Below are 72,089 nucleotides of genomic sequence, written 5' to 3' on the forward strand. Positions count from 1 at the left end.
GAACAGGCGCTGAGCCTCCATTACGGCGGCAGAGAGCGTGCGCTTATTTCGAGCGTGGGGGCGCGTTTGCCGCCATGTTAGATTGTGCCTCTCCGTAGGTGTCCAGAGCACGCCTGAACTATTTAAAACACTGAATAACTGATTCAAACTGCGCTTGTTGGAGAACCATTCCCGATATTGGTCTGTCCCAGATCCTGACTCACTGCGTGATAAACTCGCCCAGAAACTCGTGGCACTAACAGGCAGGAAGGACCTTTTACCAACGCTGTTTAAAGGCATCCTGCAGAACTTACTGGTTAGTTGCTGGTTTGTTAACTTCTGGCTGTTTTATGTCCTGTTAACTGACTCCAGAACGTTAAGTTTGCTGAGAAGAGGGTTTGACTCGTGTTATGTTGTTTTTGGTTGCGTTATAAACAGTTTGGTGCTTAGTGATGGGGGGTCTGGTGAGGCTGCATTCAGGGCTGGAGGAGGTGAATGAGCAGCAAGGAGGACACCAGGGAGTAGGAGCGGCTGGGTCAAGAGGGAGGAGGAGGAGGGCACTGCGCAGGAAGCCGTGCCCACAGCGGGTATTCAGGGAGAACTTCTCCGACCTCAACTTCACTGAGGAGCAAAGTCTGAGGCTCCTTCACTTCACCGAGCACTGTCACCTGCTGCAGCCTGAACTCGGGCCTCCAACCAGGACATATGGACAACACGGCCTGTGGTTGTCAAGGTCACCGCGGCCCTGAGCCTTCTTGTCACGGGCTCCTCTCAGGCTGCAGCAGGTGACGTCAGCGAAATCTCCCAGATCGCTGTCCAGCAGCGTATCGGGGAGGTGACTGAGACCTCCCTACACCGGGGGAACACTGACATCTCCTTCCCCAAGGACAGAGAGGAGCAGGACGAGAGATGACTAGGCCTCACCCACATGGCAGGCTTCCCCAGGGGGCAGGGTGCCATAGACTGCACCCACATTGTCCTGCGTGCTCCCCATCACCAGCCTGACACCTTTATCAATCGATAGGGATTCCACTCCCTCAACTTACAACTGGTTTGTGACCACAGGCAGGTGTGTGCCCGCTGTCCGGCAGCAGTCATGCCTTTTTCAATCCTGCGCCAGTCCTCTGTGCCAATATTATTCCAACCAGACCGGCAGATCACAGTCTGGCTATTGGGTGACAAGAGCCATCCCCTCCAGACATGGCTCGTGACTCCAGTCGGGAACCGGGGAACAGCAGCAGAGCTGTTCTACAACCAGAGCCAACAATCGGTGAGCTCAAGCAACACTTCCGCTGCCTGGTCCGTTCTGGGGGGGACCTCTGCGTACAGTCCAGAGTGGGTATCCAGATTTCTGGTGGTCAGCCTCAAGTTCCATCACTTTGCCATTGTGAGGGACCAGCCCTCATCAGCTCCTGCAGCTCTGCCCGAGAATAGAGTGCAGGGGTGAGGTGACGCCTGGAAGCCCCTGTCAAAAGAGACCCCCAAAGCCAAGGTGGCAGCTGTCTGAGCTTCCACGGCAGGTGTGGGCGATGTCAGGAGGGGATCCGGGGTGGTGGGCACACTCTGGTGCTGACGGAGCTGACCACTCACTCCATGTTGGACAGAATGGTCTCCATTCTCTGCGCAAAGCCTGGTCACAAGTTGGAGCTGGACTCCTCGCTACTCTGAGCCATCGTGCACAAGCTCACTGGCAGGCTGCCCAGTGCACCCAGCATTTCCCAGTCTGTGACTAAGGACCTTCTTCAGTAGCCTGGGCTCTCAGTCCTCTGCGGCAGAGCTAGTATGGGGTACACCCTCCAGCAAGCCGGCACCTGTGACATCCCTCCCCAGACTGTACAGACCCCTTTCCAAACTGTACAAACCCCTCCCCAAACTGTACAGACCCTCCTCAGACTGTGCAGACCCCTCCCCAGACTGTGCAGACCCCTCCCCAGACTGTATAGACCATCCCCAGACTGTGTAGACCCCTCCCCAGACTGTACAGACACCTCCCCAAACTGTACAGACCCCTCTCCAAACCATACAGACCTCTCCCCAGACTGTACAGACCCCTCTCCAGACTGTGCAGACCCCTCCCCAGACTGTACAGACCCCTCTCCAGACTGTGCAGACCCCTCTCCAGACTGTGCAGACCCCTCCCCAGACTGTGCAGACCCCTCCCCAGTTTGTACAGACCCCCCCCACCCAAGACTGTACCGACCCCTCCCCAGACTCTACAGCCCCCTCCCCATCATACTTCACTGAAACGAGTGTGTGTTGCTCACCACATGCTGCCCTGTCACCTGCTCCTCCCAGGGCTGATGGCAGACACCTGTTCAGGGGGCTCCTACCCCAGCAACACACAGAATCAGGGAAATCACACAGCACAGAAGGAGGCCATTCTGCCCATCGTGCGTGTACCGGCTCTTTGAAAGTCTCACTCCCGCTCTTTCCCCATAGCCCTGCAAATTTTTCCCCTTCAAGGATTTATCCAATTCCCTTTTGAAAGTTATTATTGAATCAGCTTCCACTGCCCTTTCAGGCAGCGCATTCCAGATCAGAACAACTCACTGCGTAAAAAAAATTCTCCTCATCTCCGCTCTCCGGTTCTTTTGCTGATTACCAATTACAAACTGATTCAGGGGGTGTAGCACAGAGTGCTGGCACCAGCAGGTTTCAGCTCCACCGTTTAAAGCTGATCTTCAGCTGAGAGTCAGAAATTCCACCTCCTCCCACCTCAAACCCACTGGAATTGCTCCATCTCTTTTGTTGTATTTTCCCCTTTGAAGTTTCTGCTGCTTTTAAGGCCCCTGAATCCAGGGCCTCCTCCCCCCCTCCGCCCCTCCCTCCTCCCCCTTCCGCCCCTCCCTCCTCCCCCCCTCCGCCCCTCCCTCCTCCCCCCCTCCGCCCCTCCCTCCTCCCCCCCTCCGCCCCTCCCTCCTCCCTCTGCCCCTCCCTCCCCTCTCGCTCTCTCTCCCTCCCTCCCTCCCTCCTCCTGGGGTGCTGAGGTCACGGCCCCCATGGAGTTCTGTCCTCTGAAGACCCTCCCCATGGATCCCTTGCTCCATATGATGGGCTGACTCACTGCACTAACCAACACCCCCCCACTCTGGGTGAGCCGTTTCTGCAGCTGTCAAGGGATCTTGTAGCTGTTGCCCTGGACGGTCTGTGCAGGAGTCATGTCGCAGATGGGGAGAGGATGGGGAGAGGGGCAAAGCACTGAGCAGAGGCTCCGTCACTGAGTGTAAAAAAACTGACAGCAGGAACTGAAGCAGCAAGAAACAGTTTTTATTCAGAAAGTCAAAGATAACATTTCTTGACCCCGGCCTAGAGGCAGCCCAGGGGGAAATCTGTCCTGATCTGCACCCAGTGCGAGTACAGGAAATCTGTGTGCAGACCCTTTGGACATTCCCTCGCTTGTCGTTTGCATCGTGGTGACCTCTTCAGGCCGAGGCAGGGGTAGGAGGGAGGAGGTAGACCAGGGGAACAGGATCAGCACATCATCGGTGTTGCAGCCGTTTCTCAAGAGCTATTTTGGTGCCGCACAGAACCACATCCGTCAAAGAGTGTGTCACGGCTCAGAGCACAGTCACCAGCAATCCGTGGGCTCAGAATAAAGACCCAGCATCACCGAGTGTTTGTAACCCAAATCCTGCTCCCCCCAAATCCTGCTCCCCCCAAATCCTGCTCCCCCCAAATCCTGCTCCCCCCATATCCCGCTCCCCCCATATCCCGCTCCCCCCAAATCCTGCTCCCCCCAAATCCTGCTCCCCCAAATCCTGCTCCCCCCAAATCCTGCTCCCCCAAGCAGGGCCCCTCTCTCCTGTTACTGACTCGCAGCCCAGGACTCCAGATCATTCTCCACCACCCTGTCGTAGCCGTGCCGATCGATACACTCTCCGGTGGTCTCCAGGACGGTCCGCAGCCGGCGGTCCAGTGCCGTGAGGTGGGGCTCAGTCAGGATCGGGGAGAGTCGGTCACTCAGCAATGACTCACGCATGACATCGCTCAGTTTGTAGCTGTCCGTCGCCAGAAGCTGCAAGCGGAGAAAAGTCCTCCTCCGTATCCTGTCCGCAATCAGCAAACAAACATCAAATAGCAACGGGAAAACCACCAGACATATTCCATCTACAATCTCTGCTTTAGCCTTGGGCAGACTGCCCAGCCTGTGACTCCCAGACTGTGGGGGGGGGCGGACAGTGACTGAGGGGGTCACGGGGCAGTGTCTTTGGAGGTCACGGAGCAGTGACCGCGGGGGTCACTGGGCATTAAAAAAAAAATTCGTTCATGGGATGTGGGCATCGCTGGCAAGGCCGGCATTTATTGCCCATCCCTAATTAACCTTGAGAAGGTGATGGTGAGCCACCTTCTTGAACCGCTGCAGTCCATGTGACTGCGGGGGTCGCAGGGCAGCGACTGCAGGGGCGACAGACAGTGTCACTCCTTTAAATGGCCCATCCCATTCAGTAAGAAGGAAACAGTGAAATAAGAATGAAAGTGGTGGAAGAGGCTGCAGGAGGAAGTTTTTTAATCTGGGTGCTGACTGTGGAAGGAGAGCATGGATGGGCCGAAGGGCCTTTCTCACAGGAGTGTCTGATGCTGGAACCATAGAGCGCAGAGTGACAGCACGGGTTCATTCTCAGCCAGACTCGTGTATCTGACCGTGTTACACGGATCCTTCCACTATCAGCTGGACCTCTCTCTCTGGGATGTTCACTTGCCCAGAACTGATGCAGTTCAGTAGAGAAGAAGCAATGAAGCAATGGGTTGTGTTGGAGTGGGAGTTACCTGCAGCATTGCTGGAGAGGGACCAGGATGGAGAGCTCGTCATGTGAGTGTTTCCCAAACCTTGAAAACAAAGGCAGTAATCAGTCGGGTCACTTGTTTCCACAGGCTCGTGTTTCCTGACACAGAAAACACCTTTAACTGTCACCCTCCACATTGGACACACAAACTACTGACATTCAATCCACCAATTCCCATTTAAATGGCTACTTGTGGGAGTCTTCAAAGTGCTGCTGGGAGTGAAGGAGGAACAGGAACCCTGTCCCTTTATTACTGAGTCCTGTCCCTTTATGACTGAGTCCTGTCCCTTGTATTACTGAGACTGGCCTTTTATTATAAGTCCCATCCTTTTATTACTGAGTCCTGTCTCTTTATTACTGAGTCCTGCACTTTTATGACTGAGCCCTGTCCTTTATTATTGAGTACCGTCCTTTCATTGCTGAGTCCCGTGTTTTATTACTGAGTGCTGTCCTTTATTACTGAGTCTTCCCCTTTTATTAGAGTTCTAGCCTTTTATTACCGAGTCCTGTCCTTTATTACTGAGCCGGAACCTTTATTACTGAGTACTGTCCATTTATTACTGACTCCTGTCATTTCATTACTCAGAGAACCCATCCTTTTATTACTCAGTCCCTCCCTTTTTATTACTGTCATATCCCAATATTACTGAGTCCTGCCCTTTTATTACTGAGTCACGTCCTTTTTTTTTTACTGAGTCCTGGCCCTTTAATATTGAGTACTGTCTCTTTATTACTGAGTTCTTCTCTTTTATGACTGAGCTCTGTCCTTTATTACTGAGTCCTGTCCTTTCGTTGCTAAATCCTGTCCTTTATTACTGAGCACTATGCGTTATTACAGAGTCCTGTCCCATTATTACTGAGTCCTGTCCTTTTATTACTAAGTCCTGATGTTTCATTACTCAGAGAACCTACCCTTTTATTACTTAGCCCTCTCCATTTATTACTGAGTCCTGTCCTTTTATTAATGAGTCCTGTCCTTTTATTACTGTGTCCCACCCATTTATTACTGAGTCCCATTCTTTTATTACTGAGTCCTGCTCTTTAATTTATGAGTCTCATCCATTTATTACTGAGTCCCACTGCTTTATTAAAGAGTCCTGTCCTTTTAATAGTGAGTCCTGTTCCTTTATTACTGAGTCCTATCCTTTTATTACTGAGTCCCAGCCTTGTATTACTCAGTTGTATCCCTTTATTACTGAGCCCTGAGCTTTATTACTGAGTCCTGTCCCATTATTACTGAGTCCTGCCCATTTATGACTGAGTCCTGTCATACGAACATACATACGAACATACGAATTAAGAGCAGGAGTGGGCCATTCGGCCCCTCAAGCCTGCTCTGCCATTTGATAAGATCATGGCTGATCTGATTGTGACCTCAACCCTACTTTCCCGTCTACCTACTATAACCTTTGACTCCCTTGTTAATCAGTAATCTATCTAACTCAGCCTTAAAAATATTCAGTGACCCTGCCTCCACCGCTCTCTGGGGAAGGGAGTTCCACAGACTCACGACCCTCAGAGAAAAAAATTCTACTCATCTCCGTCTTAAATGGGAGACCCCTTATTTTTAAACTGTGGCCCCTAGTTCTAGTCTCTCCCGCAAGGGGAAACATCCTCTCAGCATCTACCCCTTCGAGTCCCCTCAGGATCTTATATGTTTCAATAAGATCACCTCTCATTCTTCTAAACTCCAGTGTATACAGGCCCAACTTGTCCAACCTTTCCTCGTAAGATAACCCCCTCGTCCCAGGGATCAGTCGAGTGAACCTTCTCTGAACCGCCTCCAAAGCAATTATGTCCTTTCTTAAATAAGGAGATCAAAACTGCACACAGTATTCCAGATGTGGTCTCACCAATGCCCTGTACAACTGTAGCAAAACATCTCTACTTTTATATTCCATTCCCCTTGTAATAAATGACAACATTCCACTTGCTGTACCTGCATACTAACTTTTTGTGATTCATGTACTAGGACACCCAGATCCCTCTGTACCTCAGAGTTCTGCAATCTCTCTCCATTTAAATAATATACTGCTTTTCAATTCCTCCTGCCAAAGTGGACAAGTTCACATTTTCCCACATTATACTCCATCTGCCAAATTTTTGCCCACTCACTGAACCTATCTATATCCCTTTGCAGGCTCCTTGGGGCTGATTTTCGGATGGCGGAGTGGGTGCATTGGGGCTCCTAAAATCGTAGAAATCTGGAGCGGGTTCGGAGCCCGGCTCCAACCCGCTGACTTCCGGGTTCCCCAGTGATGCGTCCAGGTGCGTGTGCGCCTCCCGAATGTGGGACTCCCACCGGCAATTAAAGCCGGCGGGATGATGATTTACATTGTTTGAGAGATAGTTGAGATACTTGAGGGACCTCATTGAATAGACATTTTGGCAGGGGTGTGACTTTGAAGGATCCTCAGCGTGTTTCCCGTGCTGTGGGAAACACTCCCTGTTGGAGCAGACGTGTTTCAGCCAGCAGCCAGTGGGAGATGCAAAGGATTATTTGACAGGTGGGGGGAAAACCTCATTTATTGCAGCAGGGCACTCTGTCACTTCAGACAAAGATTTGGCAGCAAGACATTTGTGTTTTCACTCAAAATTGTTACTTTCCACTCTAAACTCTGCTGTGCAAACACACTTACCTACTTTGCGGACCCCCTCAAACTCAGACCGTCAGGATGGGGGGCACCATGGCTGCATTCATCACTTCATCCGAGGATGAACAACATCACCAGCCTCGCCAGGCACACCGTCCACCTCCGCCACGTGGAGCTCCACAACACAGTGCTGCACCACAGGTACCTGCACAACAGCAGGGAGGGCAACAACAGAGAGAGCGGTGTCGCAGGAGGCACTACCCTCACCACAGGGTCTACAGACTGAGGCTCAGCTTCCTGGACCTCTCTGAGGAGCAGTGCATACGGAGGCTCAGAGTCAGTCGCCGGATATCACAGACATCTGCAGCCTCCTTCATGCCAAGCTGCTCCCAGCTGGACTGAGCAGCATCTCCTTACCTGTTGCTGTCAAAGTCACCACTGCCCTCAACTTCTTCGCCTCCGGGTCATTCCAAGGTGCTACCTGGGACATCACCGGGGTCTCTCAGTCGTCTGTACACAAGTGCATAAGGCAGGTCACCAACAGCTTGTTTCGCAGGGCCTCGCATTACGTCAACTTCCCCATGGGTGACCTCAGCCAGACGGAGAGGGCAGTGGGATTCCACGCTGTGTCTGGCTTCCCATGGGTGCAGGGTGTAATCGATTGCACCCATATAGCAATACGAGCACCTCCACACGAGGCAGGACTGTTCATCAACAGGAAGGGCTATCACTCCATCAACACTCAGCTCATCTGTGATCACCGCAGGAGATTCCTTCACGTGTGCGCCAGATACCCTGGCAGCTGCCGCGATTCCTTCATCCTCCATCCTCCAGGAGTCCAACATCCCGCCTCTCTTCCACGCACCGAACACCTGCAAGGGCTGACTCCTCGGGGACAAGGAATAGCCCCTGCACTCATGGCTCATGATATCTCTGAGGAACCCCATCACTGAGCAACAGCATCGATATAACGACAGCCACATCGCTACCAGGTCTACAATTGAGCAGGCTATAGGGCTGCTCAAGATGCGCTTCAGGTGCCTTGATCGTTCTGGGGGAGAGCTTCAATACGCACCAGACAGAGTGGGACGCATTATAGTCGTGTGTTGTGCCCTGCACAACATGGCACAACAGAGAGGAGTGCCGCTGGAGGAGGCCCCACCCACATCTGCCACCCACATTGAGGAGGAGGAGGAGGAGGATGAGGAGGAGGCAAAGGAGGAGGAGGAGAAACCCATGGGCAGAACAGCGGCTCACCTGGCTGCTCGTCAGGCCAGGGAGTCACTGATATGTGAACGGTTCTCCTAACATCAGACAGTGTGAAGAGTCCAGTCCTCACCACCTGGATAGAGGAGCGGCCACACCAGCCCCCTCCCACCCCGCACAAAACAGTCCTGCAACTACACATACACTCACTGTAGAGTGACCCAATGGGTGGCATCAAGTGTGGGCATTCGTGGTGAACCTCATGAAAGGGCCTTATTACACAAGCCAGTCAAGAATGGCCAAGACGTGGCAGTAATGGTGACAATAATAATATTTAATGTGCTTTTAACAAAAAGCAAATATAAATAAAAAACATGACAGTCCGTCAAACACCCTTGTGCATCCTCTTCGTGCTCACAAAACCTTCGCCTTTCTCTTCCGACTACTCCCACGTGGTGCTTCCCCTGTGGCTGCAGCAAAGGTAGTGGCAGGTTGCTCTTGTTCATTCCCTGACCGTTTAGATGCTTTGGGTCGACGTCCTCTAGGTTTCGGTGCCTGTGAGGGCCCTTCCACAGACTGCTCCACCTGCACCTGTGCAGGGGCAGACTCGCCCACCTGGAGAGGAGGCAGCATTGAGGGTACTGGTTAAGAGGCGGGCAACGGGTGAGACGTGGGAGCACTCTGAGTGACGTCCCCACTTCCATGTCCCCTTTCGCCATCATCCCTCTCCTGGGCCAGGCCCATATCACTCCTACCACCCTGCTGGACAACAGTTTGGAGGACATGTGTGAAGCCTTGTAAGGCCAGTGCTAGTGTATCTGCCTGCCTGTTAAAGGCGGCAGAAAGTTGTTCACCCTGAGTCTGAAGGGCCATTGTCAGGGCCTGAATGGACTCATTTGTGAGCTTGAAGCTCGATGGAGGCTAGCCTCCCCTCCATCGCAGACATTCCCACACTTACCCACGACACTATCTCAGAGATGCCCTCACGTCCCTGTGACAGTATCTCAGAGATGCCCTCCCTTACCTGTGTCACCATTCCACTTTTGCAGGAGTTGGACTTCTCCATCCTCTGAGCGATTGCGGAGAGTGTGCGTGGCACCTGTTCCAGCACCTCGCAAAGGTGCTGCTGCCCCTCCATCATTCTCCTTTTAAAGGATGGCCCCCAGGGTTCAGCATCTGTGTCCAGCTGAGCAGAGCCTGGAAAAGACGCGGACTCTCCACAGCTGCCCCTGCCACCAGTGCTTGTGTGTGGTAACCCACCATGTGCGACCCCAACTAACTGAGGACCCACCAAGGAGTGAGTATCTGCACTGGTGGATGGCTCGCTCAGATGTGACGGTGCCCCCTCAGAAGCTGGCAGGTCCTCTGAGGAATCGCCCTCCGCCGTCACTGCGGTTGCTGAAGGCCCTGTAAGAGAACAGAAGACAATATTAAGCATGATGACAGATGTTGAGGTGCTGAAGATGGCAAGGCATGTTAATACATTAATTGATATTGTGTGTGCTAAATGTTAAACTTCTGTCACCAGACGTTTGTCGGGTACCAGTCTCGGCATCCCCGACAGACAGGCACTCGAGGGTTCGGCTCAGCTCCAGCGCCTCCTGCTCCGCGTCTGTGGGGACGACGATTTGTTGCGGCCCCCCTCCAGCCCTCACCCTCTCCCGTACATTCTGGGCTCTCTTCTCCTATAAGGGGAGAAAGTACAGACACGTGAGTGAGTGATGGTGACCTGGCCAATCACTGAATGCATTGGTCTGGGTGTGGCTGACCGTGAAAGAGATGCATCAGAGGGTGAGTATGAGACGGAGCCATGACATTGGATGAGGATTGGGTTGAGTGGTAGTGGTGGGCTGAGTAATGGGGAGGTGAGGAAATGCTGAGGAAGTGCAGGTAAGTTGAGGATGAGGTTTGAGTGGGTGTGAGGAGTGATGTGAGAGTAGTGTTGACAGTGTAGAATGAGTTGTGGGGGTGGGGGCGGTGATGTGGGAGACGGAGTGTAGGAGAATGAGTAAGTGTACACACTTTGACTGACCTCGTCAGGTCATTGAAGCGCTTCCTGCACTGGACCCAGGTGCGGGATGTGTTGCTGCTGCTGGTGACCTCTTCTGCCACCTTGAGCCAGGCTTTCTTGGTGGCAGAGGCAGGCCACTTCCTCCCGTCCGCTGGGTAAAAGATATCCCTCCTCCTCCTCACCCCATCCAGTAGGACCTGGAGTGAGGCATCACTGAATCTTGGAGCAGCCTTTCCCCTGTGCTGCTCCATTGTGGTGTGTGGGTGTTTGCTCCAGGAGCAGCCATTGGAGGACTGCCCCTTTAAATAGAGCTCCTCCGGCTGACAGCCTGTGATGCGGGTGTGCAGTCCGCCCGCTGCGCAGCTTTCAGACGGCAAACCCGGAAGCCACGGTAAGTGGCTCCAATTTACTTGTGATCGCGTGGGGAACGGACGGATTTTACTGGGCAGGTTACCCACCCCCCCGACGCCCCCCTGCTGCCATCCCACCTCCCCGCTAATATCGGGGCCCTTATGTCCTCTTCATAACTTACTTTCCTACCTACCTTTGTGTCATCAGCAAATTTAGGAACCAGACATTCGGTCCCTTCATCCAAGACATTGATATAGATTGTAAATAGTTGAGGCCCAGGCACTGATCCCTGTGGCACTCCACTTGTTACATCTTGCCAACCTGAAAATGACCCATTTATGCCTACTCTCTGTTTCCTGCCAGCTAACCAATCCTTTATCCATGCTAATATGTTACCCCCTACACCATGAGCTCTCATTTTGTGTAGTAGTCTTTGATGTGGCATCTTGTCAAATGCCTTCTGGAAATCCCAGTACATCACAGCCACAGGATCCCCTTTATCCAAATTGCTTGTTACTTCCTCAAAGAACTGTAATAAATTAGTCAAACACGATTTCCCTTTCACAAAGCTGTGTTGACTCTGCCTGATTGCATTGTGATTTTCTAAGTGACCTGATATAACCTCCTTAATAATAGATTCTAGCGTTTTCCCTATGACAGATGTTAAGCTAACTGGCCTGTAGTTTCCTGCTTTCTGTCTCCCTCCTTTCTTGAATAGAGGAATTACATTCGCTATTTTCCAATCTGATGGGACCCTTCCAGAATCTAGGGAATTTTGGAAAATTAATACCAGTGCATCTACGATCTCTGCAGCCACTTCTTTTAAGACCCGAGGATGAAGTCCATCAGGACCTGGGGACTTATCAGCTTTTAGTTCTAATATTTTTTTTCAGAACCCTTTCCCTGGTGATTGTAAATGTTTTAAGTTCCTCCCTCCCTTTCACCTCTTGATTCACAATTATTTCTGGCATGTTATTTGTATCCTCTACAGTGAAAACGGACGCAAAATATCTGTTCAGTTCATCCACCATTTCCTTGTTCTCCATTATTAATTCCCCAGACTCACCCTCTAGAGGACCAACACTCACTTTACTTACTCTTTTCCTTTTTAAATACCTGTAGAAACTCTTACTATCTGTTTTTATATTTCTGGCTAGCTTTCTCTCGTACTCTAATTTCTCCCTCCTTATTTTTCTTTTAGTCATTCTTTGCTGATTTTTATATTCTGTCTAATCTTCTGACCTGCCACTAATCTTCCCGGAATTGTATGCTTTTTCTTTCAATTTGATACTATCTTTAACTTCCTTCCTTAGTTAGCCACGGATGTTACGTCCTTCCCCTAGAGTCTTTCTTTCTCACTGCGATGTATCTTTGCTGAGTGTTATGAAATATCTCATTAAATATCTGCCACTGTATCTCTACTGACATATCCCTTAACCTAATTTCCCAGTTCACTTTAGCCAGCTCTGTCTTCATAATTGCCCTTATGCCCTCATAATTGCCCTTATTAAAGTTTAAAACACTAGTCTTAGACTTACTCTTCTCTCCCTCAAACTGAATGCGAAATTCAATCATATTGTGATCACTGCTACCTAAAGGCTCCTTTACAATGAGGCCATTAATTAACCCTGTCTCATTACACATTACCAGATCTAGAACAGCCTGCTCTCTGGTTGGCTCTAGATCGTGCTGCTCTAAGAAACTGTCCCGAAAGCACTCTGTGAACTCATCTTCCAGGCTACCTTTGCCAATCAGATTCTTCCAATCTATATGTAGATTAAAATCACCCATGATTATCGCTGATCCTTTCTCACAAACCCTCATTATTTCTTCCTGTATACCCTGTCCTACAGTGTGGTTACTGTTAGGGGGCCTATAAACTACTCCCACAAGTGACTTCTTGCCTTTACTATTTCTTATCTCTACCCAAACTGATTCTATATCTTGGTCTTTAGAACTAAGGTCATTTCTCTCTATTATACTCATGTCATCCTTAATTAACAGAGCTACCCCTCCACCTTTTCCCAGCTTCCTGTCCTTCCAAAATGTCAAGTACCCTTGAATATTCAGGTTCCAGCCTTTGTCATCTTGCAGTCATGTCTCTGTAATGGCGATCAGATCGTACATATTTATTTCTATTTGAGGTATCAATTCATCCATTTTGTTACGAATGCTACACGCATTCAGATACAAAGGGCGCTAAATTGGGCCGTGCTGCGCCCGTTGTTTCGGCGCTACACGGCCTCTCCGACATCCAAGATGGCGTATTGGATGCGCACTCATGTTTCCTGCGTGACGTGCGCCAGACGCCATCTTGGTATAAGAGTTAGTGCAGCCGCAGATAAGAAATGCTGGAATTATATAAAATAGGGAGAAAATGCCTTCAATCAGTGTGAAACGCTGATTTAAAGTGATAGACACCATTTTGGGACTTAACGCTCAACTCAACGCACAGTCTTAACCCCGACCATCTGAACATGTCTTAGAGTGCCTGGAGGACCCCCCACCAGCGCTATTTAAAGGGACCATGCAGGATTTACAGGTTAGTGGCTGGATTATTGCCTCTGACTGCCGAGACATTTGTAACCGTTTTTGGAGGTCTCCGAGACTTCAATACTAGGACACGGGGACATAGCCTAACATTTAGAGCCAGGACGTGCAGGAGTGAAATTAGGAAATGCTTCTACACGCAAAGGATGGGAGACATTTGGAACGCTCTTCCGCAGACGGCAGTTGATGTCAGCTCACTTGTGAATGTTAAATCTGAGATTGATAGATTTCTGTGAACCAAGGGTATTAAGGGATATGGGGCTAAGGCGGGTATATGGAATTCGGTCACAGGTCCACCATGATCTCACTGAATGGCGGAACAGGCTCGAGGGGCTAAATGCCACGGCCATTTGCTGCCTCTTGATATGCGCCACCTTCTCCTCCAAGAAAGCGGGACATGTGGCTGGGTGATGTGCCTGTCATGGTTGAATAGCTGCTAGTGTGTGTGTGGCCTGTGAGTTGTGGATGGGTGGCTTGAAACAGTGGTAATGTGTAAGGGTGGGAGGAAGCGTCTGATGGGAAGAGTTGAGTACTGATGGAAAGAGTTTGTTGGTATGTGGGTGATGGGGGGGTGTAGTGTGTGGAGCAGTTGGTGGGAGACCCACTTGACAGTTGACCTCACTCACCTTGACCACTCGTGTCAAAGCATTGAACTTCTTCCTGCACTGCATCCATGTTCATGATGCTGTGCGCCTGGAATTGACTTCGTCCCCCGCTGCCTCCCACTGTCTTTTGAGTATATGTCTGGAGGGCCTCTTGCCCCCACACCCCCACTGCGGATATAGAATGTCCCTCCTTCTGTCCACCTCTTGCACCCAAGGTCTCTAGCCCATCAGCAGAGAACCTTGGTGCACGCACTCTCGCAGGCCTGGTACCAACTCAGATCGGCACATTGGTGAGGTCTGGCGAGCAGATTGGAGGATGTGGGATTTAGTAATGCGCAACCTTTATTCAATGTTTTAACATAACTCATCAGTGTGTAAACATAGGGATGGGATCTGCATCTGTGTTTTACGTGTGCGATATCTGATTTCTGTTCAGACTCCATGCAGACAGCAGACTCTGTTATTTTCAGCAAATAACAGGTACCAGCTACCTTTAAGAGATTTCTAAGAAACATCCTCCCTTTAAGAGATGGTGCTCCCTCTGGTGGTGGAAAGTGTGAATTGCATTGATTCCATGTGCGATGCCCGGAGAGGAACACTGATTGCAGGTAAGTGCTCCCATGGGACCAAACTTGCGTCTTGCCTGCCCAGGGTCTGTCGGGCGCGGGGTGCTACCATCGCCCAGAACAGACCCTTACCCAATTTTCCCCCCAAAGTCTTTAGTGCTGTGTCTTTTTACTATATTTGCAACCTCTAGCCTTATCTGCTGGTGCACTCTCAAGTTTGCTCTGTCCCTTCCTGCCACTCTCTGATTATCATTTCCCTTATTGCTACCTTGCTCTCTTGTCTTTTCTTCTTCCTTTGATTTATCACATCTTCCCTTACTTGATCCCTCATCCCCATTATTTAGTTTAAAGTTCTCTCTACCGCCCCAGTTATACGATTCGCCAGAACACTGGCCCCAGCACGGTTCAGGTGAAGCCCGTCCCAACGGAACAGCTCCCTCTTTCCCCAGTACTGGTGCCAGTGTCCCATGAATCAAAACCCGTTTTTCCCACACCAATCATTGAGCCACGAATTTAACTCTCTAATCTTATTTTGCCAATTTGCTCGTGGCTCAGGTAATAATCCAGAGAACCTTTGAGGTTCTGCTTTTTAATTTAGCCCCTAGCTGCTCATACTCCCTAAGCAGAACCTCTTCCCTGGTCCTGTCCTGTCCTTTATTATTGAGTCCCATCCTTTTATTACTGAGGCTTTTCCCTTTTATTACCGAGTCCTGTGTTTTATTACTGAGTCGCATCCTTTTTTTTTACTGAGTCCGGTCCCTTTATTACTGAGTTCTGCCTTTTTATGACTGAGCACTGTCCTTTATTACTGATTCCTGTCCTTTATTACTGAGCCCTGCCAAATTATTAGTGAGTCCTGTCCATTTATTACTGAGTCCTGTCCATTTATTACTGAGTCCTGTCCATTTATTACTGAGTCCTGTCCATTTATTACTGAGTCCTGTCCATTTATTACTGAGTCCTGTCCATTTATTACTGAGTCTCAACCCCTTAGTACTGAGTCCTGTCCCTTTTATTACTGAGTCCTGTCCCTTTTATTACTGAGTCCCACCCCTTTATTACTGAGTCCTGATAACTTATCACTGAGACCTTTTATTACTCAGAGAACCTATCATTTTATTACACAGTCCCTCCCTTTTATTACTTAGCCCTGTCTTTTTATTACTGATCCCTGTCCTTTATTACTGAGTTCCTTAACTTTAATATTGAGCCCTGTCCCGTTATTACACAGTCCTGCCCTTTTATGACTGAGCCCCGACCTTCATTACTGTGTCTACTATAACTATTCCTGAGATTATGACAGTCCTGTCGTTTCATTATTCAGAGTCCATATTCTTTTATTGCTAATTCCTGTCCTTTTATTACTGAGTCCTGCCCTTATATTACTGAGTCCCATCCTTTTATTACTGAGTCCTGCCCAATTATTAATGAGTCCTGTCATTTCATTATTCAGAGAATCTATCCTTTTATTACTCCATCCCTCTCTTTTATTACTTAACCCTGTCCTTTTATTACTGAGTACTGTCCCTTTATTACTGAGACCCGTCCTTTTATTACTGACTCACATAATTTTATTACTGACTCCTGGCCTTTTATTGCCGAGCCTGGTTGATTTATTACCGAGTCCTGTCATTTCATTACACACAGAACCCATTCCTTTATTACTCAGTCCCTCCCATTTATTACTTAGCCCTGTCCTTTTATTATTGTGTCCTGTACTTTTATTACTGAGCCCTGTCCTTTAGTACTGAGCCCTGTCCTTTTATTACTGTAGTCCAGTCCTTTATTACTGAGCCCTGTCCATTTATCACTGAGTCCTGTCCTTTCATTACTCAGAGAACCTATTCTTTTATTACTCAGTACCTCCCTTGTATTACTTAGCCCTGTCCTTTTACTACTGAGTCCTGTCCTTTATTACTGAACCCGGTGTTTCATTCCTGAGTCCCTTAATTTTAATATTGAGCCCTGTCCCGTTATTACACAGCCCTACCCTTTTATGACTGAGCCCTGACCTTCATTACTGTGTCTCCTATTGCTATTCCTGAGATTATGACAGTCCTGTCGTTTCATTATTCAGAGTCCATATTCTTTTATTGCTAATTCCTGTCCTTTAATTGCTAATTCCTGCCCTTTTATTACTGAGTCCTGTACCTTTATTACTGAGTCCTGTACCTTTATTACTGAGTCCTGTACCTTTATTACTGAGTCCTGTCCTTTCATTACTCAGAGAACCTATCCTTTTATTACTCAGTCCCTCCCATTTATTACTTAGCCTTGTCCTTTTATGACTGAGCCCTGACCTTTACTACTGTGTCTACTACTACTATTCCTGAGATTACGACAGTCCTGTCATTTCATTATTCAGAGTCTGTATTTTTTATTACTGATTCCTGTTCTTTTATTACTGAGCCCCGTCTTTTATTAGTGAGTCCTGTCCTTTTATTACTGTGTCGCGTCCTTTTATTACTTAGTCCTGTCCTTTTATTACTTAGTCCTGTCCTTTTATTACTGAGTCCCACCCATTTATGACTGAGTCCCACCCATTTATTACCAAGTTATTACTTGATTAGGGAGAAGCGTTCTGGATTAGGGAGAACATCACGGCAGTAGTGAGAGGGGATATATCCGAGGGTTCGCCCACTGAGTCTATATGGGTAGAACTGAAAAATAAGAAGGGAGAGATCACTTTGATAGGATTGTACTACAGACCCCCAAATAGTCAACGGGAAATTGAGGAGCAAATATGTAAGGAGATTACAGACAGCTGCAAGAAAAATAGGGTGGTAATAGTAGGGGACTTTAACTTTCCCAACATTGACTGGGACAGCCATAGCATTAGGGGCTTGGATGGAGAGAAATTTGTTGAGTGTATTCAGGAGGAATTTCACATTCAGTATGTGGATGGCCCGACTAGAGAGGGGGGCAAAACTTGACCTCCTCTTGGGAAACAAGGAAGGGCAGGTGACATAAGTGTTAGTGAGGGATCACTTTGGGACCAGTGATCATAATTCCATTAGTTTTAAGATAGCTATGGAGAATGATAGGTCTGGCCCAAAAGTTAAAATTCTAAATTGGGGAAAGGCCAATTTTGATGGTATTAGACAGGAACTTTCAGAAGTTGATTGGGAGAGTCTGTTGGCAGGCAAAGGGACGTCTGGTAAGTGGGAGGCCTTCAAAAGTGTGTTAACCAGGGTTCAGGGTAAGCACATTCCTTATAAAGTGAAGGGCAAGGCTGGTAGAAGTAGGGAACCTTGGATGACTCGGGAGATTGAGGCACTAGTCAGAAAGAAGAAGGAGGCATGTGACATGCATAGGCAGCTGGGATCAAATGTATCCCTTGAAGAGTATAGTGATTGCCGGAGTAGAGTTAAGAGAGAAATCAGGAGGGCAAAAAGGGGACATGAGATTGCTTTGGCAGATAAGGCAAAGGTGAATCCAAAGAGCTTCTACAAATACATAAAGGGCAAAAGAGTAACTAGGGAGAGAGTAAGGCCTCTTAAGGATCAACAAGGTCATCTACGTGCGGAACCACAAGAGATGGGTGAGATCCTAAATGAATATTTCGCATCGGTATTTACGGTTGAGAAAGGCATGGATGTTAGGGAACTTGGGGGAAATAAATAGTGATGTCTTGAGGAGTGTACATATTACAGAGAGGGAGGTGCTGGAAGTCTTAACGCGCATCAAGGTAGATAAATCTCCAGGACCTGATGAAATGTATCCCAGGATGTTATGGGAGGTTAGGGAGGAAATTGCGGGTCCCCTAGCAGAGATATTTGAATCATCGACAGCTACAGGTGAGGTGCCTGAAGATTGGAGGGTAGCAAATGTTGTGCCTTTGTTTAAGAAGGGCGGCAGGGAAAAGTCTGGGAACTACAGACCGGTGAGCCTGACATCTGTAGTGGGTAAGTTGTTAGAGGGTATTCTGAGAGACAGGATCTACAGGCATTTGGAGAGGCAGGGACTGATTAGGAACAGTCAGCATGGTTTTGTGAGAGGAAAATCATGTCTCACAAATTTGATTGAGTTTTTTGAAGGGGTAACCAAGAAGATAGATGAGGGCTGTGCAGTAGACGTGGTCTACATGGACTTTAGCAAAGCCTTTGACAAGGTACCGCATGGTAGGTTGTTACATAAGGTTAGATCACACGGGATCCAAGGTGAGGTAGCCAATTGGATACAAAATTGGATTGACGGCAGAAGACAGAGGGTTGTTTTTCAAACTGGAGGCCTGTGACCAGCGGTGTGCCTCAGGGATCGGTGCTGGGTCCGCTGTTATTTGTTATTTATAGTAATGATTTGGATGAGAATTTAGGAGGCATGGTTAGTAAGTTTGCAGATGACACCAAGATTGGTGGCATTGTGGACAGTGAAGAAGGTTATCTAGGATTGCAACGGGATCTTGATAAATTGGGCCAGTGGGCCGATGAATGGCAGATGGAGTTTAATTTAGATAAATGTGAGGTGATGCATTTTGGTAGATCGAATCGGGCCAGGACCTACTCCGTTAATGGTAGGGCGTTGGGGAGAGTTATAGAACAAAGAGATCTAGGAGTACAGGTTCATAGCTCCTTGAAAGTGGAGTCACAGGTGGATAGGGTGGTGAAGAAGGCATTCGGCATGCTTGGTTTCATTGGTCAGAACATTGAATACAGGAGTTGGGATGTCTTGTTGAAGTTGTACAAGACATTAGTTAGGCCACACTTGGAATACTGTGTACAGTTCTGGTCACCCTATTATAGAAAGGATATTATTAAACTAGAAAGAGTGCAGAAAAGATTTACTAGGATACTTGATGATTTGACTTATAGGGAGAGGTTGGATCGACTGAGACTTTTTTCCCTGGAGAGTAGGAGGTTTAGGGGTGATCTTATAGAAGTCTATAAAATAATGAGGAGCATAGATAAGGTGGATAGTCAAAATCTTTTCCCAAAGGTAGGGGAGTCTATAATGAGGGGACATAGATTTAAGGTGAGAGGGGAGAGATACAAAAGCGTCCAGAGGGGCAATTTTTTCACTCAAAGGGTGGTGAGTGTCTGGAACGAGCTGCCAGAGGCAGTAGTAGAGACGGGTACAATTTTGTCTTTTAAAAAGTATTTGGACAGTTACATGGGTGAGATGGGTATAGAGGGATATGGGCCAAATGCAGGCAACTGGGACTAGCTTAGTGGTATAAACTGGGCGACATGGACATGTTGGGCCGAAGGGCCTGTTTCCATGTTGTAAACTTCTATGATTCTATAAGTCCTGTCACTTTATTACTGAAACCCGCCCTTTAAATATTGAGTCCTTTTATTACCAAGTCCCTATTACTGAGTCATGTCCTTTGTTACTGATTCCAGTCCTTTATTACGGAGTTCTATCCATTTATTACTGAGTCCCATTGTTTCATCATTCAGAGACCCTATCCTTTTATTACTGATTCCCGTCCTCGTATTACTGAGCCCTGTCCTTTATTACTGAGTCCTGCCCTTTAATTACTGAGTCCTGTCCATTCATTACTGAGTCCTGTCCATTCATTACTCAGAGGCCCAATCCTTTTATTAGTCAGCCATATCCTTTTATTACCAAGTCCCGTCCTTTTATTACTGAGCAATGTCCTTTATTACTGAGCCCTGTGTTTTATTACTGAGTCCCGTGCATTTATTACTGACTCCAGTTCTTTTATTATTGAGTCCTACCCTTTTAGTACTGCGTCCCGACCTTTTCATACTGCGTCCTGTCCCTTTATTACTGAGTCCCCTCCTTTTATTACTGAGCCCTGTCCTTTAGTGCTGAGCGCTGTGTTTTATTACTGAGTCCTGTCTTTTTGATACTTAGTCCCATCCTTATATTTCTGAGTCCCGTCCTTTTGTTACTGAGCCCTGTCATTTTATTACTGAGTTCTATCCTTTTATTACTGAGTCCCATCCTTTTGTTACTGAACCTTGTTCTTCATTACTGAGTGCTGTCATTTTATTACTGAGTCCTGTCTTTTTATTACTGAGCTGTGTATTTTATTACTGAGCACAGCCCTTTTATTACCCAAACCCTTTTCTTTTATTACTGAGACCTGTCCCTTTATTACTAAGCACAGCCCTTTTATTGCCCAAACCCTTTTCTTTTATTACTGAGACCTAACCCTTCATTACTGAATCCCGTCCTTTTATTACTATGTCCCATCCTTTTGTTACTGAGCCCTGTAGTTTATCACTGAGCCCCGTCATTTTATTACTGAGCCCTGTCCATTTATTACTGAATTCCGACCTTTTATTACCCACGCCCTGTCCTTTTATTACTGAGTCCCGTCCTTTTATTACTGAGCTGTCTTTTATTACCCACACCCTGACCTTTTATTACTGATATCTGGCCTTTTATTACTACGTGGTACTGAGTCTCAGTGACGGTCACAGTGGGACTGACTGACCCAAACAATCGCTGGTGTTTGCCCACTCAGAGTCTCTCACCCTCGGCCATTGTCCAAGTGGAGGAGGAAGCTATCATTCGCAAAGTCCTGGAACGTTTCATAGTGATGTCGGTCCATATTCCCTGCAGAATGAACAGAAGGACCAGGAGGCTGGTTAGTCCTGACTGGGACCCGAGAGCCATAAAGAAAGATAGGCTGGTCGGCACTCTGAGAATTACTGTCACAGAGCAACCTCCGGGCCCTTCCGCGCCCGGCCCTTCCGTGCCCAATGTGGGTTTATGTTATTCTGTGCAATAATCCAGGACAAACAGAGTGAGAGAGACACAGACTGGGGCAGGAGAGACAGAACGGGCAAACTGACAGAGAGACAGGCACACACACAGGCAAACAGGCAGAGAGAGACAGGCACACACAGGCAAACAGAGAGAGAGAGAGAGAGAGAGATAGGCAGACTGTCACCTGGCTCCTTCCAATGATCTTCTACTAAGCTCCAAGGTACATTAACGTCAGTCTCACTGCCAGTGTTTAACTCCGACACTGGGAGCTGCAGTCTGCTACAGGCAGGACTGCAGATATTTCTGCATTTATACAATGGCTCTCTGATTTATTTCATTCATTCTCAGGATGTGGGCATAGCTGAAAAGGCTGGCATTTATTGCCCATCCCCGAGTTGCCTCGAGAAGGTGAGCCGCCTTCTTGAACCGCTGCAGTCCGTGTGGTGAAGGTTCTCCCACAGTACTGTTAAGTCGGGAGTTCCAGGATTTTGACCCAGCGACGATGAAGGAACGGCAATATATTTCCAAGTCGGGATGGTGTGTGACTTGGAGGGGAACGTGCAGGTGGTGTTGTTCCCATGTGCCTGCTACCCTTGTCTTTCTAGGTGGTAGAGGTCGCGGGTTTGGGAGGAGCTGTTGAAGAAGCCTTGGCGAGTTGCTACAATGCATCTCTCAGGTTTCCTTGCCCATGTTTGATCTGAAACCACGAGACTTCACGGGGTCCGGAGTTAATATTGAGGACTCCCAAGACCATTCCCTCCTGACTGTGTCCCACTGTGTCCCCACCTCTGGTGGGACAGGACATACCCAGGAATGGTGACGGAGGAGTCTGGGATGTTAGCCGATGGACAGGCTGTTGCTTGACTAGTCTATGGGACAGTTCTCCCAACTTTGGCCCCAGTCCCCAGATATTAGTGAGGAGGACTTTGCAGGGTGATCTGGGCCGGGTCTGCCTTCACCGTGTCCGAATCCGTGGCCTAGATCGCAGCCAAATGGTCCATCTGGTTTTATTATTGTTATTCTTTTTTGAAGCAGTTTGATATAACTGAGTGTCTTGCTAGTTCATTTAAGAGGACAGTTCAAAGGTGTGTGAGGTATTGGAGTCACATATAGGCCAGAGTGGGTAAGGATGGCAGGTTCACTTCTTTACAGGACATTAGCAAGGTTTCGGGGGTCTCAGATTGCCGGGCACAACCAGACCCAATGTCTGGTGTCAGGCTGGCGCTGCTCCTGGGTGTAAATGACAGCAGAAAACTTTGGGCAATGCGGTGACATCACAACGGACATGGATTGCGGGTCATTGTATAAACTCTGTCGCACAGAACCTGCCCACCCCGACGCCCGCACCTACACACAGACAAAGACCCACACACAGACAAAGACTCACACACAGACAAAGACCCACACACAGAAAACCACACAGAGACACAGACACCCATACAGACACAGAAGCCCATATAGTCACACACGCAGATACTCACAGTTACAGACATCCACACAAAGACACTCACACACACATAGAAACATAGAAAATAGGAACAGGTGTTGGCCATTCGGCCCTTCGAGCATGCTCCGCCATTCAATATGATCATGGCTGATCCGCTATCTCAATACCATATTCCTGCTCTCTCCCCATACCCCTTGATGCCTTTTGTGTCTAGAAATCTATCTAGCTCCATCTTAAATATATTCAATGACTTGGCCTCCACAGCCTTCTGTGGTAGAGAATTCCACAGGTTCACCACCCTCTGAGTGAAGAAATTTCACCTCATCTCAGTCCTAAATGTCCTACCCTGTATCCTGAGACTGTGACCCCTCGTTCTGGACCCCCCAGCCAGGGGAAACATCCTCCCTGTATCCAGTCTGTCTAGCCCTGTCAGAATTTTATATGTTTCAATGAGATCCCCTCTCATTCTTCTAAACTCGAGTGAATACAGACCGAGTCGACCCAATCTCTCCTCATAAGACAGTCCTGCCATCCCAGGAATCAGTCTGGTGAACCTTCGCTGCACTCCCTCTATGGCAAGTATATCCTTTCTTAGGTAAGGAGACCAAAACACCAGGTGTAGTCTCACCAAGGCCCTGTATTACTGCAGTAAGACATCCTTGCTCCTGTACTCAAATCTTCTTGCAATGAAGGCCAACATACCATTTGCCTTCCTGACTGCTTGCTGCACCTGCATGTTTGCTTTCAGTGACTGGTGTACAAGGACACCCAGGTCCCTTTGTACATCAACATTTCCCAATCTATCACCATTTAAATAATACTCTGCCTTTCTGTTTTTCCTTCCGAAGTGGATAACTCCACATTTATCCACGTTATACTGCATCTGCCATGTATTTGCCCACTCACTCAACTTGTCTAAATCGCCTTGAAGCCTCTTTGCGTCCTCCTCACAACTCACAATCCCACCTCGTTTTGTGTCATCAGCAAACTTGGAAATATTACATTTGGTTCCCTCATCCAAATCATTGATATATATTGTGAATAGCTGGAGCCCAAGCACTGATCCCTGTGGTACCCCACTAGTCTCCGCCTGCAACCCTGAAAAAGACCCATTTATTCCTACTCTCTGTTTCCTGTCTGTTAACCAATTTTCAATCCATGCCAGTATATTAACACCAATCCCATGTGCTTTAATTTTGTACACTAACCTTTTATGTGGGACTTTATCAAAGGCCTTCTGAAAATCCAAATAAACCACATCCACTGGTTCTCCCTTATCTATTCTACCAGTTACATCCTCAAAAAACTCCAGGTTTGTCAAACATGATTTCCTTTTCATGTTGACTTTGTTTAATCCCATTGATATTTTCTAAATGTCCTGTTATCACATCCTTTATAATAGACTCTAGCATTTTCCCTACTACTGATGTTAGGCTAACTGGTCTGTAGTTTCTGATTTCTCTCTCCCTCCTTTTTTAAATAGTGAGGTTACATTTGCCACCCTCCAATCTGCAGGAACTGTTCCATAATCTATAGAATTTTGGAAAATGACAACTAATGCCACTATTTCCATGGCTGCCTCTTTTAGTACCCTGGGAAGCAGATTATCAGGCCCTGGGGATTTATCGGCTTTCAGTCCCATTAATTTCTCCAGCACTATTTTTTTTACTGATACTAATTTCCTTTAATTCCTCCTTCTCACTATTCCCATGGTTCCCTAGCATTTCTGGGAAGTTATGTGTCCTCTTCCGTGAAGACAGAACCAAAGTATTTGTTTAATTGCTCTGCCATTTCCTTGTTCCCCATTATAAATTCTCCCGTTTCTGACTGTAAGGGACCTACACACCCACACAGACACAGACACCCACACACATACCCATACATGCACGCAGACACCCACACAAAAACACAGATGCCCATACAGACATAGACATCCACACACAAAGACACAGATACCCACACTCACCGACACTGACACACTCACCGACACTGACACACACACACACACACACACGTGCTCTCACCCATCAGAAAGTCCAGAATTGTCATGTCCATAACATCGAGTAGCCGGGTTCCACTGTCGTACGGTGGAGTTTTTTTAATCTGATCACAGAAACTGGGGTCCATCTCCCACCTGCAATATAAAAAGGGAGAGCTGAAGAGAGGGAGAGATTGGAAGGGAGGGAGAGAGAGCGAGAGAGTGAGGAAGCACGGCGGGGTGTCCCTGGTTTGGGGTACGGTGTGATGTCCACTTATGGGGTACGGTGTGATGTCCACTTTTGGGGAATTCCTGATTTGGGGTACAGTTGTGTGTACCAGTTTGGGTATAGGGATCAGTTCCATTTTTGCGGCACAGTTGGGGCGGCCCTGTTTCGGGGCACAGCGGGGCGACCCTGTTTCGGGGCACTGGCGGGGCGGCCCTGTTTCGGGGCACTGGCGGGGCGGCCCTGTTTCGGGGCATTGGCGGGGCGGCCCTGTTTCGGGGCATTGGCGGGGCGGCCCTGTTTCGGGGCATTGGCGGGGCGGCCCTGTTTCGGGGCACTGGCGGGGCGGCCCTGTTTCGGGGCACTGGCGGGGCGGCCCTGTTTCGGGGCACTGGCGGGGCGGCCCTGTTTCGGGGCACTGGCGGGGCGGCCCTGTTTCGGGGCATTGGCGGGGCGGCCCTGTTTTGGGGCACAGCGGGGCGGCCCTGTTTTGGGGTACAGCGGGGTGGCCCTGTTTTGGGGCACAGCGGGGCGGCCCTGTTTTGGGGCACAGCGGGGCGGCCCTGTTTTGGGGCACAGCGGGGCGGCCCTGTTTTGGGGTACTCCGCGGTGTCCCTGTTTTGGGGCACAGCGGGGTGGCCCTGTTTTGGGGCACAGCGGGGTGGCCCTGTTTTGGGGCACAGCGGGGCGGCCCTGTTTTGGGGTACTCCGCGGTGTCCCTGTTTTGGGGCACAGCGGGGCGTCCTTGTTTTGGGGTACTCTGGAGTATACTCACTTGGCTTTCTTTCTCTTGTGGTATGCCCGCCGCCAGGGGTTCCTCCAGGACAGCCGTTTGGCCAGTTTAACATCGGGGAGAAACAGTGCCAGGGAGCCCTCCATCAGGTGTGGCTTTCCACACAGAGCGTGCTCTATGTCGCAGTAATAGGTGCAGTCGCCATAGAAACAAACATTGTTCGCTGAGAGACAAAAACAAGAGTCATCGGGCACGATTTTAATAAGGTGGCGGGATGGCAGTGAGGGGGGGGGGGTCAATGGGTGCGCGGCAAACGTGAATAATAAAATCTTATCGCTCCCCACACAATCGCGACTTAATTGGTGGCCATTAATCTTGTTTCCGGGTTTGCCGTCCGAAAGCTGCGCAATGGGTGGACTGCGCGCTCGCCTGACAGGCTGTAAGCTGCAGTGTCTAGATTTAATGGGCCGTTGCTCCAATGGATTTTGCTGGAGCAAGGAGCAAGATGTCACAATAGAGCAGCACAGGGGCAAGGCTGCTCCAAGATTCAGCAATGCCTCACTTGAGGTGCTGCTGGGCGGGGTGAGGATTTTTAAAATTTTTTTTATCCGTTCACGGGATGTGGGCATCGCTGGCAAGGCCGGCATTTATTGCCCATCCCTAATTGCCCTCGAGATGTGGAGGGAACTATTTTACCCGGCCAACAGGAGGAAGTGTCCTGCCTCTGCCATCAAGGAGGCCTGGCTATAGATGGCAAAGGAGGTCACCTTGGGAGCAACATATCCCACACTTGGGTCCAGTGCAGGAAGCGTTTCAGCAAGAGTGACTACACTTACTGATTCTCCTACATTCCGTGGTGCATTCCCCACCCAACTCATTCTGCACTGCCGAGACTACTCCATCACATCACTCCTCACACCCACTTAAGGCTCATCCTCAACTTACCTGCACTTCCTCACCTCTCCATTAGTCACCCCACCACTACCACTCACCCCAATCCTGATCCAATGAGATGTCTCTGTCTGATACTCACTGTCTGATGCACCTCCTTCACGGTCAGCCTCACCCAAACCAATGCATTCATCGACTGACCACTTCACCCTCACTCCCTCACACATCTGTACTTTCTCCCCTTCTCGGAGAAGAGAGTGCAAAATGCATGCGAGAGGGCGAGGACTGGAGGGGGGGCCACAACAAATAGTGGCCCGTACAGAGGCGGAGGAGGAGGCCCTGGAGATCACCGGCACCCTCGAATGCCTGTCCGTCGGGGACCCCATAAACGTCTGGTGACCCAACTTTAACATTCATCACACACAACATGAATTGATGTTTTCAATGATTGGCACGTTGAACACCTCAGTATGCTCATCGCAACATGGCACACCTGTGATGATGCTTAATATTGCCTTCTGTTCTCTTACAGGCCCTTTAACAACTGCAGTAACGGGAGTGGGCAATTCCTCAGAGGAGTTCCCGGCCTCTGAGGGCGCAATGTTACATCTTAGTGAGCCATCCATCAGCTCAGATACTCACACCTCGGTTAGTTGGGTTGGCACCTGGTGAGTCACCACACACAAGTGAGCACGAGCTGACACTGGTGGCAGGGGCAGCTGTGGAAAGCCCGTGTCGGTGGCCGCACTCCTCTCCAGGCTCTGCTCAACTGGACGCAGATGCTGAACCGCGGGGGCCAGCCTTTAAAAGGAGAACGATCGAGGGGCAGCAGCACGTTTGCGAGGTACTGGAACAGGTACCATGCACACTCTCCACAACAGCGCAGAGGATGGAGGAGTCCAACTCCTGCATTAGTGAAATGGTGGCACAGGTATGTGAGGGAATCTCTGAGATAGTGTCACAGAGACGTGAGGAACTGTCTGAGATAGTGTCGCAGGTAATTGCTGAAATGTCTGAGATAGTGTCGCAGGCAAGTGCTGAAATATCTGAGATAGTCTGCAGGTAAGTGCGGGAATGTCTGAGATAGTGTTGCACGTAACTGCTGAAATGTCTGAGATAGTGTCTCAGGTAAGTGCGGGAATGTCTGCGACGGAGAGAAGGCTAGCCTCCATTGAGCTTCAAGCACGGTTCACAAATGAGTCCATTCAGACCCTGACAATGACCGTTTGGACTCAGGGTGAACAACATTCTGCCGCCTTAAACAGGCAGACAGAAACTTTACAACTGGGCTTCCAAGGCATCATACACGTCCTCCAAACTGTTCTCCAGGACGGTGGTAGGAGTGATGTGGGCCTGGCCCAGGGGAGGGATGATAGCGAAAGGGGACGTGGAAGTGGGGACACCATTCAACTCACCCATTGCCCCCCTCTCAACCAGTACCCGCAATGCTGCCTCCTCTCCTGGTGGCCGAGTCTGTCCCTGCACAGGTGCAGGTGGAGCAGTCTTTGGAAGGGCCCTCACGGGCTCCAAAACCCAGACAACATCTAAGCAGTCCGGCCATGGACATGAGCAACCTGCCACTGCCTCTGCTGCAGCCACAGGGGATGCACCACACAGAAGCAGTAGGAAGAGAAAGGCTAAGGATTTGTGATCATGAAGGGGATGCACAAGGATTTCTGACAGACTGTCATGTTTTTCATTTATATTTGTTTTTTGTTAAAGTCACATTAAATGTTATCATTCTCACCGCTACTGCCACGTCTTGCCAATTCTTAACTGGCTTTTGTGATAACGCCCTTTCGTGTGCTTCATCATGAACGGCGACACTTGATGCCACCCAGTGGGTCACTTTATAGTGGGTGTATGTGTAGTTGCAGGACTGTTTTGTGCACGGAGGGGGTGCAGGGGCGGGGGGTGGAGTGAGCCAGTGTTGGCGCTGCTCTTTCCAGGTAGTGTGAGGACTGGACTATTCTCACTTTGTGATCTTACGAGAACCGTTCACATATGAGTGACTCCCTGGTCTCACGAACAGCCAGGTGAGCTGCTGCTCTGCCCATGGGTTCATCCTCCTCCTCCTCCTCCTCCTGCTGCTGCTCCTCAATGTTCATTGCAGATGTGGATGCTGGATGAGGGGATGGGACCTCACCAACCGGTAACCCTCTCTGTTGCGCCATGTTGTGCGGGACACAACACACTACTATAATGCGACCCACTCTCGCTGGTGCGTATTGAAGCGTTCCCCAGAACGATCGAGGCACCAAAATCGCATCTTGAGGCAGTCCTATTGCATGTTCAATTACAGACCTGGTGGTGATGTGGCTGTCGGTGTATTGACGCTGTTGCTCGGTGATGGGGTTCCTCAAGAGGTGTCATTAGTCACGTGTGCAGGGGGTATCCCTTGTCCCCGAGGAGCCAGCCCTTAAGGCTGTTCGGTGCGTGGAAGAGGTCTGGGATGTTGGATTCCCTCAGAATGAACGAATCGTGGCAGCTGCCAGGGAATCTGGCACACAAATGAAGAAATCTTTTGCAGTGATCACAAATGAGCTGAGCGTTGATGGAGTGATAACGTTTTCTGTTGATGAACAGTCCTGGCTTGTGTGGAGGTGCTCGGATTGCTATATGCATGTGAACGATTGCACCCTGCACATGTGGGAAGCCAGCCAGAGTGAAATCCCACTGCCCTCTCCATCTGGCTGAGGTCGTCCATGGGGAAGCTGACGCATTACGAGGCCCTGCGAAACAAGCCGACGGTGACCTGCCTTATGCACTTGTGTGCAGACCACCAGCGATGTCACTGGTGGCACCCTGGAATGATCCGGAGGCGAAGAAGTTGACGGCAGTGGTGACTTTAACATCAAAGGCTAATGAGATGCCGCCAGGCCCAGCCGGGAGCAGTTCGGCATGAAGGAGGCTGCAGATGTCTGCAACCACCTGGCGACTCACTCTCAGCCTCCGTATGCACTGCTCCTCAGAGAGGTCCAGGAAGCTGAGCCTCAGTCTGTAGACCCTCCGGCGAGGGTAGTGCCTCCTGTGACATCGGTTCCTCTGTTGCTTCCCTCCGTGCTCTTGTGCAGGTGCCTGTGGCGCAGCACGGTGTTGTGGAACTACAAGTGGCGGAAGTGCACACCGTGCCTGGTGAGGCTGGTGATGTTCCTCGTCCTTCGATGTACTGGTGAATGAAACCATCACACCCCCCCATCCTGATGGTGTCAGCTTGAGGGAGTCCGAAAATTTGGTAAATATATGTAAACAGAACAATTCTGAGTGGAAACCAAGAATTTTCGGTCTAAACCCAAAGATCTCCCAGCCAAAAGTTTGTCTGAGAGAACTGAGTGCCCTGCTCAATAACTCACCTTTTATCCCCATCTGTCAAAAAGGGATTTAAATGTCCAAATGGCTGCCAGCTGAAACCCGACAACTTCCCAATGCCGTGTTTCACAAAGCATGGGAAACATGTTGAAGAAGTGCCTTCATTCTAAATTACATTTATTTGTTTTTTTAACAACTTTAGGTGAATTGCTGATTTAAATATCGTCCCACTGGCTTTAATTGCCGGCGGGACTTCCAGATTCGGGAACGGCGCGCGCACCCAGATGGTTCTGGGTTGTGCGTGTTCTTCGGCGTCTTGGAGCCGGGATTTCTGTCTGCTCCTCGAGAAGCTGATTTTCTTTGCTCGCCCCCGTCCCCAACGCACCCGGATTTTTGTTTTAAAATTGAGCCCATTGTCTCCACGTCTCCTCTGACCCACTGCCCAGGCCCCCTCTCACCCACTGCCCAGGCCCCAGCACCCCTCTCACCCGCTGCCCAGGCCCCAGGCCCCCTCTCACCCGCTGCCCAGGCCCCAGCACCCCTCTCACCCACTGCCCAGGCCCCCTCTCACCCACTGCCCAGGCCCCCTCTCACCCACTGCCCAGGCCTCAGCACCCCTCTCACCCACTGCCCAGGCCCCAGCACCCCTCTCACCCACTGCCCAGGCCCCAGCACCCCTCTCACCCACTGCCCAGGCCCCCTCTCACCCACTGCCCAGGCCCCCTCTCACCCACTGCCCAGGCCTCAGCACCCCTCTCACCCACTGCCCAGGCCCCAGCACCCCTCTCACCCACTGCCCAGGCCTCAGCACCCCTCACCCCCACTGCCCAGGCCCCAGCACCCCTCTCACCCACTGCCCAGGCCCCAGCACCCCTCTCACCCGCTGCCCAGGCCTCAGCACCCCTCACCCCCACTGCCCAGGCCCCAGCACCCCTCTCACCTGCCGCCCAGGCCTCAGTTCCCCCGGTTACCTGGTGAGTTGAAGAATGTGTGCTTGAGGTGCTCATCGGTCGTCAGCTCTTGAATCTCCTTCACCACGTTGATTTGACGACCGGAGACCGGGGGAATCCGCCGGAAATCTAAAATTCTTCAAAACACAACACATTGGGGATAAACCTGCCCAAACGCCCTGCCCACTCCATGCAGCCTGGCACCTCCCCACGGCCCAAAACCCCTGCCCGATGCCTGGCTCCACACCCACTCTGCTAAGCCCCATCACCACTCGCATCAGCCTGGCTTCTTCCACAGCCTCTGCCCCTCTGCTCAGCACCAACCTATATGTCCCTCTGCCGCACCCTAAGTGCCCCTCTGCCCCACACCCCTCCTGCGGTGATGAGACGCCGATCTCCTGAGCTACTCTCAGGTTTTTTTCCAGTGAGGTTAAAAATTCATAGGAACAGAGAAAGCCCATTAAACCGAACTGATCTTAACCCCACCTCCGCTCCTTCTCAATATATCCCTCAACCCCACTTCCCCACCATATCCCTCAACCCAATAACCCCACCATGTCCCTCAACCCCTTCTCTCTCCATAAGAACATCTAATTGTTTCTTAAACCCATTGGGCTGTTTACCTCCACGACCTTCCCTAGTAACTTGTTCCACAACTCGATTACCCTTTGGGGGAGAAAGTTCTCCCTGACTTCCCTTCTCACTCCTAACTTCCATATTTTTAACTGGTGGCCCCACAGGGAACAATTTGCCCTGTTTCAGGACTGTTTTCTCAGCCAATATGTTGCTACTCCAACAAGGAAGGGAGCACGACTTGACCTGGTTCTGGGTAATGAAACGGAACAAGTAAGTGACCTAAAATTAGGGGATCATTTGTGAAACAGTGACTACAGTATAATTAGGGGCAGAGTAAGAACAGAAAAGGAAAAAGGGGCAAGGGCAAGGGAAAAAACAAATTATAGTAAGATAATTTAGGGGCCCTATCCGGATTAAATGGAAGGGAAAAAATTGACAAATAGAATCAGAGGCCTCGATAGCAATGGAAAGGTAGGAAGGGGCGGGGGAGTCCGGGAGTGGGTCGATCATAATGGCAGGACTTCATTTAAGAAAAAATCTGCAGGCTCCCGTCAGATTGACTGCCTGGTTAGTGGGCGGGAGTGGGAATTTAGTGGCTGGAGGTCACAGCTGGGGACCCATGGGAGCATTCCTCAGCAGTGAGTGGAAGGAGGGCTGTGCAGGAGATTGTGGATCGGGGGTTCCAGTGAGATCAGAGGGGGGTGGAGGGGGAGGCCCAGGAGGCAAGTGGAATTTTTTCATTTTAACCCCTCCCACGCACCATTCCCGCTGGGCTCGGGGGGGGGGGGAGGGGCCATAGAAATGTTTACATGGGAGATGGATATGTACAAATTGAGCACATCCCGGTGAGAGAGAAAGGGAGTGTATCGAAGGCTGGAGTTTAGGGATAAATCGGGGATTATTTGAAACTTAAAAAAAAAAGTAGCATTTAGTGTTTACAGTAAATAAAACTGAAAGCCTGAAATTTATAGAGAATGTAGGAAAGCTGGAAAAAGGAGATTCAAAAGTCTAAGACGGAGTATGACAGAAAATTAGCAAAATACACAAAGGGCAATAGAATGGTTTTCTATAAGCGCGTTAGTAGTAATAGGATAATCAAGATAGAGATAGGGCTGCTGTGAGATGAAGGGGACATGCTTCTATCGGAGAGTGAGGCAATAGCTGAGATACTAAATAGGTTCAGTGCCTTGTTTTCACAGAGGAGATGGAAAAGATTGTAGAAACACCAGTTAGGCATAGGATAGTTAGTGGAGGTTTTTATTCCAAACTTATGGTAGATAAATAACTGAAACCTAATGGTTTATATCCAAGAATCTTTAGAGAAGAAAGGATAAGGGCTCTGATTATAATTAAAACAAAGATGTGCTGGAGGCGAGATCCACCATGGCAAATTTGGTTAAAGAAACAATTACAGCTGTGAGGAGGGATGATATGTTAGAAGGATCAACAAATGAGGCCATATGGGTTGAGCTAAGGAGCAAATAAGAGGCAGTCACATGACTGGGAGTGAACTATAGACCCCCAAACAGTAAGAGGGAGATAGAGGAGCAAATGTGTCGGCAAATTTCTGAGAAGTGCAAAAACAGTAGGGCAGTAATAGTCGGGGATTTCAACTACCCGAATATTAACTGGGATACAATCAGTGTAAAAGATATAGAGGGAGCAGAATTCTTAAATTGCATTCAGGAGAAATTTTTTAGCCAGTACATAGTAAGCCTAACAAGAGAACGGGCAGTTCTGGATTTAGTTTTAGGAAATGAGGCTGGGCTGGTGGAAGGAGTATCAGTGGGAGAGCATTTTCGTGGTAGTGATCATAATTCAGTTAGTTTTAGCATAGTTATGGAAAAGGATAAAGATAGAACAGGAGTTAAAGTTTTCAATTAGGGAAAGGCCAATTTTACTAAGCCAAGAAGTGATTTAGCAAAAGTGGACTGGAAACAGCTACTCGAAGGTAAATCAGTGTGAGAGCAGTGGGAGGCATTCAAGGGAAAGATTCATGGGATTCAGAGTAAACATGTTCCCACAAAAAAAAAGGGTGGGACTGCCAAATCTAGAGCCCCCTGGATGACAAGGAGCATACAGGGTAAGATAAGGCAAAAAAGGAGAGCTCAATACTGCAGAAAGCCTAGAGGAGTATAGAAAGTGCAGGGGTGAAATTAAAAAGGAAATTAGGAAGCAAAGAGAGGGCATGAAAAAATATTGGCAAGTAAAATTAAGGAAAACCCAAAAATGTTATATAAATACATTAAAATCAAGAAGATAACGAAGGAAAGAGTAGGGCCTATTAGAGACCAAAAAGGTAAACTATGTGTGGAGGTGGAAGATGTGGGTATGGTTCTTAATGAATACTTTGCGTCTGTCTTCACAAATGAGGCTGACAATGCAGAGATTGTAGTTAAGGAGGAGGAGTGTGAAATATTGGATGGGATAAACACAGTGAGAGAGGAAGTATTAAAGGGTTTAGCATCTTTAGCATCGGAGCGGAGCTACAGGCGGGAGCGGACCTGGGAGAGAGCGTGGGACTCGGAGACTACTAAAGGCCCAGGCTCGAGGGCCTACCCACACTCGGAGCAGAGCTACAGGCGGGAGCGGACCTGGGAGAGAGCGCGGGACTCGGAGACTACTAAAGGCCCAGGCTCGAGGGCCTACCCACACTCGGAGCAGAGCTACAGGCGGGAGCGGATCGAGGAGAGAGCGCGGGACTCGAAGACTACTAAAGGCCCAGGCTCGAGGGCCTACCCGCACTCGGAGCGGAGCTACAGGCGGGAGCGGACCTAGGAGAGAGCGCGGGACTCGGAGACTACTAAAGGCCCAGGCTCAAGGGCCTACCCGCACTCGGAGCGGAGCTACAGGCGGGAGCGGACCTAGGAGAGAGCGCGGGACTCGGAGACTACTAAAGGCCCAGGCTCAAGGGCCTACCCGCAGAGAGGCAATCGGTGAAAAAAACAAGGATTGACGTCACAGGACAGCGGGTAGGTGATTGGCGAGTCGATAAAGGGAGCAGCGGAGGCCTGAGGTGAGTAATTAAACTCACCTACGTGAGTCTTTTTCCCCAGCGGGGAAGGAGCTTCGCGGCTTTTTCAAAGGCAGGGGGCGGGGCCAATTCATTGGTATATAGGTGGAGCGGTTGCTAATCCCGAGACACTACACTAGTAGTGACTCCCACCCTCCCACCTCCTCTAACCTTTTGGGGGGTAGAGGGAATTGAAAGGGTAGGTTCGTTTTTATATTTTGTTTTCAGCGACTTAACTCCTGGACCTAAGATAAATAAGAAGCAAAAAGTAATCCAAAGTGGGACGTCACCAAGGAAGAGGTAAGTGATTGGTTGGTGAGTATTTTCCTGCTGAATTTGTCTAAGGTTAGAGTTTGTGGATTCTCGGGTCTCTGTTGTGTAGTGGGGGACTGCTGTTCAGCAAGGGCCCTTGAGTAAAACTTTTAATTGAATTGAAATTGGTGGGATTCATTTAATTTGAATTAATTAGTTAAAGGGTAAGTCATGTCAGGACAGCCCAGCCTCGTGTTATGCTCTTCCTGCTCTATGTGGGAAATCAGGGACCCTTCCGGTGTCCCTGACGACCATGTGTGCGGGAAATGTATCCAGCTGCAGCTACTGACAAACCGCATTGCGGCACTGGAGCTGCAGATGGATTCATTATGGAGCATTCGCGATGCTGAAAACGTCGTGGATAGCACGTTTAGTGAGATGGTCACACCGCAGGTAAAGGTTGTACAGGCAGGAAGTAAGTGGGTGACCTCCAGGCAGAGTAAGAGGAGCAGGCAGGCAGTGCAGGGGTCCTCTGTGGCCGTCCCCCTCTCAAACAAATATACCGCTTTGGATATTGTTGAGGGGGATGACTTATCAGGGGAAGGCAGCAGCAGCCAACTTCCTGGCACCAGGGGTAGCTCTGCTGCACAGGCTGGGAGGAAAAAGAGTGGAAGAGCTATAGTGGTAGGGGATTCTATCGTAAGGGGAACAGACAGGTGTTTCTGTGGCCGTAAACGTGACTCCAGGATGGTTTGTTGCCTCCCTGGTGCCAGGGTCATGGATGTCACTGAGCGGCTTCAGGGCATTCTCAAGGGGGAGGGTGAGCAGGCAAAGGTCGTGGTCCACATTGGGACCAACGACATAGGTAGGAAGGGAGATGAGGTCCTGCATCAAGAATTTAGGGAGCTAGGTAGCAGATTAAAGAGCAGGACCTCAAAGGTTGCAATCTCTGGATTACTCTCAGTGCCACAGGCTAGTGAGTATAGAAATAGGAGGATAGAACAGATGAATGCGTGGCTAAAGAGTTGGTGCAGGAGGGAGGGTTACAGTTTCCTGGATCACTGGGCCTGCTTCTGGGGAAGGTGGGACTTGTACAAGTCGGACGGGTTGCATCTGAACCAGAGCGGGACAAATATCCTTGCGGGGAGGTTTGCTAGCACTGTTGGGGGGGGTTTAAACTAACTTGGCAGGGGGATGGGATACAGAGTGGAGCTACAATAGGGGGTGATGTGCAGCCAAATATTGAGAAAAAAACAAGTCAGCTTGGAAGACAGGGCAAATATGTAAGAGCAAGGCTGGATGGCATCTATTTTAATGCAAGGAGTCTTGCAAATAAGGTGGATGAACTGAAGGTGTTGATAAACACATGAGAGTATGATATTGTTGCTGTCACAGAGACATGGTTGAGGGAGGGGCAAGACTGGCAGCTCAATATTCTGGGGTACAGAATCTTCAGGCGAGACAGAGGGGGAGGTATAAGAGGGGGGGTCGCAATATTAATTAAATAATCAATTACAGCCATAAGGAGAGATGATATATTAGCAGGTTCCTTAAATGAGGCCATATGGGTGGAGCTTAAAAACAAAAAGGGGGCAAGCACTTTGATGGGAGTGTACCATAGGCCCCCAAACAGTCAGGGGGAGATAGAGGAACAGATATGTAGGCAAATCTCAGAAAATTGTGCAAATAATAGGGTAATAATAGTGGGGGATTTCAACTTCCCCAATATTAACTGGGATACTCAGAGTGTAAAAGGCTGAGAGGGTACAAAATTCTTAACGTGCATCCAGGAGAGCTTTTTGAGCCAGCATGTAGAAAGTCCGACAAGAGAGGGGGCGGTACTGGACCTAATTCGAGGGAATGTGGCCGGCCAAGTGGAAGAAGAGCTAGTAGGTGAGCACTTTGGTGAGAGTGACCATAATTCAGTGAGATTTAAGGTGGTCATGGAAAAGGACAGGGAGGGGCCGGAAATAAAGGTTCTAAATTGGGGGAAGGCCGATTTTAATAGGAGAAGGCAGGATCTGGCCAAAATGGACTGGGATCAGCTGCTTGTAGGAAAATCCGCATCGGAGCAATGGGCGTCTTTCAGAAGGGAGATTGAGACCATACAATGGCAACATGTTCCCGTAAAAGTCAAGGGTGGTTCCAAGAACTTCAGGGAACCTTGGATGTCAGGGGATATACGAGAATGGATTAGGAAAAAAAGGAGGGCTTTTGGCAGATACAAAAGGCTAAAGACGGAGGAAGCCCTAGAGGAGTACAAAAAGTGCAGGGGGATACTTAAAAAGGAAATTAGGAGATCAAGGAGGGGCCATGAAAAAACACTGGCGAGCAAAATAAAGGAAAATCCTAAGATGTGTTATAAGTATATTAAGGGTAAGAGGATGACTAGGGAAAAAATAGGGCCCATTAGGGACAAAAATGGCAATCTGTGTGTGGAGCCGGCAGATGTAGGAGGGGTTCTAAATGAATATTTTGCATCTGTTTTCACTATGGAGAAGGACGATGTAGACATAGAAATACGGCAGGGGGACTGTGATATACTCAAACATATTAACATCGAGCGGGAGGAGGTATTGGCAGTTTTAGCAGGCCTAAAAATGGATAAATCCCCAGGCCCGGACGAAATGTATCCCAGGCTACTGTGTGAGGCAAAGGAGGAGATTGCGGGGGCTCTAACACATATATTCAGAACCTCTCTGGCCACAGGGGATGTGCCAGAGGACTGGAGAACCGCTAATGTAGTACCATTATTCAAGAAGGGGAGTAGGGAAAAACCGGGGAACTACAGGCCAGTGAGCCTAACATCAGTGGTAGGAAAATTATTGGAAAAAATTCTGAAGGACAAAATTAGTCTCCACTTGGAGAAGCAAGGATTAATCAGGGATAGTCAACATGGCTTTGTCAAGGGAAGATCATGTCTGACTAATTTGATTGAATTTTTTGAGGGGGTGACTAGGCGTGTGGATGAGGGTAACGCAGTGGATGTGGTATACATGGATTTCAGTAAGGCCTTCGATAAAGTCCCCCACAGGAGACTGGTCAAGAAGGTACGAGCCCATGGAGTCCAGGGTGCCTTGGCACTTTGGATACAAAACTGGCTTAGTGGCAGAAGGCAGAGGGTGATGGTCGAAGGTTGTTTTTGTGACTGGAAGCCTGTGGCCAGTGGGGTACCACAGGGATCTGTGCTGGGGCCCTTGCTGTTTGTGGTCTACATTAACGACTTGGATATGAATGTAAAAGGTATGATCAGTAAGTTCGCTGATGATACAAAGATTGGTAGGGTGGTAAATAGCGAGGAGGATAGCCTCAGTCTGCAGGACGATATAGATGGGTTGGTCAGATGGGCGGAACAGTGGCAAATGAAATTTAACCCGGAAAAGTGCGAGGTGATGCACTTTGGAGGGACTAACAAGGCAAGGGAATACGCAATGAATGGGAAGACCCTAGGCAAGACAGAGGGTCAGAGGGATCTTGGTGTGCAAGTTCACAGATCCCTGAAGGCGGCGGAACAGGTAGATAAGGTGGTAAAGAAGGCATATGGGATACTTGCCTTTATTAGCCGAGGCATAGAATATAAGAGCAAGGACGTTATGATGGAGCTGTATAAAACACTGGTTAGGCCACAGCTGGAGTACTGTGTGCAGTTCTGGTCGCCGCACTACAGGAAGGATGTGATCGCTTTGGAGAGGGTGCAGAGGAGATTCACCAGGATGTTACCAGGGCTGGAGCGCTTCAGCTATGAAGAGAGACTGGGAAGATTGGGTTTGTTTTCCTTGGAGCAGAGGAGGCTGAGGGGGGACATGATTGAGGTGTACAAAATTATGAGGGGCACAGATAGGATGGATACTAAGGAGCTTTTTCCCTTCGTTGAGGGTTCTATAACAAGGGGGCATAGATTCAAGGTAAAAGGCGGGAGGTTTAGAGGGGATTTGAGAAAGAACTTTTTCACCCAGAGGGTGGTTGGAGTCTGGAACTCACTGCCTGAGAGGGTTGTGGAGGCAGGAACCCTCACAACATTCAAGAAGGATTTGGATGAGCACTTGAAATGCCATAGCATACAAGGCTACGGACCAAATGCTGGAATATGGGATTAGATTAGACTGGGCTTGATGGCCGGCGCGGACACGATGGGCCGAAGGGCCTCTATCCGTGCTGTGTAACTCTATGACTCTATAAATCACCAGGCCCGGATGAAATGTATCCCAGGCTGTTAATAGAAGCAAGGGAAGAAATAGCGGAGGCTCTGACCATCATTTTCCGATCCTCCCTGGCTACAGGCGTGGTGCCGGAGGATTGGAGGACTGCTAACGTTGTACCATTGTTAAAAAAGGGAGAAAGAGATAGACCGAGTAATTACAGGCCAGTCGGTCTAACCTCGCTATTGGGCAAATTATTGGAATCGATTCTGAGGGACAGCATAAATCATCATTTGGAAAGGCACGGGTTAATCAAGGACAGTCAGCATGGATTTGTTAAGGGAAGGTCGTGTCTGACTAATTTGATTGAATTTTTTGAGCAGGGTCGATGAGGGTAGTGTATTTGATGTAGTGTACATGGATATTAACAACGCTTTTGACAAGGTCCAACATGGCAGACTGGTCAAAAAAGTAAACGCCAATTTTGGATCCAAGGGAAAGTGGCTCGTTGGATCCAAAATTGATTCAGTGGCAGGAAGCAAAGGGTAATGGTTGACGGGTGTTTTTGTAACTGGAAGGCTGTTTCCAGTGGGGTTCAGCAGGGCTCAGTACCAGGTCCCTTGCTTTTTGTGATATATATTAATGATTTGGACTTGAATGTGGGGGGCTTGATCAAGAAGTTGGCAGGTGATACAAAAATTAGCCGTGTGTTTGATAGTGAGGAGGAAAGCTGTAGACTGCAGGAAGATATCAATGGACTGGTCAGGTGGGCAGAAAAGTGCGAAATGGAATTCAATCCGGTGAAGTGTGAGGTGATGCATTTGGGGAGGGCAAACAAGGCAAGGGAATACACAATAAATGGGAGGATACTGAGAGGTGTAGAGGAAGAGAGGGACCTTGGATGTCCACAGATCCCTGAAGGGAGCAGCACAGGTAGATAAGGTGGTTAAAATGGCATACAGGACACTTTCCTTTATTAGCTGAAGCCTAGAATATAAGAGCAGGGAGGTTATGTTAGAACTGTATAAAACATTGGTTAGGCCACAGTTTGAGTATTCTGGTCACCACATTACAGGAAAAATGTGATTGCACTAGAGAGGGTACAGAGGAGATTTATGAGGATGTTGCCAGGACTGGAGAATTTTAGCTATGAGAAAAGATTGGATAGGCTGGGGGGGTTTTCTTTGGAATAGAGGAGGCTGAGGGGAGATTTAATTGAGGTGTATAAAATTATGATGGGACTAGAGTGGATAGGAAGGACCTATTTCCCTTAGCAGAGGGGTCAATAACCCAGGGGGCATAGATTTAAAGTGATTGGTAGAAGGATTAGAGGGGAGCTGAGGAGACATTTTTTTCACCCAGAGGGTGGTGGGGGTCTGGAACTCACTGCCTGAGAGGGTGGTAGAGGCAGAAACCCTCAACTCATTTAAAAAGTACCTGGATGTGCACTTGAAGTGCTGTAACCTACAGGGCTATGGACCAAGAGCTGGAAAGTGGGATTAGGCTGGATAGCTCTTTTTCGGCCGGCACGGATACGATGGGCCGAATGGCCTCCTTCTGTGCCGTAACTTTCTACGAAATGTCGCACCTCTTTTCAAAAAAGGAGACAGGGATAGGCCAGGAAATTGTAGACTAGTTAGTCTGACTTGGGCTGTTGGGAAATTAGCGGGGCCAATAATGCAGGATAAAATTACTACGAAATGAGAGTTAATCAGGGCACTGATTTCTAACAGGGAGGTCGTGCTTGACCAATGTGGATATATAAAGGAAGTTCAGTCGATGTGAGTTCTGTGGATTTTCAAAAAGCATTTGATCAGGCCCCACTCCTCAGCTCACGAGCTTTACCATTTATCACTCACCGATCCAAGTGAAAGGCCGCGATCTCCGCATTGTGTCGCTCAAAATCAGAGAAGTAGAAAAGGTCGGCAGATGTTTCCTGATCCCGAGTCTGTCTGTTAGGAACAAATCTCATTAACTGATACCAACCAGGGGATCGAGGCCCAGGGAGCCCCGTACTGTAACGGAAATCCAGGGAGCCCCGTACTGTAACGGAAATCCAGGGAGCCCCGTACTGTAACGGAAATCCAGGGAGCCCCGTACTGTAACGGAAATCCAGGGAGCCCCGTACTGTAACGGAAATCCAGGGAGCCCCGTACTGTAACGGAAATCCAGGGAGCCCCGTACTGTAACGGAAATCCAGGGAGCCCCGTACTGTAACGGAAATCCAGGGAGCCCCGTACTGTAACGGAAATCCAGGGAGCCCCGTACTGTAACGGAAATCCAGGGAGCCCCGTACTGTAACGGAAATCCAGGGAGCCCCGTACTGTAACGGAAATCCAGGGAGCCCCGTACTGTAACGGAAATCCAGGGAGCCCCGTACTGTAACGGAAATCCAGGGAGCCCCGTACTGTAACGGAAATCCAGGGAGCCCCGTACTGTAACGGAAATCCAGGGAGCCCCGTACTGTAACGGAAATCCAGGGAGCCCGGCACCGAGGCCCAGGGAGCCCCGTACTGTAATGGAAATCCAGGGAGCCCCGTACTGTAACGGAAATCCAGGGAGCCCCGTACTGTAACGGAAATCCAGGGAGCCCCGTACTGTAACGGAAATCCAGGGAGCCCCGTACTGTAACGGAAATCCAGGGAGCCCCGTACTGTAACGGAAATCCAGGGAGCCCCGTACTGTAACGGAAATCCAGGGAGCCCCGTACTGTAACGGAAATCCAGGGAGCCCGGCACCGAGGCCCAGGGAGCCCCGTACTGTAACGGAAATCCAGGGAGCCCGGCACCGAGGCCCAGGGAGCCTCGTACTGTAACGGAAATCCAGGGAGCCCCGTACTGTAACGGAAATCCAGGGAGCCCCGTACTGTAACCAAAACCCCGGGAGCCTGGCGCGGAGACCCAGGGAGCCCGACACCGAGGCCCAGGGAGTCCAGGAGATCTGACCTGTGCATTCTGGATAACGAGATTTCTCCTGCGGATTCTGGGTAAGGAGATCTCTCCTAGAATCATTGACTCATAGAATGGTTACAGCACAGAAGGAGGCCATTCAGCTCATCGAGTCCGTGCCGGCTCTTTGAAAGAGCAATCCAGTTAGTCCCATTCCCCTGCCCTTTCCCCGTAACCCTGCAAATATTTTCCTTTCAAGTATTTATCCAATTCCTTTTTGAAAGCCACGATTGAATCTGCTTCCACTGCCCTTTCAGGCAGCGCATTCCAGATCATAACAACTCACTGCATAAAAAAAGTTTTTCCTCTTGTTGCCTTTGGTTCTTTTGCCAATCACCTTAAATCTGTGACCCTTCCGCCAATGGGAACAGTTTCTCTTTATTTGCTTTATCTAAACCCTTTATGATTATGAACACTTCTATCAAATCTCCTCTCAACCTTTTCTGCTCCAAGGAGAACAACCCCAGCTTCTCCAGTCTATCCATGTAACTGAAGTCCCTCATCCCTGGAATCATTCTAGTAAATCTCTTCTGCACCCTCTCTAAGGCCTTCACATCCTTCCTAAAGAGCGGTGCCCAGAATTGGACATAATACTCCAGTTGTGGCTGAACCAGTGTTTTATAAAGGTTCAACATAACTTCCCTGCTTTTGTACTCTATGCCTCTATTTATAAAGCCCAGGATCCTGTATGCTTTTTTATCCGCTTTCTCAACCTGTCCTGCCACGTTCAGCGATTTGTCCAAATATATCCCCAGGTATCTGTTCCTGCACCCCTTTTAGAGTTGTACCCTCTAGTTTATATTGTCTCGCCTCATTCTTCCTGCCAAAATGTATCACTTTGCAATTCTCTGCGTTAAATTTCATCTGCCATGTGTCCGCCCATTCCACCAGCCTGTCTATATCCTCTTGAAGTCTATCACTATCCTCCTCACTGTTTACTACATTTCCAAGTTTTGTGTCTGTAAATTTTGAAACTGTGCCCTGTGCACCCAAGTCCAAGACATTAGTATTTTTTTTTAAAAAGCAGTGGTCCTAGTATCGATCCCTGGGGAACACCACTGTACGCCTCTCTCCAGTCCGAAAAACAACCGTTCACCACTACTCTCTGTTTCCTGTCACTGAGCCAATGTTGTATCCATGCTGCTTCTGCCCCCTTTATTCCATGGGCTTCAGTTTTGCTGACAAGCCTATTATGCGGCACTTTATCAAACGCCTTTTGAAAGTCCGTATACACATCAACCGCATTGCCCTCATCGACCCTCTCTATTACCTCATCAAAAAACTCTATCAAGTTAGTTAAACACAATTTGCCTTTATCAAATCCGTGCTGGCTTTCCCTAATCAATCCACACTTGTCCAAGTGACTGTTAATTCTGTTGGATTATCGTTTCTAAAAGTTTCCCCACCACTGAGTTTAAACTGACTGGCCTGTAGTTGCTGGGTTTATCCTTACACCCTTTTTTGAACTAGGGTGTAACATTTGCAATTCTCCAGTCCTCTGGCACCACCCCCATACCTAAGGATGTTTGAAAGATTATAGCCAGTACCTTCGCAATTTCCACCCTTACTTCCCTCAGCATCCGGACCAAGTCACTTATCTACTTTAAGTACAGCCAGCCTTTCTAGTGCCTCCTCATGATCAATTTTTAGCCCATCCAGTATCTCAACTATCTCCTCTTTTGTTGTGACTTTGGCAGCATCTTCTTCCTTGGTAAAGACAGAGGCAAAGTACTCATTTAGTATCTCAGCTGTGCCCTCTGCCTCCATGAGTAGGTCTCCTTTTGGTCCTTAATCAGCCCCACCCCTCCTCTTACTACCCGTTTACTGTTTACATGCCTTCAGAAGACTTTTGGATTCCCTTTTATGTTGGCCGCCAGTCTATTCTCATACTCTCTCTTTGCCCCTCTTATTTCCTTTTTCACTTCTCCTCTGTACTTTCTATATTTTGCCTGGTTCTCACTTGTATTATCAACCTGACATCTGTCATACCCCTCCCACCTTTTTTCTGCTTCATCTTACTCTCTCTTTCATCATCCAGGGAGCTTTGGCTTGAGTTGCCCTACCTTTCCCCCTCGTGGGAACGTACCTAGACTGTACCCGAACCATCTCATTTTTAAAGGCCGCACATTGTTCGATTACAGATTTGCCTGCTAATCTTTGATTCCAATTTACTCGGGCCAGATCTGTTCTCAACTCACTGAAATTGGCCCTCCTCCAATTAAGAATTTTTACTCTATATTTCTCCTTGTTGTTGTCCTGGGAATTCTGGGTAAGGATATCCTCTGGGGACTCTGGGTAAGGCAATACCGGGGGATCCTGGATAAGGAGATCTATTCTGATTAACGAGATCGTTCCTGGGGATTCTGGGTAAAGAGAACTATTCTGGTTAAGCAGATCTCTCCCAGGAATTCTGGATAAGGAGATCTATTCTGGTTAAGGTGATCTCTTGGGGATTCTGGATAAGGAGATCTATTCTGGTTAAGGAGCTCTCTCCTGGGGACTATGGGTAAGATCATCTGTCCTGCGAATTCTGGGTAAGGAGATCCGTCCTGGGGATTCTGGATAAGGAGGTCTCTCCTGGGAATTGTGGGTGAGGAAATCTCGTCTGGGAATTCTGAATAACGAGATCTGCCCTGGGGAATCGGGGTAAGGAGATCTGCCCTGGGGAATCGGGGTAAGGAGATCTGCCCTGGGGAATCGGGGTAAGGAGATCTGCCCTGGGGAATCGGGGTAAGGAGATCTGCCCTGGGGAATCGGGGTAAGGAGATCTGCCCTGGGGAATCGGGGTAAGGAGATCTGCCCTGGGGAATCGGGGTAAGGAGATCTGCCCTGGGGAATCGGGGTAAGGAGATCTGCCCTGGGGAATCGGGGTAAGGAGATCTGCCCTGGGGAATCGGGGTAAGGAGATCTATCCTAGGGATTCTGGGTAAGGAGATCTATCCTAGGGATTCTGGGTAAGGAGATCTATCCTAGGGATTCTGGGTAAGGAGATCCTCTGTGGATTCTGGGTAAGGAGATCCTCTGTGGATTCTGGGTAAGGAGATCTGCCCTGGGGAATCTGGGTAAGGAGATTCTCTGGGGATTATGAGTAGCAGATACCCTGGGGATTATGGGTAAGGAGATCTCCTCGGGATTCTGGGTAAGAAGATCTGTCCTCGGGATTCTGGGTAAGAAGATCTGTCCTGGGGATTCTGGGTAAGATGATCTGTCCTGGGGATTCTGGGTAAGGAGATCTGTCCTGGGGATTCTGGGTAAGGAGATCTGTCCTGGGGATTCTGGGTAAGGAGATCTGTCCTGGGGATTCTGGGTAAGGAGATCTGTCCTGGGGATTCTGGGTAAGGAGATCTGTCCTGGGGATTCTGGGTAAGGAGATCTGTCCTGGGGATTCTGGGTAAGGAGATCTGTCCTGGGGATTCTGGGTAAGGAGATCTGCCCTGGAAAATATGGGTAAGGAGATCTGTCCTGGGGAATCTGGGTAAGGAGATCATGTGCAGGCCCCTCTGGCCCCTCATTTACCTTCGAGGTATGGAGGGGAGATGTGGTCAGGCCTGTGCCCACTGGAGTCCATCAGTGCCCACTCCCCCAGACACGTGGCCATCAACTGCTTTCCATCTTCAATATGATAGGCCTTTGCTCAGATTCACTGACTTACTTCATTGGTTTAAACAAGGCTTTTCCATAGTTCTGAAACGTCATCATCAACTTCAACTGGGTCCCACCATGTTTCTGAACTAGAAAAACAAAATTCAACTGTTACCGTCTGTTAACTTAGCTCCTCCACTTCACCCACTGCCCCTCCTCCATCAGGGGCTCTCACCACCCCCCCCCCCCAACCCATCCCAACACCAGGCTGCCCCTCCTCCATTGGGTCACCCACCCCCATCCCCACACCAGGCAGCCCCTCCTCTATCAGGGGCACCCACCCCCATCCCCACACCAGGCAGCCCCTCCTCTATCAGGGGCACCCACCCCCATCCCCACACCAGGCAGCCCCTCCTCTATCAGGGGCACCCACCCCCATCCCCACACCAGGCAGCCCCTCCTCTATCAGGGGCACCCACCCCCATCCCCACACCAGGCAGCCCCTCCTCTATCAGGGGCACCCCCCCCCATCCCCACACCAGGCAGCCCCTCCTCTATCAGGGGCACCCACCCCCATCCCCACACCAGGCAGCCCCTCCTCTATCAGGGGCACTTTTGCCACTACTGTTTGGAAACAGATGAACGGCTGCACTGATTATTGGGGTTGGGTCCAGTGTTAGAGCCACACACAGTCCGTGAGCTGCCTGGTAATTACAGAGTGTGAGTCTGGACATTCAGTACCTCACTGCCCCTCCTCATCCCCACCTGGACCTTCCCATTTCTCTTCTGGAATGCCAGCTCCCAGCCTCCTCTCTAAACATTGGCACCCATGCAGAAAGTAGGATGTTGGTCATTAGAAAGACCGAGACCCAGACTCAGTCCCCCAAGACCCCCGGACTCACTCCCCGAGACCCCCGGACTCACTCCCCGATCAGTACACTGGCTAACTGGTTTCTAATTGCAGGGTTTCTCTCTCACTCCATTGTTGATGATCTCGATATTCTCCGGTATTTACTCGAGCCTCGCCTACTTCCTCCCATGTTTTGGGATTCTAGGATCTCATCTGGACCTGGCATCTTGTAGACAATCAACACATTTTATTCATAACCCCTCCTTTACTGATGTCTCCTTGTGTTGAGTCCTGAGCCAGAGCGAATGACTGCCTGGAATGTGCCCGTCCTCATTTGTGAAACCCGATTTGAAGAATATTTAACACAATACCATTTCCTTTTCCTCTCTAACCTGCGGACTTACCCTTTAAGGACTTATCACCCCCTCACCCGAATCACCGCTCCATCTGTGAATATGGACAGTGAGTGAGGCTATTCGACTTTGGGGCAATGCAACCGAGGTACACCACCCGCGCACAATCAATCACCCTCGCACATCCACCCTCGCACATCCACCCGCGCACATCCACCCGCGCACATCCACCCTCGCACATCCACCCGCGCACATCCACCCTCGCACAATCACCCTCGCACATCCACCCGCGCACAATCACCCGCGCACATCCACCCTCGCACATCCACCCTCGCACATCCACCCTCGCACATCCACCCGCGCACAATCACCCGCGCACATCCACCCTCGCACATCCACCCTCGCACAATCACCCGCGCACATCCACCCTCGCACATCCACCCTCGCACATCCACCCTCGCACATCCACCCTCGCACATCCACCCTCGCACATCCACCCTCGCACATCCACCCTCGCACATCCACCCTCGCACATCCACCCTCGCACATCCACCCTCGCACATCCACCCTCGCACATCCACCCTCGCACAATCACCCGCGCACATCCACCCGCGCACATCCACCCTCGCACATCCACCCTCGCACATCCACCCGCGCACATCCACCCGCGCACATCCACCCGCGCACATCCACCCTCGCACATCCACCCTCGCACATCCACCCTCGCACATCCACCCTCGCACATCCACCCTCGCACATCCACCCTCGCACAATCACCCGCGCACATCCACCCGCGCACATCCACCCGCGCACAATCACCCTCGCACATCCACCCGCGCACATCCACCCGCGCACATCCACCCGCGCACATCCACCCGCGCACATCCACCCGCGCACAATCACCCTCGCACATCCACCCGCGCACATCCACCCGCGCACATCCACCCGCGCACATCCACCCGCGCACAATCACCCTCGCACATCCACCCGCGCACATCCACCCGCGCACATCCACCCGCGCACATCCACCCGCGCACATCCACCCGCGCACATCCACCCGCGCACATCCACCCGCGCACATCCACCCTCGCACATCCACCCTCGCACATCCACCCGCGCACGTCCACCCGCGCACGTCCACCCTCGCACGTCCACCCGCGCACGTCCACCCGCGCACATCCACCCGCGCACAATCACCCTCGCACGTCCACCCGCGCACGTCCACCCTCGCACGTCCACCCGCGCACGTCCACCCTCGCACGTCCACCCGCGCACGTCCACCCGCGCACAATCACCCGCGCACGTCCACCCTCGCACAATCACCCTCGCACATCCACCCGCGCACATCCACCCGCGCACATCCACCCGCGCACATCCACCCGCGCACATCCACCCGCGCACAATCACCCGCGCACATCCACCCTCGCACATCCACCCGCGCACATCCACCCGCGCACATCCACCCGCGCACATCCACCCGCGCACATCCACCCGCGCACAATCACCCGCGCACATCCACCCTCGCACATCCACCCTCGCACATCCACCCTCGCACATCCACCCGCGCACATCCACCCGCGCACATCCACCCGCGCACAATCACCCGCGCACATCCACCCGCGCACATCCACCCGCGCACATCCACCCTCGCACATCCACCCTCGCACATCCACCCGCGCACATCCACCCTCGCACATCCACCCGCGCACATCCACCTCGCACATCCACCCGCGCACATCCACCCTCGCACATCCACCCTCGCACATCCACCCTCGCACATCCACCCGCGCACATCCACCCGCGCACAATCACCCTCGCACATCCACCCGCGCACATCCACCCGCGCACATCCACCCTCGCACATCCACCCGCGCACATCCACCCGCGCACATCCACCCGCGCACATCCACCCTCGCACATCCACCCTCGCACATCCACCCTCGCACATCCACCCGCGCACAATCACCCGCGCACAATCACCCTCGCACATCCACCCGCGCACAATCACCCTCGCACATCCACCCTCGCACAATCACCCTCGCACATCCACCCGCGCACATCCACCCGCGCACATCCACCCTCGCAAATCCACCCGCGCACATCCACCCGCGCACATCCACCCGCGCACATCCACCCTCGCACATCCACCCTCGCACATCCACCCGCGCACATCCACCCGCGCACATCCACCCGCGCACATCCACCCTCGCACATCCACCCGCGCACATCCACCCGCGCACATCCACCCGCGCACAATCACCCGCGCACAATCACCCTCGCACATCCACCCTCGCACATCCACCCGCGCACATCCACCCTCGCACAATCGCCCTCGCACATCCACCCGCGCACAATCGCCCGCGCACAATCGCCCGCGCACATCCACCCGCGCACATCCACCCGCGCACATCCACCCGCGCCCAATCACCCTCGCACATCCACCCGCGCAAAACCACCCGCGGTCATCCACCCGCCCACAATCACCCGCGCACATCCACCCGCGCACATCCACCCGCGCACATCCACCCGCGCACATCCACCCGCGCACATCCACCCGCGCACATCCACCCGCGCACATCCACCCGCGCACATCCACCCGCGCACATCCACCCGCGCACATCCACCCGCGCACATCCACCCGCGCACATCCACCCGCGCACATCCACCCGCGCACATCCACCCGCGCACATCCACCCGCGCACATCCACCCGCGCACATCCACCCGCGCACATCCACCCGCGCACATCCACCCGCGCACATCCACCCGCGCACATCCACCCGCGCACATCCACCCGCGCACATCCACCCGCGCACATCCACCCGCGCACATCCACCCGCGCACATCCACCCGCGCACATCCACCCGCGCACATCCACCCGCGCACATCCACCCGCGCACATCCACCCGCGCACATCCACCCGCGCACATCCACCCGCGCACATCCACCCGCGCACATCCACCCGCGCACATCCACCCGCGCACATCCACCCGCGCACATCCACCCGCGCACATCCACCCGCGCACATCCACCCGCGCACATCCACCCGCGCACATCCACCCGCGCACATCCACCCGCGCACATCCACCCGCGCACATCCACCCGCGCACATCCACCCGCGCACATCCACCCGCGCACATCCACCCGCGCACATCCACCCGCGCACATCCACCCGCGCACATCCACCCGCGCACATCCACCCGCGCACATCCACCCGCGCACATCCACCCGCGCACATCCACCCGCGCACATCCACCCGCGCACATCCACCCGCGCACATCCACCCGCGCACATCCACCCGCGCACATCCACCCGCGCACATCCACCCGCGCACATCCACCCGCGCACATCCACCCCTTGCCCACGCAGACACACGGACATCCGCGCCCACGCCCACGCACCCATCCGCTCGCACACCGACACGCGCGCCTGCCCACGCACGCACACAACCGCTAGCCCATGCACACACACCCACTCCAGCGCAAATTTTCCATCACCCGCCTGCGCACCCTCCCACACGTGCAATCCGTGGAAACCATCCTAGCTGATGTGGTAACAGAAATAATGGGGACCGTTTGGGATGACAAACCGGAATTCCTGCAATCAGCGCAGCTGGAAAGAATCAAAGTGGAAACACAAACGGATCTCAGACAAGAAACCGATAGGGCGGGACTCCGACAGTGTAAAGGCACCAAAAGACGATGAAATGGAGGTAGCCAATGGAATGACCGCTAACCCTGTAATCAGATTGGAGTCTCCTGAAGATTGGGCCTCCACTAAACTGTCAATTGAAGAGTGCAAAGAATAACCAGCACCTCAGATCAAATAAGGACCAGGGGCAGGAGGATTCCTCTGGGGGAAGAGGAACAAAGCTCAAGGGGAAAAGCTTCAGGAGGGTCAGATGGACCAAATCAAGGGTTAGGTGCAAACCGCAGGAATCAAATGGAGTGAGGGATGGTTGATTCAAAATGGAGGACGAAGCCAAACGCTCACGGATGGAAAAGGTGGTGCAGTCGCTCATCATCTTGCGAAGTGTGGCTGAGGGGCAGTGGCTGGAGTTGGGACGGTTAAAGGGAAACCCATAGAAATCAGTTCCACTCTCTGAGAAACCGAAGGAATGGGATCCTTGGCCACCACCGGGGTTTGTTGACGATCTTATGGGATCGAGTGCCGGTGTGGGCAGTGGAGAATTCCACATCTACAGACCCTGATGTCAAAGGATGGAGAAAGGAATCAAGAAACATAAAGGAGGAAAAAGTTCAAAGATGCAACAGAGGTTGTTAAGCAGTGGAAAGGGAAAAAGTCTGCTCCAGACCAGGAAGCAGTCCAAGTGGATACTCCTTCCCTCGGGCCTATCTTTGGTCCATCGGATGAGCCTGCTGAGAGGACTGTGCTCTACGGGGGGGGGACACGGCTGCCAGCAGTCTTTTGAAAGTGCATTGGAAAAGAGACCAAATGGAGTGAGCTTGGAAAGAGCCAGAATGAAGAAGAGTCCTTTTACTGAAGAAGGCTGGAAAGGTGAAGCGATCGGCAGCTCCGATCGTGTCCTTTTGTAAAAAAAGGTGGTTACACCAGAAATGCAAGGCGACGGACACGAGCGGGAAATTTCCATGGGGGACGATCCGGCGTGAGGACTCCTGTGTCCAGGGGATGCCAGAGTCCACACGAAAAGGAAAGGTGGGAACCTCGGACACTGCATCAACGGCCTTTGAAATAGCCGAAGGGACCGACTATGGGGCATGCGATCATGGGCAGCAAGAACTTGGGGAAATGATTGAGAAGGCAATTATTGGGCATGGAGCCGGGTCGGGTCAGGCGAATACTGTAGGGCATACTCTCCGGGAATACCCTCCAGGGCATACTGCCTCGCGACACAGGCCGCTAGAGCCGATGGTTCTATGCCGCGGGGAGGATGTGTAGCAGAGTAACTGAGGGCCTGATCCCCGAGTAAGCATGTGGCTCTTTTAAGAGACGTCACCTTAAGTAATTAAGGCTGGAATGGGCGGAGACCTTCCCCAGTCAGGTGAGTTAAAAGGGTGACGATGGTAGCCATGATGTGGAGATGCCGGTGATGGACTGGGGTTGACAATTGTAAACAATTTTACAACACCAAGTTATAGTCCAACAATTTTATTTGAAATTCACAAGCTTTCGGAGGCTTCCTCCTTCCTCAGGTGAATGTGGAAATGAAATCCTCGAACCCTTCGCATTTATAAATCACAGAACAATACCTGGTGATTACAGATAGTCTTTCCAACTGCCCGTTGCCAAGGCAATCACAGTGTGCAGACAGAGAGGTGTTACCTACAAGGCCATCGAATATACAAACAACCAAAAAAAAAGAGAGAGAGGCAGAAACATAGAAACATCCAGAAGGAAGAGAAAGACAGCAAATGACCCGTTATATTAAAAACAGATAACATTTGTTCGCTGGTGGGGTTACGTGTAGCGTGACATGAACCCAAGATCCCGGTTGAGGCCGTCCTCATGGGTGCGGAACTTGGCTATCAATTTCTGCTCGACGATTTTGCGTTGTCGTGTGTCTCGAAGGCCGCCTTGGAGTATGCTTACCCGAAGGTCGGTGGCTGAATGTCCTTGACTGCTGAAGTGTTCCCCGACTGGGAGGGAACCCTCCTGTCTGGCGATTGTTGCGCGGTGTCCGTTCATCCGTTGTCGCAGCGTCTGCATGGTCTCGCCAATGTACCATGCTCTGGGGCATCCTTTCCTGCAACGTATGAGGTAGACAACGTTGGCCGAGTCACAGGAGTATGAACCATGCACCTGGTGGGTGGTGTCCTCTCGTGTGATGGTGGTATCAGTGTCAATGATCTGGCATGTCTTGCAGAGGTTGCCGTGGCAGGGTTGTGTGGTGTCGTGGACGCTGTTCTCCTAAAAGCTGGGTAATTTGCTGCGAACGATGGTCTGTTTGAGGTTGGGTGGCTGTTTAAAGGCGAGTAGTGGAGGTGTGGGGATGGCCATAGCGAGGTGTTCGTCGTCATTGATGACATGTTGAAGGCTGCGGAGAACATGGAGAACACACACCCGGACGTAATATCGTATCAGGCAATGGAACCCTGTGTGAGAACCTCTCTGGATACATCGAGGGCATCCTGAAACCCATCGTACAGGGAACCCCCAGCTTCTGTCGCGACACTACAGACTTCCTACAAAAACTCAGTACCCACGGACCAGTTGAACCAGGAACACTTCTCACCACGATGGACGTCTCGGCACTCTACACCAGTATCCCCCACGATGACGAAATCGCTGCGACAGCATCAATACTCAACACCAACAACAGCCAATCTCCAGACGCCATCCTACAACTCATCCGCTTCATCCTGGATCACAATGTCTTCACCTTCGATAACCAGTTCTTTACCCAAACACACGGAGCAGCCATGGGGACCAAATTCACACCCCAATACGCCAACATTTTCATGCACAAGTTCGAGCAGGACTTCTTCACTGCACAGGACCTCCAACCAACACTATACACCAGATACATCGACGACATTTTCTTTCTATGGACCCACGGCGAGGAATCACTGAAGAGACTACACGATAACATCAACAAGTTCCATCCCACCATCAAGCTCACCATGGACTACTCCTCAGAATCAGTTTCTTTCTTGGACACACGAATCTCCATCAAAGACGGGCACCTTAGCACCTCACTCTACTGCAAGCCCACGGACAACCTCACGATGCTCCACTTTTCCAGCTTCCACCCTAACCACGTCAAAGAGGCCATCCCCTATGGACAGGCCCTGCGAATACACAGGGTCTGCTCAGACGAGGAGGAACGCGATGGACACCTACAGACGCTGAAAGACGCCCTCGTAAGAACAGGAAATGACGCTCGACTCGTCGATCGACAGTTCCGACGGGCCACAGCGAAAAATCGCATAGACCTCCTCAGAAGACTAACACGGGACGCAACCAACAGAGTACCCTTCGTCGTCCAGTACTTCCCCGGAGCGGAGAAACTACGCCATGTTCTCCGCAGCCTTCAACATGTCATCAATGACGACGAACACCTCGCTATGGCCATCCCCACACCTCCACTACTCGCCTTCAAACAGCCACCGAACCTTAAACAGACCATCGTTCGCAGCAAATTACCGAGCTTTCAGGAGAACAGCGTCCACGACACCACACAACCCTGCCACGGTAACCTCTGCAAGACATGCCAGATCATCGACACAGATACCACCATCACACGAGAGGACACCACCCACCAGGTGCATGGTTCATACTCCTGTGACTCGGCCAACGTTGTCTACCTCATACGTTGCAGGAAAGGATGCCCCAGAGCATGGTATATTGGCGAGACCATGCAGACGCTGCGACAACGGATGAACGGACACCGCGCAACAATCGCCAGACAGGAGGGTTCCCTCCCAGTCGGGGAACACTTCAGCAGTCAAGGACATTCAGCCACCGACCTTCGGGTAAGCATACTCCAAGGCGGCCTTCGAGACACACGACAACGCAAAATCGTCGAGCAGAAATTGATAGCCAAGTTCCGCACCCATGAGGACGGCCTCAACCGGGATCTTGGGTTCATGTCGCGCTACACGTAACCCCACCAGCGAACAAATGTTATCTGTTTTTAATATAACGGGTCATTTGCTGTCTTTCTCTTCCTTCTGGATGTTTCTATGTTTCTGCCTCTCTCTCTGTTTTTTTTTTGGTTGTTTGTATATTCGATGGCCTTGTAGGTAACACCTCTCTGTCTGCACACTGTGATTGCCTTGGCAACGGGCAGTTGGAAAGACTATCTGTAATCACCAGGTATTGTTCTGTGATTTATAAATGCGAAGGGTTCGAGGATTTCATTTCCACATTCACCCGAGGAAGGAGGAAGCCTCCGAAAGCTTGTGAATTTCAAATAAAATTGTTGGACTATAACTTGGTGTTGTAAAATTGTTTACAATTAAAAGGGTGAGGCACAAGAGAAACAGGGCTGCTGCTGAGACACAGCCCAAAGATGAAGCTGGAAAGGAGCTGGCCTGGGCTCTGACCTGATGAGCTGAAAGGCAGTTGTGGACGGCTGAAAGAGCCTGGGTCTGGGAACGTGTACTAGATGTTGCCAAAGGTACTGTAGTGTGACTCAGTGTGGAGTGAGTTAAAATAAATGCGGTACGAAGTATGAATTGGTTCAGGGCTATCGTTTGTCGTATGAGGAAGGTTACCAGACGGTTGCACTCTGGTGTGGATGGATGCACGGATGCTCGGACACATAGGCATCCTAACAGAGGAAACAAAAAAATCTGCTTACTGACTCGGACAATCCTTGTGGTAGCCAGCTCCTGCAGTAAAGGTGCAATGAGGCTGCTGTTCCTTGCATACAGCTCGTAACGATTAATGCCGATGTAGAATTTCAACCAACTTGGATAAGTGTCGGCAGGAGAATCACCAACTGGCAGAACATACTCCTGCTCTAGACTGACCCTGGGATTGGTGAGAGCGAAGCACAAACAGTTAAATGGATGTACGGTCTGTGTAGTATCATAGTATGGTACAGCACAGGAGGTGGCCATTGGGCCCATCATGCCTGTGCTGGATCTTTGAAGGAGCTATCCAATTAGTCCCATTCTCCTGCTCTTTCCCCATAACCCTGTAAATTTTTTCCCTTCAAGTATTTATCCAATTCCCTTTTGAAAGTTATTATTGAATCTGTTTCCACCGCCCTTTCAGGCAGTGCATTCCAGATCATTATGACTTGCTGTGTTCTTAAAAAAAAATGTTTCCTTATGTTGCCTCTGGCTCTTTTGCCAATCACCTTAAATCTGCGTCCTCTGGTTACTGACCGCTCCACCAATGGAAAACACTTTTCCTTATTTACTCTATCAAAACCCTTCATGAGTTCAAAACCTCTCAAATCTCTTGATGACCTTTGCTCTAAGGAGAACCCCAGCTTCTCCAGTCTCTCAACATAACTGAAGTCCCTCATCCCTGGTACCATTCTAGTAAATCTCCTCTGCACCCTAAGCCCTTCACATCCTTCCCAAAGTGTGGTGCCCAGAATTGAACACAATACTCCAGCTGAGGCCTAACCAGTGTTTTAGAACCGTTTAGCATAACTTCCTTGCCTCCATTAATAAAGCCCAGGATCCTATATGCTTTTTAAATAGCCTTCTCAACTTGTCCTGCAACCTTCAAAGGTTTGTGCATGTTGAGACCTCTAGGTCTCTGTTCCTGCATCCCCTTTAAAATGTTACCATTTAGTTTATGTGGCCTCTCCTCATTTTTCCTACCAAAATATATCACTTCACACTTCTCTGCATTAAATTTCACCAGTTTCTCTATGTCCTCCTGAAGTCTGTTATTATCCTCCTCATTATTTACTACATTTCCGAGTTTTGTGCCAGCTGCAAATTTTTGAAATTATACCCTCTGTACCCACGTCCAGGTCATTAATATATATTAAAAAGAGCAGTGGTCCTAATACTGACCCCTGGGGAACACCACTACATACTTTGCTCCAGTCTGAGAAATATCCATTCACTACAACTCTCTGCTTTCTGTCCCTTAGTCAATTTTGTATCCACGCTGCCATTGTCCTTTTAATCCCATGGGCTTTAATTTTGCTAACAAGTCTATTATGTGGTACTTTATCAAATGTCTTATGAAAGTCCATATACAAAACTTCAACCCTCTCCTTTACCTCATCAAAGAACTCAATCAAGTTAGTCAAACACGATTTTCCTTTAACAAATCCGTGCTGACTTTCATTTATTAGCCCATACTTTTTCAAGTGCCAATTAATTTTGTTCCGGATTATTGTCTCTAAAAGTTTCCCCACCACCGACGTTGGGCTGACTGGCCTGTAATTGTCGGGTTTATCCCTCTCCCCCTTTTTTTGAAGAGGGGTGTAATATTTGCAATCCTCCAGTCCTCCAGCACCACTCCCGTATCTAAGGAGGATTGGAAGATTGTGGCCAGAGCCTCTGCTGTCTCTACCCTTCCTTCCCTCAGTAACCGAGGATGCACCTCATCCGGACCGGGTGACTTTTCTACTTTGAGTACTGCCAATCTTTTAAGTACCTCCTTCTTTATCTATTTTTAATCCTATCCAATATCACTACCACCTCCCCTTTTACTGTTACATTAGCAGCATCCTTTTCAGTGAAGACTGATGCCAAATATTCATTTATTACCTCTGCCTCCATAAGAAGATCTCTTTGTTCCTAATTGGTCCCACCCTTCCTTTGACTATCCTTTTACTATTTATATGTTTATAAAAAGACTTTTGGGTTCCCTTTTATGTTAGCCATTGTCTGTTTTCATATTCCCTCTTTGAACCTCTTAATCCCTTTTTTAGATCTCCTCTGTACTTTCTGTATTCAGCCTGGTATTAAGAACCTTACATTCATTATAAGCCTCCTTTCTCAGCTTCAATTTAATCTCTCTATCTTTAGTCATCCAGGGAGCTCTAGCTTTGAATGCCCTTCCTTTCCCCTTCGTGGGAATGTGTCTACTCTGTACCTGAACCATCTCCTCCTTGAAGGCCTCCCATTGTTTAATTACTGTTTTGCCACCAATTTCTGATTCCAATCCACCTGGGCACGATCCCTTTTTAACTCACTGAAATTAGCCCTCCTCCAGTTAAGTATTTTTATGCTTGATTGTTCCTTGTCCTTTTCCATAACTATTGTAAACCTGATATTATGATCACTGTTCCCCAACTGCTTCCCCTCCAACTGAAATATGCTCCACTTCAATCCCCAGAATTAATATTAGAGAATTGTACGGTCTGTGTATTACATTAGACTATTGTATGGTCTGTGTATTATATTAGAGTATTGCACCAGTCTGCATATTATATTAGTGTCATGTGGTCTGAGTATTACAGTATCTGTTACTTTGGAGTATCATAGTGTCTATATCATTATCTGTGAATCACCCGATGTCTGTATTAGATTAGAATATCCCTCCCTCTGCCAGGATTATGGGGGTTAATTGAGCAGTGCTCCACTCACCAGCCATAACTGTTGGTGCTCTTTGGGTTGAACCTTTCTGCTGAGTTTACGGAGAAGAGCTGATCGCCTGGTTTTAGTGCTGGTGTCGGTATCTTGTAGAGTGGATGTTGAAACAGAGCAGCCAGTTTGGATGAGCTGTACTTGTGGACATCCCTCTGTGAATCTGGCTTCTGATGGAATGACTGACTCCTGTCACTCGAATCTTCGACCTTTTCCAGGGATTGAGACGCCCTGGTGCTGGCATAATTTTGAAGGTCCCTCTTTGTGTTTGACGGCCTGCTCTTGAGCACTGGCCGGTTTGGGAGTGGAGGAATTCCCTGGTCTGCAGCCTGCATGTGGCGATCACACCCTTCTTGCAAGTTCAGTTCCAGTACAGGCAGCAGGGCTATCAGGACATGCAGCACCAGGCTGATCAGAATTAAAAACAAGAGTGCCAATTTGGATTTCCAGAAGATCAGAATCGGGATTCTCCAATACATCTTGGCCAAATTCTTAAACTCTGATATAAGAATTTTCAGAATAAAATACTCTTAACTGCTACTGAAATCTGTTTTGCTTCCACATCTGTGCCAGTGTTGTGCCCAGCACTGAGGGAGGGTCCTCTGCTCACAGGCACACGTGATAACACTCGGCTGTACGGCTGAGGTTTGTTCAGTGCAGCCCTGGTCAGTGTGACCGTCCTAGCTTATCACATTGCAAACAGAGAGGCCTGTCCACGTTCAAAGGTGGGTTGGAATCGGCCCTGTAGAGTGCGGGCTTCATGCCAGGGCTCATCATACCTGCAGCAAAGGTTGGAACCAGTAACAGGCTGACTGCTTCACATCAACTCCTGGAATTTGGATATTTGTAATCGGACAGGGCCTTACAATCTCTCAGATTACAACACAGAAGGAGGAGGTTATTCATCTGTGGTAGGGCTGGCTCATTAACTGGAGTTACTCCAATCCCTGCATCCTTTCCATATTCTTTCTTTTCAAATGCTTATCAATTCCCTCTTAAATGATGTTCTAGTCTCTGTCTTATCAGCTTGTTAATGGGTGTGGAGTGGACAATACCCTGTGACTGGACATGGTGAACATGTTGTTAATGGGTGTGGAGTGGACAACTCATGACCAGTTCACCATGTCCAGTCACAATTGGTGTGAAGTGGACAATATTCTGTGATCAGACTCTACACTGTCCCATCAAACACTCCCAGGGCAGGTACAGCATGGGTTAGATACAGAATAAAGCTCCCTCTACACTGTCCCATCAAACACTCCCAGAGCAGGTACAGCATGGGTTAGATACAGAATAAAGCTCCCTCTACACTGTCCCATCAAACACTCCCAGGGCAGGTACAGCACGGGTTAGATACAGAATAAAGCTCCCTCTACACTGTCCCATCAAACACTCCCAGAGCAGGTACAGCATGGGTTAGATACAGAATAAAGCTCCCTCTACACTGTCCCATCAAACACTCCCAGGGCAGGTACAGCATGGGTTAGATACAGAATAAAGCTCCCTCTACACTGTCCCATCAAACACTCCCAGGACAGGTACAGCATGGGTTAGATACAGAATAAAGCTCCCTCTACACTGTCCCATCAAACACTCCCAGGACAGGTACAGCATGGGTTAGATACAGAATAAAGCTCCCTCTACACTGTCCCATCAAACACTCCCAGAGCAGGTACAGCATGGGTTAGATACAGAATAAAGCTCCCTCTACACTGTCCCATCAAACACTCCCAGGGCAGGTACAGCACGGGTTAGATACAGAGTAAAGCTCCCTCTACACTGTCCCATCAAACACTCCCAGGACAGGTACAGCATGGGTTAGATACAGAATAAAGCTCCCTCTACACTGTCCCATCAAACACTCCCAGGACAGGTACAGCATGGGTTAGATACAGAGTAAAGCTCCCTCTACACTGTCTCATCAAACACTCCCAGGGTCAGGTACAGGGTTAGATACAGAGTAAAGCTCTCTCTACATTGTCCCATCAGACACTCCCAGGACAGGTACAATCTTTTAGAAATCATGTTTAGGTTATCCAGATGATTTGGGTAAGCCAGATTTTGTTTGAATGCAGCAGTGACCCCTGCCCCCGCCCCCCACCGCCCCCCCCCCCCCCACCCCGCAAAGCGCTCGCCCTGCATTCAAACTATAAATATCGGAATCAGAACGTGCTCCCTCAATTTGAATAACCAGACCCTTTTTAAATTGGGAGCCTTTAAACTGTTTTTGTGTGCTCAGCCTTTTGGGGCCAATGCACCGCTCAGATGCTTCATGTACTCCACTCACCAGCACTTTAAGTGATGAGCAGTGCAGTGGAAGGACAGGCTGAGCATAGTGAAGTGTTTTAAAGCTTTAAGCTATAAAAAGTTTATTTCTGATATGCTGCCCATAAAGTGACATTGAGCAAAATCTACAGTGCTGAACACAATACCAACTGATTAGTATTAGTGATGCACCTTAAACAGCAGCAAAATATCATCAGTGGAAGCTTCTAATAGTTTAAACCGGGAGCTTTTAAACAGCTGAGCAGCAATCAGAGCTGGCTGAACAGCACAGCGCCAATTTATCTCACTGCCACTTACCACCAGCTGTCCAAATATTCAACTATACATTAAATGGCAGCTATTTTGAATCAATAAGCAGAGAACAAAAGTAATCAAAAATTTGTCTCAGCTGAAAGTCAACTGAGTCGGGAACCCCAGGTACCGGAAATATTGAGCAGAATTATAATGGGGAAACATCAGTGACCAAAGAGAAAGATTAGGACCCAAACATCGGGGTGAATCAGGCACTGTCAAAACAAGGCTGGCAGCAGTTTGTTTCTGTACAAACACCGCTCCTGGAATAGAGAGAGGTTCGAGGGGAGATGGTATCCTGCAATCACTGGGTCAATATGACCAGCTCTGTGTTTTGTACACCTCGCTGGTCGATACAATCTCGAGCTTGTGACATTTTTTATCCCTCAGTAGGTGAGGGATGTTGGTGCTGAGGAATATGAAAATATGAGGAAAGCGGTGAGAAAGGGCCATCAATGCTCATCTTATCCACTAGTGTGACCTTGTGCACTTCCCTATCCAACCACTAGCGTACATAGAAATACACAAAAACAGGCTGCTCGGCCCAACCAGTCTGTGTTGGTGATTACCCCCCCCACACGAGCAAATAGCCCACCCTGTTCCCACATCTTTTCAACCCCCTTTCCTTCATCCATCTATCCAATCTAATCCTGAATGTTGACATAGTTTCTGCCTTAACCACTAAACTTGGCAGTGAATTCCACAGCCTCACAACTGAGTGAAGAAGTTTCTCCTGACCTCTGTTCTAAATCTCTTCCATTTAATCGTGTATCTGTGGCCCCTCATTCTAGACCCCTAAAATGCTGGAAACAGATTCTATCCACTCTGTCCCACCCTTTCATCATTTTCTAGAACAATATATTGAGGAACCAACTAGGGAATAGGCTATTTTAAATCTAGTATTGTGCAATGAGACAGGGTTAATTAGTAATCTTTATAGATAAGGATTCTCCTAATATGATAGAATTTCACTGAGTTTGAGAGTGATGTAGTTAAGTCCGAAACGAGGGTCCTTATATTTAAACAGTCAATTATACAGGTATGAGGGGCGAGTTGGCTAAGGAAGATTGGGAAATTAAATTAAAAGTTATGACTGTAGAAAAGCAATGGTGAACGTTTAAAGAAATAATTCACAATTCTCAACATATACATTCCCTTGAAGAATAAAAACTCCACAGGAAAAGTGATCCAACTGTGGCTAACTAGAAAAGTTAAGGATAGTATTAGGTTAACCAAAAAAGTAGTAAACCTGAGGAGTGAGAGGATTTCAGAAATCAGCAAAGAATGACCGAAAAATTGATAGAGGGATAAAATTCAATGAGAGTAAACTAGCAAGAAATATAAAAACAGATTTGTAAGAGCTTCTAAAAGGATGTAAAAAGGAAGAGATTAGCGAAAGTAAACATGGGCCTCTTAGAGGCTGAGACAGGAGAAATGATAATGGGAATAAAAAAATAGCAAAGACATTAAACAAATATTTTGTATCTGTCTTCACTGCAGAAGACACAAAAAGACATACCAGAAATAATGGGGAATCAAGGGCCTAATGAGAGTGAGGAACTTTACTAATCTTAATTACTTTAAGAAGAAGTACTGGAGAAATTAATGGGACTAAAAGTGGACAAATCCCCTGGACCTGATGACCCACATCCTAGGGTTTTAAGAGGTGTCTGCAGAGATAGTGGATGCATTGGTTTTCATCTTCCAGAATTCCCTAGATTCTAGAACGGTCCCAGCGGATTGGAAGGTAGCAAATGTAACCCCGCCATTCAAGAAAGGAGGGAGAGAGAGAGAAAATAGGGAAGTATAGGCCAGTTAGCCTGATATCAGTAGTGGGAAAATGTTAAAATCTATTATTAAAGACTTAGTAACAGGGCACTTAGAAAATCATAATATAATTAGGCAGAGTCAACATGGTTTTATGAAAGGGACATAGGAACAGGAGTCGGCCATTTAGCCCCTCGTGCCTGCTCCGCCATTTGATAAGATCAAGGCTGATCTGTGATCTAACTCCATATACCTGCCTTTGGCCCATATCCCTTAATACCTTTGGTTGTCAAAAAGCTATCTCAGATTTAAATTTAGCAATTGAGCTAGTATCAATTGCCGTTTGCGGAAGAGAGTTCCAAACTTCTACCACCCTTTGTGTGTAGAAATGTTTTCTAATCTCGCTCCTGAAAGGTCTGGCTCTAATTTTTAGACTGTGCCCCCTACTCTTAGAATCCCCAACCAGCGGAAATAGTTTCTTTCTATCTACCCTATCTGTTCCCCTTAATATCTTAAACTTCGATCAGATCACCCCTTACCCTTCTAAACTCTAGAGAATACAACCCCAATTTGTGTAATCTCTCCTCGTAACTTAATCCTTGAAGTCCGGGTATCATTCTAGTAAATCTACGCTGCACTCCCTCCAAGGCCAATATGTCCTTCCGAAGGTGCAGTGCCCAGAACTGCTCACAGTACTCCAGGTGGAAAATTATGTTCAACACATTTATCAGTTTTTTGAGGATGTAACTAGTAGGGTAGATAAGGGGGAACCAGTGGATGTCGTATATTTGGATTTTAAAAAGGCATTCGATAAGGTGCCACATAAAAGGTTGTTACACAAAATTAGGGCTCATGGGATTGGGGTAATATATTAGCAAGGATTGAGAATTGGTTAACAGACAGAAAACAGAGAGTAGGAATAAATAGGTCATTTTCAGGTTGTCAGGCTGTAACTAGTGGGGTGCCGCAAGGATCAGTGCTTGGGCCTCAGCTATTTACAATATATATTAATGACTTAGATGAAGAGACCGAGTGTAATGTATCCAAGTTTGCTGACAATACAAAGCTAGGTGGGAAAGTAAGCTGCAAAGAATCATAGAATGGTTACAGCACAGAAGGAGGCCATTCGGCCCATCAAGCCTGTGCTGACTTCTATCAAATCTCCTCTTAACCTTCTCTGCACTAAGGAGAACAACCCCAGCTACTCCAGTCTATCCACCCCCTTTAGAATTGCTTGCCCTCATTCTTCCTGCCAAAATGATCACTTTGGGATATAGACAGGTTAAGTGAGTGGGCGAGAAGGTGGCAGATGAAGTATAATGTGGGGAAATGTGAAATTATCCACTTTGGCAGGAAGAATAGAAAAGTAGAATATTTTTTGAAAGGTGAGAGACTAAGAAATGTTGGTATTCAGAGGGATTTGGGTGTCCTTGTACACGAATCACAGAAAGTTAACGAGCAGGTACAGCAAGCAATTAGGAAGGCAAATGGTACATTAGCCTTCATTGCAAGGGGGTTGGAGTATAAGAGTGAGGAGGTCTTGCTGCAATTATATAGGGCTCTGGTGAGACCACACCTGAAGTACTGTGTACAGTTATGGTCTCCTTACCTAAGGATATACTTGCCTTACAGGGAGTGCAATGAAGGTTCACTAGATTGATTCCTGGGATGAGATAGATTGAGTAGAACAGGCCTACATTCTCTGGAGTTTAGAAGAATGAGAGGTGATCTCATTGAAATGTATAAAATTCTTAGAGGGCTTGACAGCGTTGAGAGGCTGTTTCCCCTGGCTGGAGAGTCTAGAACTAAGGGTCATAGTCTCAGAATAAGGGATCAGCCATATAGAACAGAGATCAGGAAAAAATTCTTCACTCAGGGTAGTGAATCTTTGGAATTCTCTACTCCAGAGGGCTGTGGATGCTCAGTTGTTGAGTATATTCAAGACTGAGAGCGATAGATTTTGGACACTAAAGGAATCAATGGATATGGGGATAGGTCAGGAAAGTGGAGTTGAGGTTGAAGATCAGCCATGATCTTGTTGAATGGCGGAGCAGCCTCGAGGGGCTTTATGGCCTACCCCTGCTCCTATTTCTTAGGTTCTTATGTTCTTCTATTATATTGCCCGTAATCTGTGTTGTTCTAATGAAAAAAGACCACATTTTCCAATTTTTTTTGTATTTGTATATCCTCGTATCAGGCAACATCCCAGTGAATCTGTGTTGTACCCTCTCTTAAAGCCTCAGTATTCTCACTGCCCAATACTGCACAGTCCTCTAACTGAGGACTATTAAGTTTTTATATAGGCTCATCATTACCTCTTGGCTTTTAGTTGTTAGAGGGGATTCGGAAGTCAGGGGAATAGATGGGCATTTCTGCAATCTCAGATGTGAGTCCTAAATGGTGTTTTGCTCCCTGGTGCCAGGGTAAAGGACATCACTCAGAGGATGTAAAATATTTTGAGGGAAGGGGAACAGCCAGAAGTCGTGGTCCATGTGGGAACCAATGACAGGAAGGAAAAGGGTTGAGGTCCTGCAGTCAGAGTTTCAGGAGCTAGGAAGGAAGTTAAAAAGCAGGACCTTACAGGTAGTAATCTCTAGATTACTCCCAGTACCATGTGCTAGTGAGTATAGGAATAGTAGGATAAGACAGGTTAATGTGTGGCTGGAGACATGGTGCAGGAGGGAGGGCTTCAGATTTCTGGGGCATTGGGACCAGTTCTGGGGCAGGAGGGACCTGTTCAAGATGGACGGATTATACCTCAACAGAGCTGGGACCAATGTCCTCGCGGGGAGGTTAACTAGTGCTGTGGGGGAGGGTTTAAACTAATTTGGCAGAGGGATGGGCACCAGGATGAAACATTAGAAAGGAAAAACAAGGTGCACAGAGGACTTGGAGAGACAATTTGCACTAGAGTAAAGAATAGTTCAGAAATAGGAGGGATCAGACAGGCGGCAAATGCGAGGCAGACTAAGACGAGTTTGGAGTGCATGTACGCAAATGCACGGTAAATAAGGTTGGTGAGCTGCAGGCTCAAGTCACCTCATGGGACTGTGATATAATGGCAATAACAGACCTGGCTCAAAGAAGGGGAGGATTTAGTGCTTAATATTCCTGGCTACAAGGTATTCAGGAAAGATGCAGGAAGAAAGAAAGGGTGGCAGTATTGATCAAATAAACTATTATAGCACTGAAAAGGGATGATGTAGTTGAGGGGTCAAAGACAGAATTTATTTGGTTAGAATTAAGGAACAATAGAGGTGCTATTACACTACTGGGTGTAGACTATAGGCCACCAAATAGTGGGAAGGAGATAGACAGTAACAGTCTAATGGGCAAAGAGGGGGAGGAATTCCTGAAATGTGTTCAAGAACTTTCTGGAACAGCGTGTTTCCTGCCCAATGAGGAAGGAAGCAGTTGGATCTAGTTCTAAGGAATGAAATGGGGCAAGTGGAGCAAGTTTCAGTGGGGGAGCATTTGCGAAACAGAGATCATAATATCATTAACTTTAGCATAGTTATGGAAAAGGACAAAGAACAGTCAAATGTGAAAATACCTAACTGGAGGAGGGCTATTTTCAGTGAATTAAGAAGAGAGGTTGCCCAGGTAGATAAAAATCAAAAATTGGTAGGCAAAACAGCAATTGAACAATGGGAGGCCTTCAAGGAGGAGATGGTTCGGGTACAGAGTAGAGTCCCACGAGGGGGAAAGGAAGGGCATTCAAAGCTAGAGCTCCTTGGATGACTAATGATATGGAGATTAAAAAGAAACAGAAGAGGCTGATGGAACAGTTCCTGCAGATTGGAGGGTGGCAAATGTAACCCCACTTTTTAAAAAAGGAGGCAGAGAGAACCATAAGACCATAAGAGATAGGAGTAGGCCATTCGGCCCCTCGAGCCTGCTCCGCCATTTAATGAGATCATGGCCGATCTGATTTTTACCTCAACTCCACTTTCCCGCCTTTTCTCTTTGACTCCCTTGCTGATCAAAAATCTGTCTAACTCAGCCTTGAATGTATTCAATGACTCAGCCTCCACAGCTTTTTGGAGTAAAGAATTCCAAAGATTCACGACCCTCTGGGAGAAAAAATTCCTCCTCATTTCCATCTTAAACGGGCGACCCCTTATTGTGAGACTATGCCCCCTAGTTTTAGATTCCCCCATGAGGGGTAACATCCTCTCAGCATCTACCCTATCGAGTCCCCTCAGAATCTTGTATGTTTCAATAAGATCTCCTCTCATTCTTTTAAACTCCAATGAGTATAGACCCAACCTGTTCAATCTTTCCTCATAAGACAACCCTTCCATACCCGGAATCAACCTAATGAACCTTCTCTGAACTGCCTCCAATGCAAGTATGTCCTTCCTTAAATAAGGGCACCAGAACTGTATGCAGTACTCCAGGTGTGGTCTCACCAGCACCCTGTACAGTTGTAGCATGACTTCCCTGCTTTTATACTCCATCCCCCTAGAAATAAAGGCCAATATTCCATTTGCCTTCCGGATTACCTGCTGCACCTGTATGTTGACTTTGTGTGTTTCATGTACGTGGACACCCAGATTCCTCTGTACCGCAGCATTTTGTAGTATTTCTCCATTCAAATAATATTTTGCTTTTTTATTTTTCCTCCCAAAGTGGATGACTTCATTTTCCCACATTACATTCCATCTGCCAAATTTTTGCCGATTCGCTTAACCCTTTGCAGAGACTTTGTGTCCTCATCGCAACTTGCTTTTCCACCTAACTTTTCCTGCTTTTCCAGAAAACAGGGAACTACAGACTAGTTAGCCTAACATCAGTAGTAGGGAAAATGCTAGAGTCTATTATAAAGGATGTGATAACAGGACATTTAGAAAATATCAATGGGATTAAACAAAGTCAACATGGATTTATGAAAGCGAAATTGTTTAACAAACCAACTGGAGTTTTTTGAGGATGTAACTGGTAGAATAGATAAGGGAGAACCAGTGGATGTGGTCTATTTGGATTTTCAGAAGGTCTTTGATAAAGTCCCACATAAGAGGTTAGTGTGCAAAGTTAAAGCACATAGGATTGGTGGTAATATATTGGCATGGATTGAAAATTGGTTAACAGACAGGAAACAGAGAGGAATAAATGGGTGTTTTTCGGGGTGGCAGGTGGTGACTAATGGGGTACCGCGGGGAGCAGTGCCTGGGCCCCAGCTATTCACAAAATATATCAATGATTTGGATGAGGGAAGCAAATGTAATATTTCCAAGTTTGCTGACGACACAAAACTAAGTGGGATCGTGAGTTGTGAGGAGGATGTAAAGAGGCTTCAAGTCAATTTAGACAAGTTGAGTGAGTGGGCAAATACATGGCAGATGCAGTTTCATGTGGATAAATGTGGAGTTATCCACTTCGGAAGGAAAAACAGAAAGGCAGAGTATTATTTAAATGGTGATAGATTGGGAAATGTTGATGTACAAAGGGACCTGGGTGTCCTTGTACACCAGTCACTGAAAGCAAACATGCAGGTGCAGCAAGCAGTTAGGAAGGCAAACAGCCTTCATTGCAAGAGGATTTGAGTACAGGAGCAAGGATGTCTTACTGCAGAACGAGGGGTCACAGTCTCAGGATACGGGGTAGGACATCTAGGACTGAGATGAGGAGAAATTTCTTCACTCAGAGGGTGGTGAACCTGTGGAATTCTCTACCACAGAAGGCTGTGGAGGCCAAGTCACTGAATATATTTAAGGAGATAGATAGATTTCTAGACACAAAAGGCATCAAGGGTTATGGGGGAGAGAGCGGGAATATGGTATTGAGATAGAGCATCAGCAATGATGATATTTAATGGCACAGCAGGCTTGAAGGGCTGAATGGCCTATTCCTGCTCCTATGTTTCCATGTTATGACGAATGTAAGGTTCATAATACAGTAGAGAACCAAGCTGAATACAGAAAATACAGAGGAGATCTAAAAAGGGGAATAAGAGGGACAGAGTATGAGAATAGATTAGCAGCTAACATAAAAGGGAACCTGTCTTTAATGAACATTTAAATAGTAAAAGGGTAATCAAAGGAAGGGTGGGACCAATTAGGAACAAAAAAGATCTTCTTGTGGAGGCAGAGGGCATGGCTGAGGTACTAAATGAATACTTCGCATCTGCCTTCACTAGAGAAGAGGATGCTACCAATGTAGCAGTAAAGGAGGAGGTGGTAGTGATATTGGATAGGATAAAAATAGATAGAGTGGCGGTACTTAAAGTACTCAAAGTAAAAAGTCACCTGGTCCGGGTGGGATGCATCCTCGGTTACTGAGGGAAGTAAGGGTGGAAATTGCAGAGGGTCTGGCCACAATCTTCCAATCCTTCTTCGTTATGGGAACGGTGCCAGAGGACTGGAGGATTGCAAATGTTATACCCCTCTTCAAAAAAGGGGAGAGGGATAAACCCGGCAATTACAGGCCAGGCAGCCTAACCAGTCTGTTAGCCTCGTCTGAGGGGACTCGATAGGGTAGATGCTGAGGATGTTACCCCTCATGGGGGAATCTAAAACTAGGGAGCATAGTCTCAGAATAAGGGGTCGCCCATTTAAGACGGAAATGAGGAGGAATTTCTTCTCCAGAAGGTCGTGAATCTTTGGAATTCTTTACCCCAAAAAGCTGTGGAGGCTGAGTCATTGAATACATTCAAGGCTGAGTTAGACAAATTTTTGATCAGCAAGGGAGTCAAAGGATATGGGAAAGGGCAGGAAAGTGGAGTTGAGGTAAAAAATCAGATCAGCAATGATCTCATTAAATGGCGGAGCAGGCTTGAGGGGCTGAATGGCCTACTCCTGCTCCTATCTCTTATGGTCTTTTTGTCAGCCTAACATCGGTGGTGGGGAAACTTTGAGACAATAATCCGGGACAAAATTAATTGGCACTTGGAAAAGTATGGGCTAATAAGTGAAAGTCAGCACAGATTTGTTAAAGGAAAATCGTGTTTGACTAACTTGATTGAGTTCTTTGATGAAGTAATGGAGAGGGTTGATGAGGGTCGTGCGGTTGATGTGTATATGGACTTTCAAAAGGCATTTGATAAAGTGCCACATAATAGACTTATTAGCAAAATTAAAGCCCATGGGATTATAGGGACAGTGGCAGCGTGGATACAAAATTGACTAAGGGACAGAAAGCAGAGAGTAGTGGTGAACGGATGTTTTTCAGACTGGAGGGAAGTATGCAGTGGTGTTTCCCCAGGGGTCAGTATTAGGACCACTGCTCTTTGATACATATTAATGACCTGGACTTGGGTGTAGAGGGTATAATTTCAAAGTTTGCAGATGAGACAAAACTCTGATAGGTAGTGAACAATGTGGAGGATAGTAACAGACTTCAGGAGGACAGAGACAGATTGATGAAATGGACAGACATATGACAGATGAAATTTAACACAGAGAAGTGTAAAGTAATACATTTTGATAGGAAGAATGAGAGGCAATATAAACCAAATGGTATAATTTTAAAGGGGTTGCAGGAACAGAGAGGCCTGGGGTGTACGTACACAAATCTTTGAAGGTGGCAGGATAAGTTGTGATGTGGAGATGATATGTGGTACTTTATCAAATGCCTTTTGAAAGTCCATATACACATCAACCACACTACCCTCATCAACCCTCTCCATTACTTCATCAAAGAACTCAATCAAGTTAGTCAAATACGATTTTCCTTTAACAAATCTGTGCTGACTTTCACTTATTAGCCCGTTCTTTTCCAAGTACCAATTAATTTTGTCCCGGATTATTGTCTCAAAGTTTCCCCACCACCGACGTTAGGCTGACTATAAGACCATAAGAGATAGGAGCAGGAGTAGGCCATTCAGCCCCTCAAGCCTGCTCCGCCATTTAATGAGATCATTGCTGATCTGATTTTTTACCTGAACTCCACTTTCCTGCCCTTTCCCATATCCTTTGACTCCCTTGCTGATCAATTTTTACACAGCGAGCTGTTATGATCTGGAATGTGCTGCCTGAAAGGGTGGTGGAAGCAGATTCAATAGTAACTTTCAAAAGGGAATTGGATTCCCATTGACTTCAATGTTACTAGGGCTCCAATGGGATTGGACTGGGTGGTGTATTAGCACAGTGTTTAATGGGATTGGACTGGGTGGTGTATTAGCACTGTGGTTAATGGGATTGGACTGGGTGGTGTGTTAGCACTGGGTTTAATGGGATTGGACTGGGTGGTGTGTTAGCTCAGTGTTTAATGGGATTGGACTGGGTGGTGTGTTAGCTCCGTGTTTAATGGGATTGGACTGGGTGGTGTGTTAGCTCCGTGTTTAATGGGATTGGACAGGGTGGTGTGTTAGCACTGGGTTTAATGGGATTGGACTGGGTGGTGTGTTAGCTCCGTGTTTAATGGGATTGGACTGGGTGGTGTATTAGCACTGGGTTTAATGGGATTGGACTGGGTGGTGTGTTAGCTCCGTGTTTAATGGGATTGGACTGGGTGGTGTGTTAGCTCCGTGTTTAATGGGATTGGACAGGGTGGTGTATTAGCACTGGGTTTAATGGGATTGGACTGGGTGGTGTATTAGCACTGGGTTTAATGGGATTGGACTGGGTGGTGTGTTAGCTCCGTGTTTAATGGGATTGGACTGGGTGGTGTGTTAGCTCCGTGTTTAATGGGATTGGACTGGGTGGTGTGTTAGCACCGTGTTTAATGGGATTGGACTGGATGGTGTGTTAGCACCGTGTTTAATGGGATTGGACTGGATGGTGTATTAGCACTGGGTTTAATGGGATTGGGAACAGCTGCTGGATCAGTTTCCAGTTTACTTTCGGCCCAATTCTGCTTCAGTCCATTACTCGTGCAGCAACCTAGTCTCTTCTGTATTGTGAATTTGGGAGATTAGGAAACAGATTTCGGAGCTGAACTTCATGGATGGTAATCACATGATTACTTCCCAGCCATGTGCTGGAATAGGGAAGAAAGAGGATTCAGGGAATCAAAGTGGTGTCAGGAAGGGGGATCCACTTTGAGCATTGGCACCAGTTCTGGGCCAGGTGGCAGCTATTCCGCAACGATGGGCTATACCCTAATTGGGAGGGTGCTAATGTACTGGCAAATCGGGTAAATAGGGAAGTGGTGAGGTTGGAAGAGGGATATGGAGTACTTATAAACGGGGAAAAAACTGAAGTAATTGTGAGGGTAGTTTAGACAAAATGGGATAAGGAGTAGGCTTTTAAAAAAAAATTAAAATGCATGTATTGCAATGTGCAGAGTGGGAAATTGGGCAACTGGAAGCAAATATTATACAGGAAGATCTAGACTTAATAGCATTATTCACTATATTTATTAATGACTTGGATAACACAATAGAGAGCCATATATCCAAGTTTGCCGATGACAAAGATTGGTGGCATAGTAAGTAGTGTAGAAGGGAGCATGAAATTACAGAGACATTGATAGATTAAGTGAGTGGGCAAAACTGTGGCAGATGGATTTCAATGCAGGTAAGTGCGAGATCATCCGTTTTGGACCAAAAAAGGATCGATCCGAGCATTTTTGTTAAATGGTGAAAAGCTCAGAACAGTGGAGCTACAGCTATACAAAGTCCTGGTTAGACCACATCTGGATCACTGTGTACAGTTCTGGGCACCACACCTTAGGTGAGGGAGTCTAGGACAAGGGGACATAACCTTAAAATCAGAGCAAGGCCCTTGAGGAGAGAAGTTAGGAAACACTTCGTCACGCAAATGATAGAAGAAGTGTGGCCCTCTCTTCCCACAAAAAGCAGTAGACGCTAGCTCAATTAATAATTTTAAATCTGAGATAGATAGATTTTTGCTAACCAAGGGTATTAAGGGATATGGAGCCAAGGCGGGTAAATGGAGTTAGGATACAGATCAGCTATGATCTCATTGAATGGAGGAACAGGCTCGAGGGGCTGAATGACCTCCTGTCCAAATGTTCCTATTAGAAACCTAGCTGCAAACTGGACAAGAATGGAAACTAAACACATCAGGACATTTAGGAAGGATAGAAAAGATAAGAAAGGTGGCAAAGGGCAATATTGGTTAAAGTGGGAATCCATGCTGTAGAGAGGGTGATGTAGACAAGGAAGGGCACAGATGGAGTCAATATGGTTTTAGCTCAAAGATAAAAATGGCTTGTTCCAATAGTCGGGGTGTATCAGAGCTCCAGATTGTGGGAAGGAAATGGAAGAGGAAATCTACAGTC

General features: G+C 48.8%; 1 protein-coding gene across 2 annotated transcripts; it reads right to left on the reverse strand.

Annotated features, from left to right (window-relative positions):
- Positions 1-3,751: 3,751 nt before the first annotated feature.
- On the reverse strand, positions 3,752-59,078 carry LOC137305764 (extracellular serine/threonine protein kinase FAM20C-like). Of its 2 annotated transcripts, XM_067974714.1 has the most exons (10): positions 57,561-59,078; positions 54,857-55,029; positions 45,442-45,520; positions 40,701-40,793; positions 30,883-30,998; positions 25,754-25,934; positions 24,799-24,908; positions 21,093-21,174; positions 4,747-4,806; positions 3,752-4,025 (listed from the first exon to the last, which is right to left on the reverse strand). In XM_067974714.1, the coding sequence occupies exons 1-10, from the start codon at positions 58,037-58,039 to the stop codon at positions 3,785-3,787; spliced, it is 1,614 nt and encodes a 537-aa protein (XP_067830815.1). In that variant the 5' UTR covers positions 58,040-59,078; the 3' UTR covers positions 3,752-3,784. The 2 variants fall into 2 exon arrangements, with proteins under 2 accessions (XP_067830815.1, XP_067830816.1); XM_067974715.1 differs by lacking the exon at positions 40,701-40,793.
- Positions 59,079-72,089: the final 13,011 nt, after the last annotated feature.

This window comes from Heptranchias perlo, chromosome 40, assembly GCF_035084215.1.
Source record: "Heptranchias perlo isolate sHepPer1 chromosome 40, sHepPer1.hap1, whole genome shotgun sequence".
NCBI classification, from domain to species: Eukaryota; Metazoa; Chordata; class Chondrichthyes; order Hexanchiformes; family Hexanchidae; genus Heptranchias; species Heptranchias perlo.

What these genes read in the sequence shown, in the direction of transcription:
- LOC137305764 (XM_067974714.1), bottom strand. Translation starts at nt 58,039, where the DNA reads ATGTATTGGAGAATCCCGATTCTGATCTTCTGGAAATCCAAATTGGCA. An exon ending in CACTTGGACAATGGCCGAGG is followed by an intron (nt 4,807 to 21,092) that starts GTGAGAGACTCT and finishes TTTGTTTTCAAG; the next exon opens with GTTTGGGAAACACTCACATG. An exon ending in CCTCTCCAGCAATGCTGCAG is followed by an intron (nt 4,026 to 4,746) that starts GTAACTCCCACT and finishes GATTGCGGACAG; the next exon opens with GATACGGAGGAGGACTTTTC.